General features: G+C 37.3%; 2 protein-coding genes across 2 annotated transcripts in view; both read left to right on the top strand.

Annotated features, from left to right (window-relative positions):
- The first annotated feature begins 1,501 nt into the window (after positions 1–1,501).
- On the top strand, positions 1,502–33,953 carry LOC121412388. Its single transcript, XM_041605201.1, has 6 exons — positions 1,502–2,260; positions 21,956–22,257; positions 28,066–28,297; positions 29,251–29,542; positions 30,150–30,288; positions 32,052–33,953. Exons 1-6 carry the CDS (start codon positions 2,200–2,202, stop codon positions 33,219–33,221), a joined length of 2,196 nt encoding a protein of 731 aa, XP_041461135.1. The 5' UTR covers positions 1,502–2,199; the 3' UTR covers positions 33,222–33,953.
- Positions 33,954–52,333: 18,380 nt separating this feature from the next.
- The window catches only part of LOC121412796 (flocculation protein FLO11-like), a 1,393-nt gene continuing 1,093 nt past the window's right edge, over positions 52,334–52,633 (top strand). The window contains exon 1 of the mRNA XM_041605560.1: positions 52,334–52,633. This exon is cut by the window's right edge and continues 1,093 nt beyond it. Within this exon, the coding sequence (XP_041461494.1) occupies positions 52,365–52,633 (269 nt within the window). The 5' untranslated portion in view covers positions 52,334–52,364.

The following is a 52,633-nucleotide window of genomic DNA, read 5'->3' as shown; positions in this document are numbered from 1 at the left end:
TTTGAGAATGACTGTGAACCTTTCTTGTGCGCTAAACCATCTCCAATGAACATCTTGGTGTATATAGTATATATGCCATTTACCACAAGAAATGTTCAACAGTCGTTCTTAAAGTCGCTCTCAACTTACGAACAGCTTTAAGAAACACCCACATGTACAAAGGTGGAATTCTTTTCCAATATCCAGTTATCTGAGAAAATGAGACGCCATGAAGTTTTCTTTAAACAACATATCGCTAACAGCACGCATGTGGCGTCATACACTGCAAAAACTCTGGTGTGATTTAACACCAGCCCGGAATCTATATAGAGAAGTGTTAAACAACACCAGTTTTGTTTTGGTCTAACACCAGATAGGTGTTTATACAACACCAGTTAGTATTAACTCAGCATGATTCCTCTCATTTGTGTACATTTCCACGAGTATTTATTTTTAATTTATTTATTGTTAAATTAAAAGATAAATCACAATAATGATAACAATAAACAAACAAGATGGTTGATGAAATTACAAATTAGACCTAATAATAATAATTCAGATAATAATGTCAATAGATTATGCATTATTGTAGAAGCGTCGTGGTTTAACGGTTGTGACTTTCGATTGCCAAGTACTCTGTATTGAGTTCAAATCCCACCGCGGCCTAGCGTCCTTTGGCAAGGTGTCAATCCACAATTTGCCAGTCTCCACCCGTTAAACCACGACGCTTCTACAATAATGCCTTGGTAGTATGCTCAGCTACTGCGTCTTGGAACTCTTGGAATGCTCCCTCAGGGAGTGGAGAAAGTGCATACAGTGTGCGCAGACATGCCATATTGGTGACCGTGGTAATAATAATTGTAATGTAAAGCACTATATAGAAACAAAATGTATTAAGAATGTCACTATTATCACAATTCAGAATATGAAACAGAATACACAAGCTAATGTATCATAAGAAAAATGCATGACTGAATAAACAAGGGAACTTGGCGATCTTGAGTTAGTATTTTCTTGAAGCAATCGTCTACGTTTAGTAATGGTAGATACACTATATTCATTCTCAAAGTGAAGTCTAAATAACAAATTACTGAGCTATATAGTTTCAATATTTTTTTTGTTGAGGGGCAGGACTATTGATATTTCATTCATAAATCAATTAACATCTTCAAACAAGATAAATTAAAACATTTTAAATGTGATAATCGGAAAGATAAATAATTACGTCAAACTGGACCGAGCATAATAGACAAAGCATGTAAAATAGTAAGTCACGGGGGAAATGTATCCTTTATATTGTAATATTGGCCTATATGACTTTTAACATAAATGCTGAAAGAGGGCTGGTCAATACGAGACTTGACACCTCTCTTAATGTTTGCATCACTCGAGCTAGACACTTGACCCGCCCATTAACCCATTAACCCCCCCCCCCCCCCCTTCCACCTCCCTCGGGGTGGCTTACCGCATGCCGCTGGTAAATGTGATTATCTCATGCGATCGATGTAAACATTAACATGCGTGCTGTATTCTGAGTGTCGTCCGCTAAATGTACATACATGTCGCCAGATGCATGCATGTATTTTCCATCAGCGCCGACTCGACTGTATCGCTGCATGAAATTCCACTATACACATTTCTAAATGCATGTAGAGTGATTGATGGCCGACGTATCATTCGGTTGACAGTCGACAGGTGACATTGAATGTTGAGAGAGATAGGGAAGATATTATACATTCAGTAGCAGTACACGACACTGCACGGATATTACGGAAACTCCACTTGCTCGATGTGGTATACGACCGCGGTGTACGATGCGAAACGGAGAAATATTTAATATGCAAGGCCAAGAAGATGCGGAAGGAGAAGGAGTCCGCACGGAGGCTGCTGCCTGCGGGACCCGGTGAAGTATGATTGATCTCCGAGCTGAAGACGTGTACGGCAGTTGCTGCCACGACTACATTGCATCACAGGAACTGATGAAATTTATTCCTCTTGCTTTTTTTGCCATTTTAATTGGACCTTTAACATGCTGAGTGGGCGTGACTGTTCTGTCAATTCGAAATTTAACAACGCACCGCTTTGATTTAATTTACATGGCCTGGTTGAGCGAGTGGTACGTATTAAACGTCCTCGTATCATGATGGAGACTTCATTGTACATCGTAAAGCATAGGTGACAAGTTCATGATTGCTCGACTGTAACTGGAGCTGCATCACCATGTCATCGTCAACATCCCGAAAGAAATTCCCTTTAGTGCCTTATGGGTGCATATATATAGGTAAGTATTATCTATTTATTGACTATTCATTTTTTGGGGAGACATATCCATTACTAAGAGGCGCAATTGGCTTATACCGTGTTCTACCAAAAGAAACTGATTTAATAAGTAGTAATTGACATGATAGATATTATTTTTATGCACAGTTAAAACCCATGTCTGTACCTCTCTACACATCTTTAAACAAGAGGTACAAGACCCAACTCCGTTAATAACGGTGGTTGTTTTTACTTGCTGTAAGCAAATTTTAACGGATAACGTACATACACTTGCACGCTGCACTTCACCAGTACGACAATACACCAGACGGTGGACTGTACTGTTTCAAGAAGAAGAAGAAATCAAATGATTTTCTTTATTTCAGTCTCCCCTCCCTCCCCCCCCCCTCCCTCTCGGTCTCTCCACTGAGTCAAGTGTATCTCTTCCATTTGTTGAGAGGTGGACTAATGTACCCACCTTAATGAGTCATATTTGTTTTGTCTTCAACCCTTGACATTTGACATTAGCTTAAGAATGAATTCTTTCTTTTTTGACATTCAAACATTATTTTTGAACAGGATACCAAAATAAACAAAGACAATTGGTTTTCATACAAATGACATTTAAAAGTGAAATTCAAATTAAAATAAAACATAACTATATTTTGAATCCTGCCTGTTTAAAAATGGTAGAGGTGTTTGTTCCTATATAATTACGTACTAATATATCATATACAAGAAGATAATATGACCTAGAAGGTGGTGAACTTGAACTGTTATGGATTGAAATTTAACCTAGAAATGAGACTAGCATTTTCGTTGGTACAATCTATAGACAGACCAGTGCCCCAAATGTCATTTCTTTTCGATGCACTTGAAAATAATCTTGATACAGTCACTGCCTTCTGTGATCGAATTATATTACTCGATGATCTCAATTAACAACATACTCTTTATCCAAAAGGCTTAATGGCATTGGCCGGACTAAATTAGGGAGCTTGGCCGGACTAAATTAGGGAGCTTGGCCGGACTCAATTAGGGAGCTTAGCCGGACTTCATCAACCCGAGTGACACCAAATAGTAGTACCCTAATCGACTTAATACTGGCCTCTAATTCCTTTTGGTACATTACAATGCGGAGTCCGATCGATTTGGTTCAGCAAAGGAGCTATTGACACATGGTTCAGCGACCACTCGTTGGTGGATGCATTTTTTAACAAAAGTTTTGGCAAGTACGTTTTCGCCTAAAAATCTCTCGTTTTAGATCTTTTCGTGCCGAAAATGCTTTCCTTAGGTGCCATTGATGAATTGTTAGACGCCCCGAATGGTGTTGACTTCAAATGTAAAAACTTTCTTTCATTATTCCTTCATTAATTTTGTGTGACAAGCATGCTGCAGTGCATACATTTAGTACTGTTAAACCTGAAATTAGAGGATCACCTTAGATTAACGCTCAGTACATTGGGTTATTAGAAAAATTACATATTCTATCCATTTTATTCGAAGAATTAAATATTGCCTGAATCCCGGGAGAGGGGGGGCGGTCAAATGTATTGCTGTACACACACGTGGCCAATTTTTTTCCAAAACCCCCCGAAACAAGTTTTTCTCTGTGTGCAAAATAACACCCTTTACATGTTGTTCGAGTGCGAATCAGCTGATTTCGTGACCTCAAATATTCTTTATGTAGTTTATGCTGGATGGGGGCTATAAAATTAAGATATTTCTGACTCATTGTTTTTTCATTTTTAATAATCTGTTCATGAATTTCTGTAACTTTAAGAATACACCTATAGTTGTATCGTGATGCCATTTATTGAATCACGTACCTCGATCTTCCCAATCTCGCCGCAAGAAAACATTTTGATAATATAAAATCGCCAAAATATACAGATATAAAGAAAGAATATTCAGCCGTCATCATCAGTAGTAATATTCAATTCAGTTCAATGTTTTGTTCAATATAGACGTCTATAAATATGTATTCGCTTCGAATATTGACTTCTTTACCAATCTCACACACACTCTCTCCACATCCCCTTTTCACGCCACGACCCCCCCCCCCCCCATTTCGCTCTCTCCCTTCGACCATCCTACAACCCCCCCCCCCCTTCTTCCTCTCTATTTCACACACGTTGTAATTGTACGCCTAAATAGTGTATTATGTGGAACAAGAAATCTGCTATTAAGCTATACTTTCAAAACATTTTAGACCGCAATTAAGAGCAACAAAATCGTAATATCAGTAATATTGCCTTTCTTCTTCAATCGCAATTCGCGCAACCGCTACGGCTGTGTGGCCGGAGAAGCATTAAATGGACATATAATGTGCATTTATACCAGCAATCTAAGCTCGTCGATATCGATATTTTCGATAGCTTCCGCGCTTCGCGTGGGAGGGGGGGGGCACCCCAATCCCGAATCACGAATTCAGTCAGGGACATACTGCTTTTCAGCGATTCCGTGACATGTGTATCTTGTTTGTTGTTTGTTTGATCATTTATTTTCCATAATCATATAAAAACAGTCCATTACAATACAAATTAAATACATGCAATAATATACATTCATAAAAGTAAAATACATATAAACAGTTTACAGAATGCCTTTCAATGAAAACAAGAAAGGATAGATACATGCTAAATTATTTGAAAATGAAAAAAAAGGGAAACTAAAGTAAGGCCATGTGGCCCTGTAAAATAAGTTCCCTTATATCTATATTTAATACAATTAACTATATGTGTTACTGAAAGACATGTTTACAAAAAAGAAACAAAAATGAAATGTGTCAGAGGAACATAGACAAAAAAAATATGGCAATAACAATATGCACTGCTTGGGGTACATGTACATGTCAGTATTTGGATAAAAAAAATATTTTCAAATGTTTTTTAAATGAGTTTTGGTTATTACAAAGAGATATATAATTTGGTAATGAATTCCAAATGACTGGAATACTACATCGAGGACATTTTTCTTCATACATAAATAAAACTTTCCAACGATGAAAATTATATCGATTTCTTGTATTGTAATTATGAACATTAAGATTTGAAGAAAACATAGTAGAAATATTATATGGAAGTAAATTGTGAAAATACAAGTAACCTAACACTGCTGTTTGATACTGATATAAATCACTTATATTCAAAGTTTTGAGTTTTATGAAGAGAGGAGCAGAATGGGCAAGGTAATGGCTGTTGGTGCAAATTCGCAAAGCTTTTTTTTGTAATCTAAATAAGGTGTTTATTTTTAACTTACTACAATTACCCCAAACGCTGACACAATACGATAAATATGGTAATATAAGAGCATTATATAATGAAAACAAAGAATGATTTGAAAGATAGTATTTAAGCTTAAATAAAATACCTATACATCTGGATACTTTGCAAATAACATTGTTAACATGGGTATCCCATTTTAGATTACAGTCGATATAGATTCCAAGAAAATTTACAAAATTTACCCTCTTTAGAGGAATGGAGTCAATGGAAATGGTAATGCCAGTCAACGTGTTTGAAATATCAGATAAGTTATGTAAAGAAAATATCATGAAATTGGTCTTCTTTTTGTTTATGAGGAGTCTATTAGCTTTAAACCAATTACACACTTTAAGTCAATTCGAAATTAAAGTTTTGTTCTAAGTTTGAAAGGTTAGGTTGCGTATAAAATATTGTTGTGTCATCTGCATACATTGTAAAATTAAAATTACCAGAGGATTTAACTATGTCATTTACATATATCAAGAAAAGCAAGGGGCCGAGAATAGACCCCTGAGAAACTCCATTATTTACCATAAAACGATCCGATGAATATTCATAAAAAACAGTATATTGATATCGGTTTTGTAAATAACTCTGAAACCATTGATGTGCTATGCCCCTTACACCATAATATTTAAGCTTATATAAAAGAATGTCATGATTCACAATATCAAAAGCTTTGGAAAGGTCCATAAACAGACCTATTCCAAAGTTGTTATTTTTTATGGCTGCAATTATTTTGTCTTGTAAATTAATCAAAGCATGTATAGTTGAATGATTTGAACGGAAACCATATTGACTATTAACAATATAATTATTATTATTCAAGTAAGAATAAAGACGTTTATGCATACACTTTTCTAATATTTTTGACAGAGAAGGTAAAATTCAAATAGGTCTGTAATTTTCAAAATTATGACAATCATCTTTTTTATAAATAGGAACAATTTTAGCAATTTTCAGTTTGTCTGGAACAATTCCAGTAGCTAAGGATTGATTAAAAATGTGTGTAACTGGTTTAACAATTGAATAAATAATCTTCTTTAAAACAACAGTGCTAATAGAGTCAAACCCACATGACTTAGTGTTTTTTAGTGTTTTACAAGTTTCAATAATTTCACTTTCATTTACTGGTGTTAAATATAACGAAACACCACTTGGAGTTGTCAGATAATCTTTGAAATCAGAAAATAGATAACTATTGTCTTGAAGTAATAAATCAATAGCCTTGGCACATGAATTAATGAAATGATTATTAAAATCATTCGCAATTTGCTGTGGATCATTAACACGTTTATCATCAAATATAAAATACTTAGGAAGAGATTTTTTGTTTTTCTCAGTATGTTATTCAGTACAGACCATGTGCCTTTGACATCATTATGATGACTGTTCAATTCATTGGAGTAAAATGATTTTTTTGCGTTCCTCAAAATCTGATTCACTTTGTTTCTAAAGTTTTTGTATTTATTTTCATGAGATAAAGAACGATTATTCAAAAATATTTTGTAAAGCTTATTCTTTTTCCTAATATAACGTAAAATTTCAGGAGTGATCCATGGTTTGCGGATGTGATGTTTCTTATCGTTACATTTAACATAAGGTAAATGTTTGTCAAATGCATTTAGTAATTTGGATAAAAACAACTCATAAGAGTTTACAAAGGCTTATCTCAAGTTTGATGTTGAGGTTTTGGAGATGTAGTTGGACAGATGTTTCACCAAGCCTAACAAATTTGCTGGTATTATACTGGGACATGTTATACCTTCAATATGATTTGAAACTCTCATAGTCTGTTATTGGAGCTAGAGCATGCTTTCAAAACCAGCACTAAATAAAGTCACGTGATGCATCATTTACACGTTTGATGAGGGGCTTTTAGCCCCCCCCCCCAAAAAAAATAGAAATAAACTAGAATTTAATTCGTCATGCGGACGAATTAGGTGGTCTGTCATGATTTTTCATTCAGAGTCGGCTAATGTATAAAATGAATAATTTAGATATGATTGATAATCTTGATTCTAGACATCCTAAGAATAAATTTTGACCATTGCTCAATGTGATTATTAATGTTTCCCATAGACTTTACACGTAAGCAATTTTTCAGAATTACAATTCCAATATTGCAAGTGAAAAACGGGCATGATCCCGGCATCTGATCAAAAAGTGGAGGGCACATTACCGAAAGCCCAGAATCTCAGCTATAACATATTAAAAGCTCCGGCAAAACTGACAAGAAGAAATGGAGATATGGCTCACGAAATAGAGGAATGTCGAATCTAGTTTTGAGAAAAAGTCATGTCCCATAGAGATTACACACAAAATACATGTGATATGAAAAAAACAATTTACAATCTGTTTTATCTTGCTAAATTTTAACTTTCATACCTTTTAATTATCATAAAGGATCATGTAAGAGGTGGCAAAAAGAAAAAAAATGAAAAAAAATCATCTTTTCTACCCCAGGAATCGAACCTCCGCCCTCGAGAAAGCAAGTCAAATGCGTTATCCATTGAGCCACGATATTTCCCATAGAGATTACACGTAAGCAATTTTGAGAATTACAATTCCAATTTTGCAAGTGAAATACGGGCATGATCCCGGCATCTGATCAAAAAATGAAGGGCACACTTCCGATAGCCCAGAATCTCAGCTACATCATGTTAAAAGCTCAAGGAAAGCTGACAAGAAAAAATGGAGATATGGCTCACGAAATAGAGGAATGTCGAATCTAGTTTTGGGAAAAAGTCATGTCCCATAGAGATTACACGCAAAATGAGGAAAAATGACATGCCTCTTTTCATCGCTGTCTTACGCAATGATGCGTTTCTCAAAACGAATATTCATGTTAACTGAGGAGAAAGAGTACATTATAAACTACAACATATCGAAATCTGGGCGAAAAATGATCTATATTCGAGAAGTTACAGCCAAATTTGCATAAATTTGATGACGTCATTTTTGAAAAAAAATAAATTTTTTAGTTTGGGCGCCTATTTGATGACGTCACGATATAATTTAGGGACAATGGTGACATGAAATCAAATCTACAACTCATACTCTATCGATATATGAAAAAAAAATTGGGGGTCAACGGACTTTTTAAAGAGCTACAGTGAATTTACAATAGGCATGTTTTTGCCCATATATGGCCTATAGTGAGAGCTCGCGCGCACACGTGCTGCAAACTTTAATGGGTGTTAATTTCTATATTAATGGTTGTAGAAGGTTGATCAAGGTATCAAATTGCTCAGAATTTTATTAGCAATGCAATGATATTAAAAGAAACCGTTTTTCTGCGTTGTGTTAAGGTGTAACGCGCGGAAACGCGCGCGCATACGTGCGCGCGCGCAAATTTTTGAAATGCTTAAAATGACCTGAAACGTACCCAAAAAATTTTATAGGTCATTTGGACAATTTTTTTACCTTTGACGCGCACGTACGCGCGCGTCATGACCTCTACATGACCTTTGATGACATTGACAGTTGACCCTTGATATGAAGTTAATGTCATGTAAATATTGTTAATTTTTGATAATTGATAATGAAGATATGATCAAATGAAGAATTTTACAAAATGGCGCGTAGATGACGTCATCATGACCATATGACCTTGAAAAGCTTATTTTGCCGTCTCTATGATAGATTCTATATATGACGAAAAAATCAGCAAAATTGATTCAGCCAATTTCGAGAAAAGTTGGCGACAAACATAGGTGCCAAGAATAAAGAAAGAAATAAAGAAAGAAAATTCTGACGAAAACAATAGGTGATCTGTCATAGACAGACCACCTAATGAATGAATAAAAATAAACCCAAAAATGTTATGAATAATATGCCTAAATCTATTACAAAATTAGACTTTCTTTCTTAAGAAGACTAAGATTTTTTCTCGCTCGCAATTTTTCAAAAATTTTCCCCACATAGCGATATAATGAAGTGCCCTCTCCAAATATTTGCTCGATTTTACACCACTGATAGTTTTTGTATCACGCTTTAAAGTTTTTGTAAACTTATTTTCATCCCGCATTTACATTAATATCATCTGATTGGCATTATCCTTTTCAGTTTTATTCATACTTGAACGGGATATTGTCCACTCTTTTGTGAAAATTATTGTTGTATCGATCTGTAATGGTGCAATATTATATTCTGTTCTTATACAATATGAATTTGAGTTCTTGCTCACTTTTGAGAATATCCCAGAGATATAACGATCTCACAAGTTAATTTAGTAATGATTACGCTACAATAATACCAAGTTGCATTCATCATTATTGCTATGTTAGGCAATCATGTTGGCAAACATGGTTCCATGACATTTGCTCCGGCGACATTTGCTCCGCTGTGAATTACAGACACTAGTGGAATCACCAACTTTAACACTTCACCCTATCCTAAACCTATAACCCTGAAACTAAAGTATAAAACACTATTGCCACCGTGTTTGACGAAACAAATCGGAACAAATCCTGGAGAAATTGTCGGAGTAAATGTGTCACCTGCAAGATATACATGTATAGGGTCTTGTTACATGGGGCTGATATCTACGACTGGTTGCATATAGACTGCTGTATTGATCAATCGTATAGAAAGGAGCCCCTCGGCGATCAATCGCAAAGCTTTATGTTATCGGCCCATGCAGGTGAGTGTGATATAAGACACAAGGATTTATTGTCAATTGGTGTAATGTCAATTCGTCCAATTACATATTTGTCTATTATATTTTCGTCTACCATCAGTTCGTCCATTATCCACATGGTCTAATTGCCATTTCGCCCAGTCAGCATTTCGTCTAATACTAGCTGGTCGGTTCAATAGCCATTTAGTCCATAATAACTATTTGGTTTAATTGGAATAAGCGTCAATAGGGCGAAGTGAATGAAAGTAAAATGGATATTAGACCAACTGGTTATGAGACGAAATGATCAGGCGCGGATCCAGGGGGAGGGGGGACAGAAGGGGGCACAAGGGGGATGTGCCCCCCCCCCCTTGAGAAGAAAACCCGAGGTGTGCCCCCCCCCCCCTTTGAAATGGAAGACGAAGTGAGGATTGGACCAAATGTTGTTATAAGAAATGTTGATGGACGGAATGGCTCAATGGCATTAGAATAAATGAAGGTAGACCATGTGGTGAGTGGACAGGCTTGTAATAGACGAATTGGCAATTTGCCCCTACAAAAGTACTACTTGCTGCGATTTCGTGAGATATTTGGTCTGTTTAGGGGTGGGGGCACGAGAAAGGCCGCTGTATAAATTCGAGGGGGGTGATCATGTCCCCCCCCCCCATGCAAGTTGCCGCCCACGACAAACACCTTTCAAAATTGTCGCGAAGAAGAAATTCATGGATAAAAATGGTGCAGTTTGGCCCAGGGTGACCAGACGTCCCGTATTTCCCGGGGTTGTCCCGTATTTTGCTCCTTTGTCCCTGCGTCCCGATAAATCCTTCACGGGACGCCTATTTGTCCCGTATTTAAGAATATTGAACAAAATGTAGTTAATACATTTAAAAGTGATGAGTTTTTCATCAAATAACCGACAGATGACGAAGCAGAGATAAGAATGAAACTAATTTAAAGATGTAATCGGTGGAACAAATAATATATTATTGAGTTTTCATAACTAGATCTTGTTGTTTCAGCTTTCGTTTTGAGTCTTGTTGTGTATGATATGTTTCATCTAATTTTTAAGTTTGACAATGTTTTACTTTGAAATTTTATTGTCTAAAACATTTTAGTTTTTCAAAATTCTAAAAATGTATCAAGCACCAAATATCATTATGATTTTTGTTAGATGACTGGATTTTTTGTTTGCTTGAAGTTTTAACTTTTTCCCTCTTTCTTTTGTATCATTCTTTGTTCATCTTTATATCCTTCCTGCTTGCCCTTTTTTGTTCCATCTATCTTTATTTCCGATCTTTTTTTCCCTGAAGCTTTCTCTCTCTCTCTGTTCATTTGTCTTTCTTTCCTTCTTTCTGATTTCCTTTATTAAATTTCATTTTCTATTTCCTGAATTCATCTTTCTTTCCTTAAACCTTTCTTTGCTACCTTCTCCCTTTCTCTCTTTTTTGTTCTTTCTCTCCTTCCATTATTTTCTCTTTCTTTCATTCTCTCTTCCCTTCATTCTTTCCTCCTTTCTTTCATTATTTATTATATATTTCCTTCTAATTCTTTTCCCTTATCATTTCTTTCCCTTCCTCCCTCCCTTCCTGTTTTCTTCTTTGTTTGTTTCTTTCTTCCAAAGAATGAGGGAAACATTTTCTTTCCTTCATTCTTTCTTTTCACCCCTTTTTTCTTATTTTCTTTTTTACGTTTTCTCCTTTATTTTGTCTTTCACACATTTATTCATCTTCCCTTCCGTCCTTTCTTTTTCTTTCTTTCTTTCTTACTTTCTATATTCATTTCAAAGAATGACGGAAACCTTTTCTCTCTTATTCTTTCTTTCATCCTTCTTTTATTCTAACTTACTTTAATTTTTTCTCTACATTTTTCCCTTCAGTTCGTTTTTTCTTTCTTTTCACAAGTCTAACACTGTGTATCTTTGTTGATCCTTTTTGTCGATTGTCCCGTATTTCATTCTGTGAAATCTGGTCACCCTGGTTTGGCCTCCAGTTTGGCATTTGGGAATATTCCATGTATGAAATACTCGGCTAATATTGCATGTCTAACCCAACTGTTGTTCACAAAGAAACAAAGTAAAGCAAACATTACAAAAAGACGTAACATAACAGTCAAGGATACCGTCACTGTTCACTGCTTAACTCGAAAAGCTGTACATGGCAATGTCACGCCTGTATGGTAATTAACAACACCTATAGTTCATGTCAGTGTTTTGTTGTGCATTTCACATGGCAATACATAAACACCTGGGGCCCGTTTCTCAACACCTGGACAAGTTAGTCATATCTTTATCCACAAACCACGGAGTTAGTTCCAATCTTACTAAACATGTTTCACGAAAGGCTTCCTAACTAAAATACCTTGATATCGATACTATCGGTAAAAAGAGCAGACGAGACGTAGCCTTAGTCACAAAATAGCATAATTTTCAAAAAGAAAAATGATGACAAAATTGCAAATTTTGTGATGAATTGGGAATTACATCTTTTAAAAATGATAGCACAGGTAAATTATGCATCATACATACTTAGACCATGAAGACTGGGGCATTCAATTGCTGAAAATTGAATTATGAATAATTTATTACATGACTAAAAAAATCACATGTTGACGTTGAGATGGGTACCCCCAGGATATCCAATTTTGATATTTTACGAAAGTAAACCATAACGGTTTTATTTGTAAAATTATGATAATTATACAATGTTTTACGATTCCAAAAATCATCGAAATATAATTTAACATTTTTTTTTTATAAATCTTTGATACCGATTTTACGATTTGACAGATTCTATGCATAAATTAGAGATTAGAATTTATCCAAATGTCAATAGGGTCTGAAAACGACAAATACAAGTCCAGTTATGGATGGCCTGACGTGGTAGAATTTTTATCGATTAAATTATTTTACTATTTCAAAATGAATAGTTTTGTGGCGTTTTACCAACAGTTTTCATAGTTACTTTGTATTACAATGATCATTGAATGCATTATCCCACTTGTTTTGGGATGTAATTTCAACCTCTATGGTTGATTACGTAAGATTATAATTTTCAAATTTCTCGGCACTTTTGCATGTCATAGTCTACCCACGTGATGCCACTACGTCATCAAGAAAGAAGCTATGACAGGTCCGGAGGTGTCATAAATATTTAGTGAGGTTGTTGTACCCGATCTTGGTAAAGAGGGCTTCGTGAAACGGTTAGCGGACAAGTAGCTCACTATCTCCGATTTAGTCAAGAAGTTAGACTTATGACGGTGTTGAGAAACGGGCCTCAGGGGAATTTTTAGTTCCTTCATACATTGGAAATGTAATGCAATTCTATTACATGTACAAGGAGAATATGATACACGTGATGCACAAGTCATGCGAATGTGTATATGTTATTATTTACTAGATTGACATTTTGTGTTTAAAAAATGGCCTAAATTTACACCATTTTACAGGTAGTCCTATATATATATTTTTAGGACTATGCAGGTTATAAATTGGTAAATTGAACGAAATTGACCATCATGAAAATGATGTTCAGGCCTATTGTGTATATTGTCATATACATTCAAATGCATACTGCAACATTCGTGTGGGCGTATAAGCCAAAAGCTGTCTCCATTAGATAGCTTTGAGTGTGCATATTTGATTCAAAATGTGATTCCCATACTTCATTCATGTATAAAATGTGTTGTTACAGTTCTGAAAGACTGAATGAGTGATGTAAATACTAGAAGAATAATGACCTTAAACTGGAAAGTACATGCTTAAACCATAGCTCCATGCTCAAACATCTTGATTGTATCGGCGACAAGTTTCTATACAATTTTTGTTAGCTCTTTCAGGGGTATATTTCTCACTTTAAATTCGCGGTTTTCTGCAGTGTTAGGTTATTTTTATTGGTCATAGTAAATGTCTTTCAAAACGTAGTTAAGTTATTATTAAACGAAACATTCTACCGAACCACTATAATACTTGGGCGTTTCCAGAACATGAAACAAACTTTTTCATCACTTCTGACTCTTCGTAACGGACATGACATTTCAGATAGTATCAAAGCATTACACTTTACAATTTACAGTATTCAGACTGTCGGACAATTCTTGTTCAGTTTAGGAGACAATCTGTTACAAGCGCTACGAATTTTACAAATTTTAATAGAAAAGGTGGGAGATGAAAATGGACAAGACATTCCGACGACATGAAATATGTCTGTTACGCTCGGGGTTATGCTAATACGCTCACAACAAATGCAATTCAGGCATACAATGTGAGCTCCAAGTTGACTTTAAGTGGATAGAGTAGTTCTAATAACATTATATAATAGTGTACAATCTATTGTACAGTAAAATACTCGAGTGTATTCACGTCAAATATACCATTATCCCGAGTGCAGGATTATTTCACCGAGGCCGAAAGCTGAGGAGAAATAGACCTGCACGAGGATTAATTTCATAATTTGGGGTTCATATTGTCCAGTAATATTGGATAATAGATCGTTCACTTTTCATTTTTGTAAATTGTACAACACCTACTACGGCTACGCGAGCAAATGGAAGGCTGAATGTCAAACATTCGGACCGTTGCACACGTGTACCGTTGCAAGGGTCAGGAAAAGGTGACGTCACTATAAAAATTAAGATTCAACGCATTTTCATACGCGTATAGTTAATGCTGACGCGCATGGCTTATTATACTGGCTAAATTATACGCATTACCATTACAGTATTCTCCCCATTCATTTAACACGGGCTACCCTCCAAAAATCGAAAGTTATATTGTACATATGTACAACATAACTTTTTGAAGGGAGGTCACGTGGTACCAATTTATCCAATCACAGCTTGTGTTTTATTACCACTATTTACTGTAATATTATATGGATTGTATCATGGTGAAAATTGAATCAATGACTTTACATGCCTAAAAAATGTGAGAAATCGTATGACATTCCTTCCACGAATTCTGGCGAATTTGTGGAGTTAAGTGTATAGAGGTGGATAGATGACTTTATTCTTTAATACAATGGTCCAACTCGGCGAGAAAATGGCACAATACTTTTCGTGTTTTTCCCCGTATATATACGCATATTTCAGCATTTTCTGGGACAGATAATGCTTGAATAAAGCGGTGAATGAAATCAATTCAAGATCGAATTGTGAACCCCTTTCATTTCGGTTTAGTCAGGCCTTAGCCGTTTCACAAATCTGTTTGCAAGTTAGACGTGATTTTACTCACGACTGCTGACTCTTTCTGAGGCCAAAAGAAGGTTGTATTGGAGTAACCCGACCTGCCATTATATGTTAATATTCCCTATTTTGTATTTGTAATGTTCTAGATAGTATCAATATCACATCTCATACTGACTTTGTGATGATATTTAAACAAAATGAAGTGTCATGGACAGAAAAGTAAGATCATTCCTCAGAATTGTCCAAAATTGAATATCCGTTGTAATTGTTTTTAAAGTACGCTACCATTTACTCTTGAAAATATTGGTATTTGATATTTTGGGATGTTGGCTTTGTTGCGTGTATGAGGCGTGGCATGGGATATCTCAGGCTGAGGTGTATGGGTAACCTAAAATTGCATTTGTTCACCAGCAGGTACTAGGTTCGAAGACAGACATTTTTCCTCATTTCGGCTTTTCTTGTAGTTCTCTGTACTTTTTTTTCGCTCTTTTCTAAGCGCCTTAAGCATTTTTATCAAAATAAAGACGCTATAATCCTACGTATTGTTATTGTTTTATTATTATTATTATTTAAGCAGTTATTTTTTATAGCAAATTGAACCTCTTCAGTGAGACGTTTATATGTATGAGTGTGACCGGTGGGGGAGGGGTGTTTTTGTAAATAGTGGTATAGGCCTATGCAGAACGAAAGAAAAAAAACCTACCCTACTTTTAAATGAACCGTTGCTCCAATACAACATTTTTTTTCTCGCGGTAAATAATCATTACGCAAACAATTTTCACTATCGTTTAGTTCTTAAGAAGGATCCCAAGTCATTCGTTTGGTTACTCGTAAGCATGTTACGTTTTACAATACCGCCCAAAACCGTTGCTCCAATACAACATTTTTTTTCCTCGCGGTAAATAATCATTACGCAAACAATTTTCACTATCGTTTAGTTCTTAAGAAGGATCCCAAGTCATTCGTTTGGTTACTCGTAAGCATGTTACGTTTTGCAATACCGCCCACCCGGTTCACGAACATTATACGTTGACTTATAACAGAGTGCTGACATATATTCGATCTACCAACGAAGGTTAGCACCAAGGCATAGTGACAAAATTAAGGGTACATTATGTGTAATTTAATATCATCTGCGCGATGCATGTAAAAAATCGTGTGACTTGTAGTGATTGAATAATAATTTATTCTAAAATATTAGATATAACCCTATGTATTAATATGTAAAAGATGAAGGTTCTGTATTCAATATTTTCACAGTTTTGCTCTTTGAAGAAACAAGGAGGTAATTTGTAATTATATGTGTTTTATCAATATTATCGTTAATGTCGGTAATGCAGTTCTGGTTTTGCTCTGAATGTACAAAAAAGACCAATTACTGTTTCTATTTTGGTACTTCGAATGATATCTTTCGATGGATTAAACACCTAAAACCATTGATTGTGAATTAGTTTCCTCTGACTGATAAGTTGTCATCTAAGACCGTGAGTGAACTAGGTGGATGGGAGCTCAGATCACTCATGCGTGCCCCTTAACGGCGACTTCTTTGTGCTTTTCTCAACAAAAAGGAATAAAAATGATCGTGTGTGACCAAGCATTTTCTATAAAATACACTCCCCGTCTTCATGTCTTTCTTCTCATTCTCACCCTTTCTCGTCCTCTTCTTGTATTTGTTATAATCTCAAGAAAATTAGGAGCTCTTACCCCATACCACCCCCACAACCCCCAGCTATGAATCGAGTTTGAAGGTCAAAGTCCAATTCTGTAAATAGTAGGAATATAATTATTGTCTAGTTGTTCCGATATGAAAGCAGATTCATGAAACAAATAATCGAGGATAATTATTTTCCCCTAAAAACTGTTATAAGCTACAGAAATCCTAGCCTATGAGCTAGGCGGAGGCTGCAGTTATTGTCTCTGCTGTTATGCTGAACGCAAGCGATAAGTTAGTCCAGTTTGGACCTTGTTGTTTGGAAGTGCCCTTTCCCCAAAGCTAACATAGAGGGCACATGTCTCCCAATCTCTAATCAGCGCCAAACCAGGGAAGAGGTCTCACAGGCCTAATTCATTCCCCATAGACTCATATGTTAAATTGGCACTTTAAAAAAATCATAAAAAATCAGGATGAAATTCGGGGGTCGAATGTTTACTACCAGTGGATAGGATTTATATCTGGCAATCCATCTGACCAGAAAAGGGTCCCTCGACCGGCTCATTGTAAAAATAAATTGGCGTGTTTGAAGACACCGTCGGGGGGAGCAGATTCATCAACTCAAACAGCATAATAGCCGTAATCCTTCCGCCAGTCAAAATATAGTCAAAAATTGGTGATATTTCTTCCCAATTAGGGAAAAGGAAGTTCAGTAATTACCAAAAATAGAATCAGTGTTAGATGGACAATCATATGCATACACTTTGTCAATCAGCCATATCAAAATAAAAAAAATAGCAATGGGTTGGCTCGAATGAATATCTAGGGCCTGCCACTAGTGATTAGGCCCGTGAGACCAAGATGAGTGGTTTGCACTGATCTCTCCCCTAGGGGAGAGATCAGTGGTGGTTTGGCGCTGATTAGAGATTGGGAGACATGTGCCCTCTATAAATTATGTTAGCTGTGGGGAAAGGGCACTTCCAAACAAGAAGGTCCAAACTGGACTAGCGTTAAGTCTGATGTGGCAAAGACTACGAACTGCGAAGCAGATACCGGATGCAGCCTCTAGTTTATAGGCTACAGAAATCCCTGCATCTTATTGGATTAGAACATATGATTCAGTGGGAATCACATCTTGTTCAGATCATGAAATACATGACAGAAATTTTTAAAAAGCAGGAAATTAAGAATAATTTCTACACAGGCTAGCTTCAATAATCTTTGCTAGGCACATGCCAGTAATCAAGAGATTGCTTCAATCAATAGCCCTCCATATATTGGTTTCAGAAATGGCAAAAGAAAGACCGGTGAAGATGAGATGGGATTAAACACACTTCTCAGTTTATCACACATGTCATTCACAGGCATGTTTAGGGGATTAGCTTAATCACAAAGAAGCTACAGGAAGTTAAAATCAAAATTCAAAATGACTGGAACAATCACACGGCCACACACAGAATCCAAGATCCATCGGGGATGTCCCGGCAAGCGGGGGATAATCTGAACACACTGGTCAAGTAAACAGACACAACCGTGTTCAGATTATCCCTGGTTACCGTGACATCCCCAGGGGGTCTAATTTGTGTTGCTGTGTGATTGTTCCATTCATTTAAAATTCAAATGTTAATTTCTTTAGCCTCTTGGAGATTGAGCCAATCACTAAAACATGCCTTGAAGACAATGTGTAATAAATTGGGAAGATTGTTTTATCCCATCTTATATTCATTGGTCTGGGGTTTTTTTGCCATTTTCCGAAACCAAGTGATGTGAGGGGCTATAGCCTCTCTGTGGTTGAACCAATCTCCTTTGACGTGTAGAGATTATTGAAGCTAGCTAGCCTGTGTATTTTTTTTACTTGGTGGAACTGTGCAGTGCCCTTGTAAAATTTGATCAGTTTCTTTTGGAATCCAGTTTAGATACTTTTTATCATGTCCATTGCACCATGGACCTTAAATCTCACTGTATTCAATTTGTTTTCGATTGGCAGATGTTTTAAACCTAATGCATTACTAAACCTTTTCTTTTTCATTGGGCTGTAATAATGTTATCAATGTCGGGTCATCCATTTGCAAAGGGGCCTTGAGAATAAGCCAGTTCGTAGTTCCTTTCTGCGCATGATCAAAAGATTCTACGCATGATCAGAAGAAGGTCATTTGTACTAAAGTGACATGGTGCTTTAAAATCTAATGAGATAAGCACCAACTTTGATGTCTTGATTATTCATATATTCTTTTGAATTGTCGTTTTCATTTACATCCACAAAAAACAACAATGCTTCCACGAACGACTGGTATTTCACAGTTTGCCAAGTACATTGTGCAACATGCTAAGATATGCATTCAAAGTAGGAATGCATCAGATACCTTCATCAAGTGTTCATTGGTGTGCTATTCTAGTCACCTGGTCTATTCAATTTCGTCATCCTGCTATGTAAGGCAAGCTTACGTAATATCTTGCTTTGAAATCTGCCTATCATGATGAAAGAAATGAAAGGTCATTTGACCAAAATTGCCCATGAAGTGACTACGAACTGGTCTATTGAATACAGGTTGAATTCTTTCCATCATGTCAATTGGATTGCAATCAGAGGCCAGTGCCTAAAAAAAAAAAATGAGGAAATGCATGAAATATACATGATTCTTTATGTATCATTTTACATCAGTGTCTGCGCCAGCAAAAAACAATACGACCTAAAGATGATGCATTTGTTTTTCTTAATTATTAATCAACAAAAGTAATATTAATGATAATGATAATGATGATAATAATAATAGGCATTTGTTGCTATACAATCTATTATGAGGCGCGTTGTTATTATTATTACACCGGCTTTAGCTCGAGCTGCCTTTCAGCGCTCATGCATTTAAGGAATTAATCCTGCCGGGTACCCATTCACTTCACCTGGGTCGAGTACAGCACAGTGCGGATAATTTTTTTGCTGAAGGAAAACACACCATGGCTAGGATTCGAACCCATGACCCTCTGTTTGAAAGGCGAAAGTCAGAAACACTAGACCCCCACGCGCTCAAGTAGTTCATGTAGTTTTGGTAAACGTCCCAGATCTTACTTTATCATGAATACTCATCTTTCTTTTATTTTTTCCAAATTTTTTCCCGTTATTATCCGGCTTTTGGTACATATAGGGGATTGTCCCCATGCAGAAACGCCTTTGTATTGCATCACAAAAAATGCACATATCTTATTGTGAGATATTTTGCTTGCGTGATCACCCCCCCCCCCCCACACACACACACACTTTTTTTTAACAAGTGCACACCTAGTTACCAATAATGCATATAACATTTCCATTTAATTTGAAATCAGGATAAAAGAGCATTGTAGATTAAATGCCTTGCTCACGGGCATAGGTGCCGCGGCCGTGTATCAAACCCCGAACTTTCCATGCACACACACACATACACCCTCACACACACACACCCTTACCGTCACTTTCAAAACCCTCCACGACCCACACTTATAAGCTCGGCACTTTCCAACGTATGACCCCTACAAGACAAATCGGTATAATATTCTAATACTTGACATGTTAGATGAGACTTAATATCCACTCTCAGTTCAAGTAGTTATCACAGACCCATTGACCTTAGTAACAAGACGAACGTGATAGGTTGGTATATTGTGAACCGAGGCCATCTATACTACGCATTTATTTAAAGATCAAGTCCACCCCAGAAAAATGTTGATTTGAATCAATAGAGAAAAATCAGACAAGCACAATGCTGAAAATTTCATCAAAATCGGATGTAAAATAAAGTTATGACATTTCAAAGTTTCGCTTATTTTCAACAAAATAGTTATATGAACGAGCCAGTTACATCCAAATGAGAGAGTCGATGATGTCACTCACTATTTCTTTTGTTTTTTATTGTTTGAATTATACAATATTTCAATTTTTACGAATTTGACGATTAGGACCTCCTTGCCTGAAGCACAAAATGTTAAAATAATGGAATTCCATGTGTTCAGGGAGGAATGAAACTTCATTCCATGTGACAATGACGAGAAAATGAAAATATTTCATATAATAAATTACAAAAGAAATAGTGAGTGAGTGACGTCATCAACTCTCTCATTTGGATGTAACTGGCTCGTTCATATAACTATTTTGTTGAAAATAAGCGAAACTTTAAAATGCCATAACTTTCTTATTTTACATCCGATTTTGATGAAATTTTCAGTGTTATGCTTGTTGAATTTTTCTCTTTTTATTCAAATCAAGTTTTTGTTGGGGTGGACTTGTCCTTTAATAACTGATATCATCATAGTAGAATTGAAATTAAACAATTTGGATTAACATATTGGACCTCTTTATTGTCGAGGTCTCCTCCTATTTTTGCCATCATGCATCGTAAAGTAGTTTACACCCCCTCCCGTCCAAGATTAAGGTAAATACATGTAAAGACATCTTATTGTTCCCAATAAGATGTTGTTTGTTTGAGCTGATAACTATCCTTGATTTTGATAAGCTAAGGGACCCTGTTACAATGGCAACGGTTGGATTGAAATGTCTTACAATTCCTTTCATGAAATGCTCCGTTATAAAAAAAAATAATAATAATGTAATGATAAATAGAAAATACAAAAATAGTGTTTTTTTTAAATCATTTTATTTAGGAAGAATAGTCAAATAGTATAGTCGGCCCATCGTAATGGATTATATTTGAAATGCTTAATGTATGCAAATAATGTTCAAACATAACAAAGCTGGCTGAAATGTTCGACCAGGATCGGCGAGGCTGCGAGCGAGTGAGGAGAGTGAGCGAAGGCTTTTACCTTTTTAATAGAATTCAAAAAATAAGATTACAATTCACCTTGTTCACCTTCCTATTTTTCCCCTTTTCTAATTTCTTGAAACTTTCGTGACGCTCTCTCTCCCTCTTTTTTTTGCCAGTTTTCTGAAGAAAAAAATCCCAATTTCTTTGAGATTTCCCCCCATTTCAATCTCATGACGGGAAATTCATCTCTTTATCGTTAAAGATGCGTCATGGAGCGATGTCTTGGCAGCCATTCCCTTCTCCATGGAGCCTGAAAACCACCGGAGTCTTATAGAGTACAAGTTGGACCAGCTTTGGAACCACGCCCATGCCACGCCCAGTCCCATCCTCCCGTGCCTGTCCGTCCGCACGGCCTTCGACCTCTACCTATCGATCAAAAGGTACCCGAGGGGTTCGGAGATGGTGTTCTGCGCCATCAACATCCCCGACATGGCGAGGATCGTTCGGCATCATGGCATCAAACTGGTAGCCGTCGATGTCGATTTGGAGACGATGACCCCAAAGGTAATACTATAGGCCAGTCTGTGCGAGTGTGGGGTGGATGTGCGCGCGTGTATTTATGCGTGTGTGTTTGTAAGGTTGGGTGTGTATGTGAGGCTGTGAGGGGCTAGGTGCCGGGCTAGGTGCCATGGCTGAGTGTCTAGACTACACTATTAAAGTCCAGAGTTCGATTCCTGGATCGGATGGCAAAATCATCATGATAGTAATGTTTTTATGCAAAGACCCTCATATTTCGGCGATGGATTATTTTGCTTCTCACGTTTTTATATTTTTCCATCTCATCATAAAGTAAAAACCATCATGATGGTTGAAAATTATGAAAGAAAAAAAATCCCTACCTCACTTAAAATATTGAAGACATGTAACTATATGCAAAAGTAGTACCAGGATTTTTTTTTAATCGCATCCATTGAAATGGTGCCTTGCAGATAGTTAAACCTGGGGGCCGTTTCATAAAGCTGTTCGGAAGTTAAGAGTCACTTTAAGAACGACTGGTGATCTTTTCTTGTGGTAAATATTATTCACCATCAATGTTTGTTGGTGATTATTTTTAGCATGTAAGAAAGGTTCACCAGTCGTTCTTAAAGTAGCTCTTAACTTACGAACAGCTTTATGAAAAACCTAACATTGTTTTACTTTCTTCGTTACTTCTCTTCTACCTGAATGTATGTATATTTGTCTATGTTTTAAAAGTACTGATATACCGACTGCACTTCTTTACACTGTAAAAAAATGAAGTGCTAATTTAGCACTTACAGTGCTTGTATAGTGACTGCACTACGAGTGCTGATTTTGTATTTGATTTGTTTATTTGAGAGAGTTTTATGATCAGATATATTATTTTGTATTGTGTCATGGATCATAAGAGAAATATTGCCATCCAATTTGTTTCCCACAGAATCTTCAAGGCCACCGCACACCTCACAACTGGTCCACGATCCAATTTTAAAACAAATCGCACTCGCTCAACTTCTGAAAATGCGAATGAAAATTATCTCTTTATTTGAGGTTCAACTTAATTGTATCTTGGAAGAATACTTATATACCAATTATGGATTATTGCAAGCCTTCATTCTGGAGTAAAGGTGAAATTAGTTTATCCAATCGTAAGATTTCTATGACGTTATTACGAATATATGAATATTAAATTCACGTTTATGCTAATACGGATGATAGCATAGTCACAGATTTGAACATAAATATTCGTAAGAGGACTCGAAACATTACACAGTGAGATATTCCACGTCTCAATATTATCACCAAATTCTACATTTTATTCCAAAATCGGGTTGAAGACCAATCGTAAGCAGGGGCGGATCCAGAATTTTCCTAAGGGGGGCATTTTTTTGGAGGAAAATTTTGACAGCCCCCCCCCCCCAAAAAAAAAAAAAAGGTTTTCAACCACAAATTAAGGATATTTCGTACCCGACAAAAATTGACAAAAAGGGTCTTCAATTTCAAATACAAATTTTAATTTTGCTTCTCATAAGGGGAGCACGTGCCCCCCCCCCCCATGGATCGGCGCCTGATCGTAAAGTGTAAAGTGGCCTTTACACAAGTCATGTGAACCATTTCAGAACAATTGTTAGCAAACTTTCAGCTCTGACAATTTCAGAAACGGCTGTGATTGGCCAAGAAGCACTGGTCTCTGTTACTATGGTAAGCGTCAGAGAATGACCATCAGTTAGTGCCAGCAACTTTCATGAAGTGTTGTCAAGTATACCCTCTCATGCCTTTGATGGGAGAGATTTTTCTTAACCACATGCAAAATTTTGATTACTTATGGAAACTTCAGATGCATTTTATATATATATATATATATATATATATATATATATATATATATATATATATATATATATATATATATATATATATATATATATATATATATATTTCAAGTGCTTCAGGATGAAGTAAACCAGGAAGATATAAATGATATCTACAATAAATTCTCTCACACTGTCCAAACTTGTGCTCTTGAGATAGCAGGTAAAAGGGAAAATCAAACAACTGACAAGATCACAAAGGAGACACTCGATCTGATGGGAAAAAGGAGACAGATGAAGGTATCAACACAGAAGGATAGCATAGAGTATACAGAATTGTGTAAAACAATAAGAAAACGTATGAAAAGTGAAATTCGCAGCTTCAACATAAAGAAAGTCCAAGAGACCATAACAAATAATAGCAGCTATAAAGCAACCAAACGTAAACTCTCCAGTGGGAAATCACAACTGATAGCTATTAAAGGGGAGGATGGAAGTGTTATTCATGACAGAGACCAGATAATTAATCATGTGAAGATTTTCTTTCAACACTTGTACTCCAGCAAGGTCCATGTTGATGCACCAATCATTGCTCTAGATGCAGATGAGGACATAACTCCAGTAGGAGTAGATGAGGTTGCTAAAGCCTTACAAGAAATGAAGCGTGGTAAAGCACCAGGCAGCGATGAGGTGCTGGTGGATGTCCTTAAAGATGGAGGCGATGTCATCTTAGAACAGCTGGCCAAGCTGTTTACACTCTGTTTAGTAAAAACACAAACACCAGACAGCTGGAACAATGCAATCATAATCCTCATCCACAAGAAAGGAGACATAAAGGATATTAAAAACTATAGGCCAATTAGCTTACTTTCAAACACCTACAAATTATTTACAAAAGTTCTAACAAACAGAATCACTGGAACTCTAGATTTTAATCAACCGAGGGAACAAGCTGGATTCAGAAGTGGTTTCTCTACTACAGACCATCTCCACACACTAAACCAATTATTAGAGAAGACTTGCGAATACAGACAACCCTTGTGTGTGGCATTTGTAGACTTTGCACAAGCTTTTGATAGTGTAGAATTTCAGGCAGTAATAACAGCCTTACAGGTACAAGGTGTGCACCATAGCTACATTAAACTAATTCAGGAAATGTATAGCCAAGCAACTGCAACCATTCACCTGCACAAAGACAGTGATGAATTCCCCATTAACAGAGGAGTGCGACAGGGAGATACTATTTCACCCAAACTGTTCAACGCTGCACTGGAGGAAATAATACGTAAAATAGACTGGGAAAGTACAGGGCTAAACATTGATGGCGAGTGTCTCCATCACCTAAGGTTTGCCGATGATATCATTCTAATCACTGATGATGGCCTCAAGCTAGAAAATATGCTTAACGATCTCAACACTGAAAGTAACAAAGTAGGGCTGAAGATCAACATGAAAAAGACAAAAGTAATGTTCAACAAATTTGCTACGGAGCAAAGAATCATAATGGATAATTCTGAAATCGAGAGAGTAGATCATTATATCTACCTTGGGCAACATGTCAGAATGGATCATGAACAACTGGAAGAAGTTAAAAGGAGGACAAGAGCTGGATGGATCGCTTTTGGGAATTTCAATGACATTATGAAGAGCAATATGCCAATTTGCCTTAAAAGAAAAGTCTTTAATCAATGTGTTATACCGGCAATGACCTATGGTTCCGAAACCTGGTCTGTAACAAAGAAAATGGAACAGAAATTAAAAACCACTCAACACAGTATGGAACGTATAATGCTAGGGATATCAAAACGCGATAGGAAAACCATACAATGGATTAGGAACCAGACTAAAGTAATAGACATAATCAAAGCAATTAAATCAATGAAATGGAGATGGGCTGGCCACCTTGCAAGATCACATGATAATAGGTGGACCAAACGCATCACAGAATGGAGACCATGGCTAGGATCACGAAATCGGGGTAGACAGAAATTGAGATGGAGTGACGAGCTCACAAAATTCATTGGTATAAATTGGATTGCGTCAGCACAAGACAAGCACCTTTGGCACCAACTTGAGGAGGCCTTCGCCCTGCAGTGGGCTGAACATGGCTGATATGATGATGATGATGATATATATATATATATATCATTGTATAATTGTGTATGTGGTTTGCTTTAAATCTATGGTAGCATACCAGTAAAAAAATGACAAAATAAAACCATATGCATTTAAACATGTTAGAGTAATAATATGAATCATAATTGACTGAACTCAAAGAGGAAGAAAAGTTTTGTGACATAAATTAAGGGGCTGTAACGCATAAACGTTTTTAGCCAGCGTATATATGCCGCCGTTTTCTTAATCAAATTTCTTAATGTCAAGAATTGCGTTTTGTTAACAACACAATTATTCTCCATTGGAATTCTTAAAATTTTGTGTTGTAAAAAAAAAATACAATTCTTGAGGAAGCGCCTGCGGTTCGAACTTTCGCCTTGTAATCAGTGAGATCGTCTGTTTGAATCCCACCGCGACCTAGCGTCCTTTGTGGAGGAGCCGTGGATTAGTGGTTCTGACTCTCGCCTTGTAAACAGAGGGTCATGTGTTCGAATCCCACCGCGGTCTGGCGTCCGTTGTCAAGGCGTTAATCCACAATTTGCCACTCTCGACCCAGGTGCTAGATGGGTAGGATGTGAAAGTCATTATAGCTTGTCCAGTACTGTGTGCGCCTCACCGGCGACTGACTGGAATACTCCTCAGGGAGTGGAGGATGTGCACACATCATGTGCAGGAATGACTGATTGAATTTGATGACCGGGGTAATCTGTAAAGCGCTATATAAAAGCGGATTATTTTTATTATTATTATGGCAAGGCGTCAACCCACACTTTGCCACTCTCCACCAAGGGCGATTGTTTCATCAAGTTGTTCTTGAGCTAAGAGCGACTTCAAGAACGACTGGTGAACCTTTCTTACGCGTTCAATAATTACCAATGAACATTTAATGATTTTAATGGTTTACCACAAGAAAGGATCACCAAAGTCGTTCTTAAAGTCACTCTTAACTTACGAACTGATTTAAGAAACGACCCCAGGTGTTAAATGGGTACCCGGAAGAATGTGAAAGCCTAGTATGTAATATGCCTAACATCTAAGTCTTAGAACTCTCGTGGGAATACTCAACAGGGAGTGGAGAGGGAGCATACTTTGTGTGTGGAACCGTCAAGATCCGATGACTGGTGAATTCATAATAATGTATTGCAATGTAAAGCGCTTAGAAACAGAATGTAAAAGCACTTTATTTAAATGTAACTATTATTACATAAGGAAAAGGGATAATATAACATATATGTATGATACTGACCACACGACAATATAGGTTGACTTGCACCGGCTGAAATGTCCTGACCTGACTGACCCTTAATACTGTTTTCATTTCATCGCCATTGCATCCAGGGTACAATTTAACTAAGACTTGTAATAGTAACAAATGCATAATTTCTACAACAAAGTTAACCATCAGCCAGTCAGTTCGAATCATTTCAGGAGCTTTTAACTGTTGTTGCAAGTTTGTTATTATAACAGATTTTTTGAAACGGACACTACCTGACTGAATTTTTATTTAGAACTATTATGTCTTATATTAAGCCTCGTAAGCCTCGTAATAAAATAATGAAAAAAATATAATTCGTGCTGTCCGTGAATGAGTGGGTTGGTGTCATTTTTAAAAATTACACATTTTTTTTATGTATACACATGTCTTGATGATTTATAGCCTTCTGGTCAATCGTAACACCAACTTATTATATTTTAATCATTCTAAAAATATTTTTCACTCATCGCGATCAGTGACTATGTGTTGCACACCTCTAGTGTTGTTACATCAACCTAGTCATTGTCACTGATGCAGTTTATTTTCAGGTGATAACATCTCACCCTTTGTATTTAAAGGTTCATTCTTGATGCTTTTCTGCCCTTCTATTCAATTGTCACTCCGATTTTAGATGATCAATTATTTTGAAAACATTCCTTTCTCTCTGCGCAGGTAGAACATGTGAAATCCCTCATCACACCAAAGACAGTAGCCATATTTGTTGCCCACCTCTACGGTCGTTGGATAAACCTTGAGGACATCATGGCTGTTGCCAAGGAACATCATCTCGACGTCCTGGAGGATTGTGCAGAATCGTTCTGTGGCCTCCAGGACCACGGTCACCCAGCTGCGGACATCACTTTCTTCAGTTTCGGTCTCATCAAAACCAATACAGCCTTTGGAGGTAGGTAATGCCACTTGGGTCCTACAGGTTAGGGCTCCATAATAATCATGGTAAAATAATCCCATAAAGTGTAATAGGCTAGAACATTCTGTTTTCACACAGTGGCTCACCCCTTCTATATGTCTAGTCAAAACATTCTGGCACCTCTGAATAAATCAATGTTCAGAAACATATTTCTTTCTTCATATAAGGGTACTATACAGGCTAGTGTAGCCTAGTTCTCCAAGGTGTTGCAGGATTTGGGACTAAAATCTTTCACCGACTAGGGGACTAGGTCTAAGATTTCAGTGCTCTCTGTTTTTAGGACTATGCCCCAGGGAAGACTACTTTGTAGTGACTGGGAAGGTATTAACCTGAAGGTATTAACCATTTGACTGTAGCTTTTCTTTGCGGGGGGGGGGGGGGGTGTATTCATATCATGGGAACTTGGTTTCCTATCCCTAATAATTGTAAGAGAACAACTCCCTGGGATGTAATTCAAGCATAAACATTGAGGTTATCTCTTCTGGAGAGAGCTGCTTGAAGGACAGGGGAGGCTTCCATGAAAAGTTTTGTCACTGAATGATTAGCTCTCAGCCAATCAAAAGCAAGGACTTGAAGTAGCTCATAACAGTCAGGGAAAATCACTTACTACTCCTGCATGATAACAAATACTTCCCAATGACACATCCTTCAAAGAAAACTTGCGTGTGACCAGATGGGTGTTTCATAAAGCTCTTCATAAGTCACAAACAATTGGTGATCCTTTCTTTTTAGTTGAATCTATACCCCTATGAAAATTCAGGGTATATCATTTACCATAAATTAGGGTCACCAGTCATTCAAAAAATTACTTATAATTTATGAACAGCTTTATGAAACACCCACGAGGAATGTTGTCTTCCTAGAGGAGTTGTTAATGGCCCCTCCCAGATCATCAGAATAGGCACCTTGCGCTTACTTTCATTCTCCAGGTGCTATTGCGGTGGTGCGGGACCCTTCTCTCCTGTCCCAGATGCGGACCCTCTACCGTTCCTACCCGATTAGAGGCCGGGCTACCTACCTCAAGAAGCTCCTCAAGTACTCGATGCTGATGACCGTTCTCAACTCACCGTTCCTCGTCAAGCATGGCATGCAGCTCGCCAGCGCCTTGGGTATCAACCATCGGGACATCATTGTGAACCATGTTCGAGGGTTCCCCAAGGATTTCTTTGACAACATCAGGATGAGACCTAGTATCGCTCTGCTCTGTATGCTCTATAGGAGGTAATTGTACTAACTGGATGAAAAATGTATGATATACTGAACCTACCATGTTGGCTTAGTCGGCAGGGTGTCAGCGTCATGAACAGTGGGTTCGATCCCTGGCCGAGTTATACCAGAGACATTAAAAATGAGAATCTCTGCCTTATAGCCAGGCATTAGGCATTACAGAATTGAGGTTAGGGCCTTATAATAACATGTTATGTCAATCAGGACCCACTGGTAGAGCAATTTTTATAAGTGCTCAAGTGGTTACCCTGGATAAATAAGACATCATTATTAGTCTTATTATAATTATTAATCCTGTAAAGACTGCCAAAGGGATATGGGAAATGTTGTCTTACTGGTCATGTTCCTATTATATTATGTTTACTGCCATCAACCACCATCTGAACTGGTGATGTGTGATTGTCATTTTTTCGCAATTTGATTTTAATGAATTAAATTAAGTCCTTCACCATTCCTGTGCCTAGCTTCATGTTAAGACAATGCTTAGATTGTAGAACACATTTGACTGATCGTGTACAAACAGTTGTAATCATAATGCATAGAATCGATTGCTAAGATTTATTTTACAGGCCTCTGGACATTGCATTGTTTTGTTTTACAGATTGAAGAACTTTGACCCTAACTCCTTCAGCCTTGGAAATGTCAAATGTGACATTGTAAGTAGGAGATTGCCACCTGGGATGCAAGGTGTGGGACTGAAGGCTGAAAAAATAAACCATTGGCTCTTCCCTATTGTAGTTGTAAGTATATATTTCCCCCCTAGCTCCCCCACCCCCCCCCAAAAAAAAAAAATCACTACCATCCATAATGTTGAATTATGTGCTGTCATGGTTGTTATATACAGTTCTCTGCAATGGAGAGTTTCCTGAAAGGAAATATGTCAGAAGTTTTTAACAAACAGTTAATAAAAAGCAAGAAAAGACCTCTTTTCTCCATGGTGTTCAATTTGTGCTTAAAATTCTGTTTGGCTAAACATGTTTTAACTATTTACAAGATCTGTACTCACAAGATCTCCCAGAGAGCTAGATTAAAGTGTAAAACATCCAGGAAATGACTAATTATCACTTAGTGATCTGCAATAACATTCATCCATCACCAACATTTGAAATTCCTTCCCCATTGAGGACAAGAGGGGGGACTAATTGTTCATGATCTACAGGAGAGCTTGGTGACCCTCGACCTCCCCCCCCCCGATCCCCACCCCATACTTTTCTTGCAATTAGAAATGGCTGTATATGCCATGTTAGGCAATGGCGGATCCATGCGGGGAGGGGGTACATGCAAGGGACATGCGCTCCCTCTATCGATCTATTTAGAGAATCATCCCATTGAGGCTGCCATCAGCATCAAACAACCTACTCATGAAGGCACTCTCCTATATTCAAATTGTATGTTCATTGTTAAATCGGTTGAAAATTGAATAAACATAATATACGTACACACATGTATTTGACTTAAAATTGTATACAGTTATACAGTATGTACATTTTTATGAAAATGTTTTTAATATGTACTTATTCTGTAATAATGAATCATTTTGCATCATGTTCTTTTATTACAAATATGAATTCACTCAAACAAATATATGCATTACTATAGCTGAATCTAATAAAATCGTCATCTGCACCTCCTCATTTTAAAAACTCCCGTTTTGTGCCCCTTTATTTCAAAATCCTGGATCTCCCTCTACAGTAGGTCAACCTATTGACACATCTGAGATTGTACCATCAATATTTGCACACATTATTTGTCATCACAAAGTACCGATGACATTGCATGCATAATTCGTCAACATTCAAAAGTCAAGAGACTACAGCTTTAGCTGCTCCCCAAAAAATTAATGTTGCGTTCGTTGGAAGTTTTATCTAGTTCGAACAACTGTTTATTCCCAAATTTTATTTGTATGAAACCCAATAGCAATTATCTCGCATTTTTATGCTACTGATTATATGAGGGCTATTGGAGGCGAATTATTCTTTTCTTGTGTTTGTTTTTATTTCTCATTGACATAATTTGCAAAAACATATGACCTTAGAACAGCAATTCAGAAACTTCGGAAGTCATATAATTACACTTCAAGAAGAAAAGGTGTGTTCATGCTGACAAACATCCCATCCTAAACAGAAATGAACACTTCAAACAGCATTGAAACATTATTGAAACACACACAAAAAAATTATATTTAGTCAACAAATCATGAAACTAGTGTTGAAGTTCTGAAGAAGTGGAACTGGAAGGTATTCTGTTAAATTCCGATAAAAATAATTTCAATGATATTTCGACTCATACAAATTATAATACATTAAAAAAGTGATGAAAATTTTGTCATTTCCTAATTTTGGTATACTCTTATTGCACTGACCAAAGTTATGTGTAATGGCTTGACCAGTCTGATTCTCTGATCTTGGTTCTCACTGATAAGAGTAGCTGTATAATGGTAGACCCATAATCCATTTTAATCGCTCACTCTCTCCTTCTCTTTCTCTGACTGTTTCTATTATAGGATAATCCTGAAAGAGTGATGAAGGAGCTAAATGCCCGTGGCATCGATGCGTACAAAGGAGCAACCCAACTTAGCTTGATAGAATCCGATGTAGCAATCCCAAGGAACCTTGCCAACCCTTCAGAGAAGGTCCAGGGGACTCCTGACCAATCTCTAGGATCTACAGAAGACACTACATCCTGTGATGAGGATGGGGGCGTTGGAGAATCTAGAGACACGGCTGGATATGGTTCTAAACTTAGTAAGGAATTGTTCCAAGATGAAAGACCAAAGTATGTAAGTATTCACTCCAAAGAGGCTGCAGGACAGTCCAATAGCCATCTGAGAGATCTTCCCGCTCAAAGCCAAAGCAGCGATACTGAAGCAACAGAGACTGCACAGCATATGTCACTGCGTCTTCCAGATTCTGAAAAGCAGTCTCAGATTTGTGAAGCTCGAGAATGCATCACTGGGGTCAGTACAAGACTTCAGTGTGCACAAGTGCCTAATTCTGGAACTCTTGGCGCTGCCAGCACAGCTGGATCAGAAGGCCTCTCTTCATTAATGCACAACCAGTTGAAGAATCAGCAAGTCAGCTCTGATTCAAGTGTGCAAAGTCAGCTAAAGTGTTCTCTAATTGACTTGCATCCTCACTACTCTGATGTCTCTGACCATTGTGAACACCCTTCAAGCAACTTTGAGACATCTCTGAAGCATAGGAATTCCAGTGACAACAGATCTTCCACTCGAGGTTCTAACTACCTTTCAGGAACTCATTCTGATGACAGCAATAAATCCTGCAGTGATCCAGGTTCTGTTCCTACTCAGAAGAAATCGAGACTGCTACCATCTGTTGCAAACCAACTGTCTGGAGGTGGTATCCATGGGGGTGCAGGACAAGCAGGGGAATTCCCAAAGAAGACTTCAGGGGATTCCCCTAGAGGGACTTTATCATTGAACTCCCCCAGCAGGACTTCAGGAGATTCCCCAAAGAGGATTCTAGGGAACTCCCTGGCAAAACTGTCAGGGAAATACCCTGATGAGGCAAGGTACCTGATGGACCATGTGGTGTACCTGCCAGTCCACAAGAAGGTTTCCTTCCATTATCTGGAGCAGATATGTGTTGTTTTGGAAGAAGTGGCAAGTATGCTTGCAAAGGAAAAACAGGTCATGGCCCAAAGCAAGCTTTGATATTTAAATAAACATATTTTTTTATGTCTATAATTTGTTTTCCAGGGGTGGAGTTGAAGCTTGGTTCAAGGTGACAATTTGCCCACCTTGGCCTTAGTCTGAGGACATGCAAACAAAGTCGGCAGGAGAAACTTCTATCTGGCAGCCTTGGGTCTTGAAACTCCCGGACGTGAATCTCCCGGACTCAAAACTCCAAGCCTCTATTCCATCACTGATTTCATATTGTAACTGAATACAACATATTTATATCTTCTTTGAAGTGCCTTCTTTGGGTGGCAACAAGTAGTAGGAAACAGTGTAAAGGCCTGGAACCCTTTTTTGTCAAGTTTTTCTTGACTTTCTCGAATAAAGGATTGTTTTATCTTAGTTGCGCTTACATTTATGAAAATAAGAAATAATGACAACCTTTCGTTGATGGTGCAAAGTGTGGTCAATCAAAACTAAAAGTTATAATTATTAAGCATTGGCTGCATTACGGGGAACAGGAACCTACCACCCTCAAGCTCCACCCCCTCCCACCCATAATCGTTCAAGTGTATACAAAGAGGAGGAAATAAAGGGAGACTTATATATATATATATATATATATTTATATATGCCTACACTATACGAAAGGGCGAAGTCTGTGAATGGATTTATTCCGTCATAATACACATATAGACATAAAGACAAAGGTAGAGGTTGTTAAGGCGCATTACGAACATTGAAAGAAAACAAAAAAAATTTGCTTAAACAAAGATATAGAGAAATATATACATATATATACTTATTGCATAAGTATATGCAATAAGTATATATGAATACAACATATTTATATCTTCTTTGAAGATATAAATATGTTGTATTCATATATACTTATATATATGAATACAACTCTTGAATCCAGCTCTTGTATATACTTATATATATATATATATATACAAGAGCTGGATTGTAGAAATATACAAATACCCCTATATTCATTGCAGAACTAATACACGGAAATGAACTCCCTTCCTATTGTATTTGCTTCAGAATCTGTGTGGTATTGCTATAGCAAATAGACACAATTTTGCAAGAAAGGTAAAATATATATAACTCTATTTTTATAATGACATAATGCCATTGCCGATTCTGTCAAAAACATGAAATTATGTAATTTTGCCAGCAAATATATTGCAGCATGCTTCTGAAATAGACTTGACTTTTGCAATAAATGTGAGTCCACATTTCTTCCAAACAACAATGCAACTCAAAACTCATAATTTAATAGTTAATTGAATAATTAGAGATGCCACTTTTATAGAATTTTAAAAAAAATCATTTCATCAAGAAATAAATATGGAAAGTTTGCGTCAAATGCAGTGAGTAACTGAAAATATTATCAAGCGTATACATTGTTTCATCATACTTTCATGCTTTATAATGTCTAGTTTGTATTTGTAGATGCAGAGGCATTTGGTCGTCATTTGATTTTAAGACCTTGCTTAAGGTCTCAAAATTAATCCTATAGCTGGAATACCAAGAACTTGCTTGCTATTTTAAATATTTGATATATTCAAGTTTTATAGTTTTGTTGCCAATATCTGATGAAAATTGATATTGTTGCACGGTGACAGGGTATTAAGATTTATGTCAATTTCAACCATTTCTCATCAAATTGGTTGGCCTATTTACTGCAATGATGTGTTGGGTCCAAAGGCTTCTCTATATTATATACAGCACTTTGAAAAGTTTAATTCAGGGTATTCATGGTACAGTTATTCATATCCTAAATATCTTAAAGAGGATTTTAACCCAGGGGGCCCTTACATTGAGGAGTGGATACCATGCGCGCCCAAATAAAAACACGTAAAAGGATGCTTTTGTAAATGGGACACGTTACCTTACGTAATAAGGGTGTCAAAACACTAAAATAATGAAAAAAGGGTATCTATTTTCGGTAAGAAAGCTATGTGTTTAGGGTCAAATTTGCGAGGGTATAAAAAATTAAGCCTAAAATGTTTTACAAAGGATGTACTTTTTGCCTTAACAGTCAACACTACGTGTTTAGAGTAAGATTTGCGCGAGGTGTAGGAGGTGGGGCTGTACACTAAACCCAATGATGTAGGTAAACCGACGACCGACGTCCGTGACATAATTAAAATATCGCTGTATTTGTTTAGGGTTCAATTCAGGGACTACTTGCCAAGGATATCGTTTTGTTTCCAATACTTGTTAAGGGTAGGGTTTCACACGCCAATACTTGTTAAGGGGTGCTTTTTCAGAATATGGAAAATACATGTTTAGGGTACTTTTTCGAGACCCAATGGTCACGCATGGTATCCACTCGTCAATGGAAGTGCCCCCCCCCCCAGGATTTTAACCTACATAAGATAGTATGTCCCCTCTTTCAACTTATTAGCAATAAATTTTGGGGGGTTTAGTCTCAATGTCAAGGGTATTTTTTCGTTATCAAATTATAGAGTGAATTTGATCACTTTTACTGACAAGTACTAAAAATTACTTGTAATAGAAGTAATTAAAATAGAATTCACAGTAATAATGTATTAAAATATCGCTTTCTTTTTTCTGAAATTTGCATTAAGATCACATAGATTTATACCATTGATTTTTAAATGAAGATTATGTTGTATTTTTGTAATGTTAGCACAAAAAAACTGAAGTAATGTATATTATTTTGCACTTCATGCAGAGGGGGTAGGTTTGGGAGGAGTTACAAGTCTTTTATAGTTGCGGTGAAAGCATTTGCCATTTTATCCATAGCATTATTTCTGAAATAACTTTATATGAATGCCTTTACAAGTTGTATTTATTTTGTTTTTTATTTAATGAGAGTATATTTTGTAGGGTCGATGTATATTTGATTTGAAATTAAATTTGCTTTTATTATTATTATTTGTGCATCAATATCAACAAATGGTCGATTTTCAAATGGTCTCCAGTCTCCAGCCTATCATGGTTATAGCAAAAAGTAGAAACAACGAAACTGGTAGAGCGCCCGCTTGCCGTTTATTTTGTATAGTGCTTTTCTTGCTGATGTCTGTTTTTGTGCTCTTTGAGGGGAAATAAGTAAGCACATTTTATTTCAACTTTTTCATATTTATTTTGAACAGAAACGAAATTGTTTTTTTTTAATCTAAGAAGGTATGATTGATGGGGATTTCAGCTTAAGATTCTTGCTTTATAGGAATGGATGTATTCTGTTAAAGGTCAAGTCCACCTCGGAAAAATGTTGATTTGAATCAATAGAGAAAAATCAAACAAGCACAATGCTAAAGATTTCATGAAAATCGGATGTAAAATAAGAAAGTTATGACATTTCAAACTTTCGCTTATTTTTAACAAAATAGTTATATGAACGAGCCAGTTACATCCAAATGAGAGAGTCGATGATGTCACTCACTCACTATTTCTTTTGTTTTTTATTGTTTGAATTATACAATATTTCAATTTTTTTTAATTTGACGACTAGGACCTCCTTGCCTGAAGCACAAAATGTTAAAATAATGGAATTCCACGTGTTCAGGGAGGAATGAAACTTCATTTCACATGACAATGACGAGAAAATCAAAATATTTCATATTTCAAACAATAAAAAACAAAAGAAATAGTGAGTGAATGACATCATCGACTCTCTCATTTGGATGTAGCTGGCTCGATCATATAACTGTTTTTGTGAAATGAAGCGAAACTTTGAAATGTCATAACTTTCTTATTTTACATCCGATTTTGATGAAATTTTAAGTGTTATGCTTGTTGATTTTTTTCTCTTTTTATTCAAATCAAGTTTTTGTTGGGGTGGACTTGTCCTTTAAGAACTATTCTTCTGAGAGTATAGTGTACGAGACTATGATTTTATTCATTACTAAAGTATTTATATATGTATCGACTGAACATAATATTTTATGAATGCTTTCCAGTATATATTACATTCCTTAGATTTGAATTATTTATCTATTTATCTAATAGTTTATGTTATAGCTCAATATGTTTATTTGTATATTGATTATATTCACATTTTTACTTGCAAAGTGAAAATCTATATATGTTCCGTCGGTGTTTTGTGTATTTATGATCATACACAATTAAATATCTCCCATATACATACCTCGTTGTTGTTTGGTTGTGTTTGGAGTTTTTTCGGGGTTTTTTTTGCATGGTAAATATTTTTCTGTCCATTTGCTGTTTTGGCGAAAATTTAAGATGGTTGCTTTTCAATATCGAAAGTCTACTTCCTTATAAAAGTTATTTTATGCAGTGCATGTTTCATTTAGCCGTTGTGAAGTTATGAACAAGAAGTGCCAAATGTGAGCTCAAAGTTTCCCCTGGCGGCATATGAAACAATTACTATGAATATTTTATGAGTAATTAATTTCATTATGTGTTTTAAATCCAAGTTCCACATGCAGTTGTGGTAGTAGTCATAAAATGAGTTCAAAATAATTGAATAAAATGGCTACCCAGTACCCACAAATGTTGCACCTTGGGTACAGGTTTGGGTGGTATTATGAATGGTTTAGGACTTGTGATGTTGTTGTTCAAAGTGACGGTGTCTTATTGGATTTAAGTCATGCATAAATCCATTCGTAACGTGACAAAAAAACATATAAGCAGCCCTTGCGGCACCAGTATTTGCTCAGGAGTCGGGATATTAATGAACTGATGATAGTATATACATGTATATATATTAACTGGATTGATTCCGAGCTGTGCAATGAATAGCGCCACCTTGAGGCAAAATTTTTAAAGAAAACAAACAGTAAGAAGCAAACGGTACGAGAAATGTTGCATTATGGATCTACAATTTGTACAGTAGGTAACTTGTTGAAATGGATTTCAAAATTAGAACAATTATTTCCTCCTTAAATTACGGAAGAAAATTATTGTTTTAGTCAAATGTAGAAATAAGCATGTTACATTCAGCTGAATTGTTAAATTTTGAAAATAGCAAACAGACAAGTTAACAGTCGTTTCATTCTTATATTATAATTTCTCCTGAATTTGGAGCAATATTTCATGGGCTTGATTTTTAATCGATTCGGGGGTTTTCAGTTCTTGTCAATTTTTCATACTTCGTCATTAATGGGATCAATAAAGATATTTCATTTACAAAATATTTTATTTCGTTCTTTCCTTTCTAGTATTTAAATGAAGTGAATTAATTGTAGGAATATAAGACAGACGATGAGGTGATGGGAAGAGGAGGAAGAAGGGAGGGAGGAGAGCGGGTTAAAGGGAGGAGAGAAGGGGAGGAGGGAAGAGGAGAGGGTGGAGGAGAGCGGGATAAAGGGAGGAGGGAAGGGGGAGGACGGAGGAGAGCGGGGTAAAGGGAGGAGGGAAGGGGGAGGAGGGACGAGAGCGGGATAAAGGGAGGAGGGAAGGGGGAGGACGGAGGAGAGCGGGATAAAGGGGGAGGACGGAGGAGAGCGGGATAAAGGGAGGAGGGAAGGGGGGAGGACGGAGGAGAGCGGGATAAAGGGAGGAGGGAGGACGGAGGAGAGCGGGGTAAAGGGAGGAGGGAAGGGGGGAGGACGGAGGAGAGCGGGATAAAGGGAGGAGGGAAGGGGGGAGGACGGAGGAGAGCGGGATAAAGGGAGGAGGGAAGGGGGGAGGACGGAGGAGAGCGGGATAAAGGGAGGAGGGAAGGGGGAGGACGGAGGAGAGCGGGATAAAGGGAGGAGGGAAGGAGGGAGGACGGAGGAGAGCGGGGTAATGGGAGGAGAAGGAGAGAGAGGGGGATAGAAGGGAAACGGGTAGGGAGGGGACGTGGAAATGGGGGAAGGGGTGGATGGAACATGTGGAAAGAGCGAGGGAGCGGGCGAGAAAACAAAGGAAGAGTGAGACGGAGAAGATGGGAGAGATGGAAATGAATAAGAAGAAACGACAACCGGGGATAGGAAGGAAAGAATTCACACCAATCTCCACTGGTATGGACATGTGCATGGCTACAGTGGTTGCTCCAAAATGGGTAACCACCTCTGATTTTCAGGTAGTGAAAGATAGGAAAGAGAGAAAAAAGGGGGAATAGGAAGATTATGAATAAGATAGGTCTCGTTCATGCAATAAATATGTATCTTCATTATTTGATTATAATTACCACTCCTCTTTTTTTTACTGAAAATATGACGTCATCATGTCTTGCACCCCACCCCGCCCCCTACCCTCCTTCAAAATTAAAGGTCAAGTCCACCCCAGAAAACAGGTGATTAAATATATAGAGAAAAATCAAACATGAATAACGCTAAAAAGCTTCATCAAAATCGGATGTAAAATAAAGTTTCGCTTATTTTTCACAAAACATTTCTATGCTCTACTCGGTGATATGCAAATGAGAGTCGATGATGTCACTCACTGTTTCTATTGTTTTGTTATTGTTTGAATTATGCAATATTTCAAGTTTTACGAATTTTACAATTTGGACTTCCTTGCCTGAACCACAAAATGTTGGAATAATGGAATTCCATGTGTTCCGGAAGGCACTTTCTATCATTTAAACCATAGACTTACTACATGTCCATTGTTACAGCATGGAAAGGAATACTCCAGTTTGTAGTTACTTCATCATGTTCATGGGCATTTTGGGTAAAATGACCTTTCACTTTTTGTTCATTACGAGTAGGCAGATTTCAAAGCAAGATATTACGTGGAATGCCTTACATAGCAGGATGGAGAAATTTAATAGACCATGTGACTAGAATAGCACACCAATGAACACTCTATGAAGGTATTTCTACTTTAGACGCATTATCATGGTGTTGTAACATTAAACTTGGCCAACTGTGAAATACCAGTCGCAGCTAGGTGGACGGTGTTTTTTTTTGTGTGGATCTAATGAAAAACACGATTCAAAAGAATATATGAATAATCAAGACATCAAAGTTGGTGCTTATCTCATTAAATTTTGAACCACCATGTCACTTTAGTACCAATGACCTTCTTCTGATCATACGCAGAATGGAACTACGAAATGGCTTATTCATTGTATATCTTTCACTTTTAGGTCTAAGATAAAACCCTTCTCCGACTCCAGCATCTTTAAAGTAATGGATGCTACGTTTACCGATCACATAACGTTACAAAAAAACTGATAGTTAGGTTGCACGTCCCCCCCTCCCATCTTCCTCGGTGCCCCCGCCCATATTTCATACCCCATGTGTACAATAATAATTAATGAGGAAATAGTTGTACGTACTAATTTGTGATAGGTCCATGCTTATATAGTGCAGCAAGGTCCAGACCTGCTTTGACAACATTTGAGCCAACTCGATCTGTTGGATACACATTATATTTTTATGCATGATTGTTTGAGATACAATTCATAATTCATAAACCTTCAATTCAAATATCCACACGTACAGGACTAAACCCCGGTAACATACGTGATGTCTTTGTTTACGATGAGAGATAGAGGTCAGCACTTCTGACGACCAAGTTTGAAAGATCTTGCATTCATCGAGATCGTAACGCAGGTGTTTCTTGAAACGAATCAGTGTTCGCTCCGGAGGAGATAAAAATGTGCCAGGCTAAAAGATTTATGCCGCGATATAAAACCTTCTTTTAGAATGTAGGCACCATGCAATGAGATCGGGGGATCCCCCCCCCCCCCTTCCCCAACGGCATAAAAAGTGTCAGACTAAAAGATTTATGCCATGATATCAAACCCTCGTTTACAAAGTATAATTATATCACCACATGGTAATGGTTTGACAAGCCTCAAAGGGCGGTGTCACGATGACAGGGGGTGACCCCCCCCCCCCCATTTTAGATTTTCAATTATTTGAAAGGGGCAAAAAGGCCGGTTTAGGAGGAAGTGGAGAAGAAAAAAAAGTGAAGAGCATTTAAAAAAATGGTCAGACAACACTTAGCGTTTTGTCTACATCAATATCCCTCTTAATCGTCTCCCTAACCCCCTCCCTCACCCCCCTCTCATATATCTTCCCACCGCCCCCGTCCCTTGACGTACGTGATAGTACACCATGTAGGCCCTATATAAAGCAAGTGCTTCCCCACGAAGATTTCTATTATAAATAGAAATATTATCTTTCATGACAGGGGAGTGCGGTTCAATGAGATTCTGATATTTTCACTGCGTATATATTAAATCAGATTGTGGATCGGATCAGGCGTGGATAATCGCGCGAATGTTTTATTTTTACTCAGAAGTGTCTTTTTCATAATGTGGTATGTAATGTGCGGAGTACCAACAATGCAGTCGTTTCCATGGTAACACAGTACAGGTAGTCGGTTTCATGGCGATGATTGTCTGCATTCACGGCGAGGTAAGTCGGCCGAAGTACAGTTGAAGAAACATCCCCCTAAAAGATCATTAGTTCGTAGTAAGACCACCAGTTTTCAACACATTCTTCTAGAATTGCGAATATTTTGGTGTTATCATTACTCGTATATGTCATATAAAAGCACGATCTGTTTGATTGGAATTTCTTTCCTTTTTTTAAAGGAAAACACCCAAGATATTTAGTATTAGCTATATAGGCGTACAAAGGTCATGCTCCCATACACGGTCGTGACTATTAAACTGTCCACTATTGTGGAAATACCAATAGGATAAAGTAAAAATAAAGTAAGATTATATTTTACTTGGCTATACCAGACATTGGAATATGGCATCATCACAGCTCTCTACGAACATGTCGAAAGCAGAATGTTTAAGGAAAATCATTATTAATATCTAAAGTTGTCTTTTAAGTATCTTCATCTACAGTCCTATCATTTGACTCCAAACTCTGGACAAGCTTGCTTTTCTCCTAGTGAAAATATTGAACTGGAATCAAATTGAGCTTAGAAAATATTGAACTCGCAACATCTGATGGGAGAGAAATTTGCTTGTCATAAAATGATAAATCATGAAAACGAGTTTGACTTACACGCACTTCAACAAGTTCCTCTTTACTCTTGGGGGAATTACGAACAATACTAATAACTCAGAGTTTATTGAATCCAGGTTGTTTTTCTGCTTTGCCATTTTAATAGGTCATAATGACATATTGTTAATTATAATTTGTTTCGTTCGTTTCGATAATTAGTGAAATGCCTGGTAAGGATTAGCCAGACGTAGGACTGCGAGAAGCAAATTGATCGAAGTATCTTTATACCGCCCACCGTTATTTTCTATTTTCACATTTTCAAGACGGTATAGGATTTGAACAAAAATCTATCTTCGATATAATTATAATGACCCCGCATTGACGGTAAAATGTCGCGAGGAAAATCCCGATTTCGGACTCTATATCGCCAGCAGTAATCTCCTGAAGTTCAATTTTTATGGGCCAGTTTTTACTTCTTTTTTTCTGTGTTTCTTGTTGCTGCTCCGATCTTGCTCTTGTTGTTTCGTAATCATGGTAATATGTGTATTTGTTCATACTGCGCCTTGATTGTCATTATCGAAATACACGTGCGCTATATAAATCTTGAATTATCGTGATTACGATTATAATCATAATTACTGTTCTTGTTGTTAATAGAAGTAGTAGTAGTAGTAGTAGTAGTAGTAGTAGTAGTAGTAGTAGTAGTAGTAGTAGTAGTAGTAGTAGTAGTAGTAGTAGTAGTAGTAGTAGTAGTAGTAGTAGTAGTAGTAGTATCAATAATAATAATCATAATCATCATTTTCTTTTTTTTTCTGTAGGCCTACATAGTCATATTCATATTCGAGGATCCTTTCACTGTTTTCAGTCAAAAGACTTTGTTGCTTAGAGAAGGATATGGGGTGCATGAACATGATAATCAATAGGTTGCACCCCCCCCCCCCTTGATTTCCTTTTCATCCAAACCGAAAAACCCGTTGGAATGTTTTTCTCTTCTTTCTACTTTTTTTTAATCCCAAATCACAAAATAAAATCCACATAGGACCTATGAATACTTGATATCGCGTAACTGTTACGTCAGTTGCATTACATTTCATTCAACCACCCCCCCCCCCCCCCGATCAGTCCCAGTTCATTGTGTCATGGCACATAATGACATGCCATATTCATGATGACGCATTTACAACAAAGTTCAAAATGCGCAATTAATACGTTAATGTTTATGAAGAATTCAATTTTATTCTGCATGTGTTTCTCAACGAGATTGTATCATACTACGAAAACCGTATGATTTGTTTATCATTCTATATATAGTTCTATACTTGCTATTTCAAAATGTAAGTAAATGATGATTATATATAGGTTCTGTTTACTATTTTTAGTCAATGTACGCAAAACAGTGACGCAATGAGCCAAAGATTTGAAGGGGGCTATAGATATGACGTATCACGTAACATATTTATTAGAAAGTTATGAGCGAGCGAGCACAATTGTCGACATTTTCATTAAAACAACCCATTTCGTGACAGATTTTGACATAATATTAAAGAAATTATATCATATTTCACCTTACTCTCTTTCCTTTTCTTTCCTTTCCTTTTCTTGGTCGTGAAAAATTGCGGGGGCAAGAACATTGGCGGCGGAAGCCACAAATTTTAGGAGGGGACAACCCAAAAAATGTTGACAAGCAAAAGAAAAAAAAAAGTTTTTCAACCCAAAATTTTTAGGGGGGACGTAGGAAAATAAATTGACAAGCAAAAAAAAAAAAAAAAAAAGGTCATCAACAACAAATTTAGGGGGGGACCGTCCCCCCCTCCTCAAATTTAGGGGGGATACGTCCCCCCTGTCCCCCCCGCTTCCGCCGCCTATGGGCAAGAACCCCCAAGCCCCCCCCCCCCATCTGTACGCCAAGATCATGATTGGAACTTCTAAAAGCCTCTGTTAGCTTTTTCATACTAGTAATTATTTATCATTTACATGCATGACCATTCTCCACGAGATACCAAATATAACGTATACACAATCATGACAGTTGCATAAAGTAAAAGGTGTCCTCAAGCTTATCATGCTTACAGACGGCCCCGAGGTCCCCATCTAAATACTGATATTACAAGTTAGCTTCAGTGTAAGCTTTTGCTACTTGCATGAATCGATGCGGATGTATGGGGTCGGGGCTCCATTCCTGAGAATGGATTTTATTTGATGAAAAAATATACATACGCAGATATTTTCTTTTAATCAGGCACTCAATCAAAATGAACGTTGGTATAAAAATCGGCCAAATTATGCGATAGAATACATCTTTGTTTTAAATTCTTTGCAGGGCACAAAAATTCATTTTTTTTTTTGGTGGACGAAATCCCCTTAAATTTTGGTTGAAAACTTTTTTTATTCACTTTTAAGGTTTAAAAAAAAATCTGCGTAGGCCATGATTGTACATTGATTCTGTGTACTGGAACAAATCCATGACTGGAAAGAGAACTGACAATGTTTTCATGATCTAAGACTTCTCGTTGTGTAAGTAAATATTATTGACTTGAAGTCAACAATCGTAACGTGGTCCTATTGGAAATTACATTTAAAAATGACAATGATCAGGGGTGGACCCCTATATAATTATCTCCTGATTTCATAAATGGTGGAGCACAAAGCACAAAATGCACGCATTGAGCCCCAACCCCTGATACCTGGCAATTTGAGAAGCATTTTACGTATTGGCTGATGCAAGCAGAAAAGTGTGGATGTTACAGTATGGCAGACAAAAAAAACAAGTTCCCAAAAATTTTAGAGGGGACGTACGAAAATAAATTGACAAGCAAAAACAAAAAAAAAAACAACAACAAAAAATTTAGGGGGACCGTCCCCCCTCCTCAAATATAGGGGGACACGTCCCCCTCCCCGCTTCCGCCGCCTATGTCCATCCCCTCATGAAGCAAGGCTGTTTCCTTTGGGCTATATTGTAATCACGAAAGGCAAAAATGTCAACTAATCAATGGCAACCCCTAGAGTCCTGGCATTTTGTCCACCACCATTAGAGAGTACTAGTTGCCTTGCATGCCACTGCCGACTTGAATAGCGCCGGAAATCATGGGAACAGTAGTTCTAGATAGTACATTCTATATAAGGATTTGACAAAATCAATGAAATAGGGCCATATAGTGTCCAGTGGAAATACTGGTACAGATATATCAAAATAGTGGTCATTGATTTAAAACAATCGTTTTCATCACCTTTGATTTCATACTAGGTAAACGGTGATTACATTTATCACTAAAATGGTCATTTTGACCAATCCTTTTATTATTATTGTTTTGACCCGGCCGTAGTATTATCAAGCTGGCTTGTATCGAATAATTGGTTAGCGTCGCATCGTTAAATTTGTCAAATACGCCAAATCTGCATTAGTTTCATCGAGTAATGAATTTACATTAAACATGCAAACAGCCATTTCAAAGAGGCTGTCGTCCAGATCTATTTATTACCACCTTGGGCGAAGGGTATGGGTTGTAACGCACCATTTCGGCAAAACCGGGAGGGGGGGCGGGGATCGGGATTTGGACGAAGGGTGGGGTTCCCATTAACACGAAGCGACGCTTTGTCCTATTGGTATAAGCCGATCAAACTTCCTTCGTAAACGGTTTCCAATATCCATACTGTCAGTGACAGACAAATTATGGTGTTTTTACAGATCGAGGCAACGCAAGGTGACTTCGAAACAGTATTTAAATGAGAGGTAGAGGATCTACGACCGAAATTACATCGTACCACTCTCGAGCACATTTACAAAATTGTATCTCTTAATCTAAACAAGTGGAACGCCTCTGGCAGTCTCGCCTGCATTATGCGATTCGATATTGCAGCAGTGCTGACTTTGATAGCAGCTCTTGAATTATCATTCACAAAAAAAACATTCATATGATCATAAAATACTATGTCCGCTACTTGACCCAAAAAGACCTACAACCATGATCATGTGACCTAAGACGAGTACAAAACAATCATTCATACTTGATTACCCTTAAGTTTATGTTTCATGAACTAGATCCATAAACTTTCAAGTTATGATGCCAATTCAACAAATACCCCCAACACAGCCAAAGTTCATTGATCTTGGCCATGTGACCAGGGGACCGCTTCATGACAAGTTGTCCTTCTCCGACAGTTACCATAGTACCAGTCAGAGGCAAGTGCCTTTCAGCCAATCAAAACCAAGGATTTCACTGAAATTGTCAGCACTGACAATTTATGCTGACAACTTTCATGAAACACACACCTGAAACGCGCACAAGACATTCAGGGATACATGGTTGCTCTTATGACCAAGTTTCATGAACTAAATCAGTAAACTTTTAAAGTAATTATGAAAATTCCACAAATACCCTTAACATTATACCAAAGTTCGTTGACCCTAAATGAACTTTGACCTTGGTCATGTGACCTGAATATAAATTTAAAAGCAAGAGTACGTTTATAGCATATACAGTATGTCTGATGAATGTTGGGTTGTTAGTGCCTCGCCTTCGAGATGTTTGATTTTTATTTGCAGTGTTTGCAGTAGTCTTTTTTTTACAAAGAACAAACAAGAATCATTGAGTTCGGTGAATGTGAGAAGTATTCACTGTTCTGTATTGGAAGCCCGGTCACCCCCCCCCCCCGGGGGGTCACCCTTCCCGTCCGTGTCCTGCATGGACCCGTTTCATAGAAATTAGTTATGACTATTATTTGCCATCGTAGTAACTACCACGGTAACAGGACTCGGGCTTCCATAGTAGTTACAAGATCTAAAAAATTACTGATTTGTACATATCGAAAACCACCTGCTGTCCGTGTTTTTATTGGGGGTTTTTTGTAACGAAGATCTAGTCTATTGTGACCGTCCCCTTAACAGGCAGTATAGCTCCACCACAAACGGGTAGGCATAATAATAGTATCGAAATATCGGAAACAGTGACAGTCTGCTGTTCGGAAATTGACTTATACAATTGAACAGATATCTCGTATGTTGTGACTGCATGCCCCTCTATACATAAGCTCAACAACAAACGGATACGCCTGATAATGGTTTCTAACAATAATTACTGATCCATGGTCTAACAATGCGAGTAACTTGCTTTCATGAATGCCACTGGTTAGTGCCTTGAGCAAGGATTTCTCGTATAGAACCTGTCGTCATGACGTCCCTCATGCATTTCAGGAAAGAAACATGATGAGATACGCAAGTGTTAAACAGAATTCAATCCTGAGGTCACGTTGGACAAAGTAAAAGCAGGGGGAATATAAATGGTAGAGAATTCATTCAATATGTAACAAGGTTATGATTTAGGTTTAACATGTTCAATAAATGTAATGTCACGCGCAATCAGCTCCCCAATGACATTATGCGTAAATGTTATGAAATAAAAGAATTGACATTTTCAAAGATTTCCATAGTTATAAATTCTATCCAATCGCGGCATGAATACGAGGGGGGCATCGTGTTTTGCGTTCGAATTGGCCCACCCCTGCCCCCTCCCGCACTCACATGGGCTACGATCCTTTGTATAAATGTTCTCTTTATACCTATCATTTAAATTTCAGAATGTACTACTTTGACATGTCCTTTTTAAAGGTCAAGTCCACCTGAGAAAATTGTTGATTTGAATCAATAGAGAAAAATCAGACAAGCACAATGCTGAAAATTTCATCAAAATCGGATGAAAAATAAGAAAGTTATGACATTTCAAATTTTTGCTTATTTTTAACAAAATAGTTATGTGAACGAGCCAGTTACATCCAAATGAGAGAGTCGATGATGTCACTCACTCACTATTTCTTTTGTTTTGTATTTTTTGAATTATACAATATTTCAATTTTTACGAATTTGACGATTAGGACCTCCTTGCCTGAAGCACAAAATGTTAAAATAATGGAATTCCACGTGTTCAGGGAGGAATGAAACTTCATTTCACATGACAATGACGAGAAAATCAAAATATTTTATATTTCATATAATAAAATACAAAAGAAATAGTGAGTGATGTCATCAGTTCCTTCATTTGCATACTGACCGAGATGTGCATATAACTGTTTGTCAAATGAAGCGAAACTTTAAAATGTCATAACTTTCTTATTTTCCATCCGATTTTGATGAATTTTTCAGTGTTATGCTTGTTGAATTTTTCTCTTTTTATTCAAATCAAGTTTTTTGGGGGTGGACTTGTCCTTTAAGAATGTTCTATTTGACATATCTTTTCATAAATGGTGTACTATTTTGACCCATCCTTTTTTATTAAAAAATGTAATATTTGGGCATGTTCTTTCTAGGAGATTTGATATGTACACTGTTAGAAAAAATAAAAGAAGTTCCTGCAGCAGAGTCTCGAGAACACCTGTAATCTTACCAAATTGCGTAATCTTACAGGAAATTGGTATTTGATGTATGGAATCTTACAAATTTCCTTGAATAAAACACCCTTTTCCCCTTTTTAAACAGACCTGTTCTGTTAAATTGCAGAAAAATTCTTGTTTTATGAATTTACAGAATGATTATTACGCAATTCGGTAAGATTACAGGTGTTCTCGAGACTCTGCTGCAGGAACTTCTTTTATTTTTTCTAACAGTGTAGGGTAATAATATCATGTTATGTTTTTCAGGACCCGCTGGTAGAGCAGTAGGCCTATCTGGAGTAAATAAAACTGGGTAAATAAAACGTTATTTGTTATTATTTCCATCGTCCACAGCTTGATATTCTGTTGGTATATTAAACAGCAACTGCACTTCCTCCAGAAATCTATAGGGTTATTGTTCTATCAAATGGGTTCTCTTTCCATTGTCCACTTCTCTTTCTATAATTCAAGACCTTCCGTAGGATATGAGCTGTTCCAAGCAAGCTTGCCTTTTGTATCGTTTCAAAGGACACCTCGACTCCTAGAACAGCCAGAAAGCTTCTGTGTCTTGTTGTCACAGTTCCCAAGGCTCCGATTAATATTGGTACCACCTCGTCTTCACCTTCCATATTCTTCTCAGCTCCCATGTCAGATCGTTATACTTCTGTATCTTTTTCCTCCTCTTTAAGCTCTGCATCAGTCTCCCGGAATCGCAATATCTATGATGAGACATTCCTTATCCTTCTTCTTTAAAAGAACGATATCTGGTCGTCTAGCTTCAATGACCTTGTCTGTCTGGATATTAAAATCCCATAAAAGTTTTACATCGTCGTTCTCTACTACAGGCTCTGCCCGATGTTCGTACCATTTTTCTGCATGGGGTAAATGGTACTTCTTGGCCAGACCCCAATGAACTGCAGGTGCTACTCTGTCGTGCCTTCCTTTGTACTCAGTCTGTGTCATTTTGCTGCATTCACTCACCAGATGAGACACCGTTTCTTCTTTGTCATGAAACATTCTACGTGAGGGAGATGTGTGCTCCTTTTCAACTTTTTCTCTTCGGTAATTGGTCTAATTGCTTGGTCCTGAGCAGCAACTAGCATACTTTCCGTCTCCTTCTTTAATCTTCCTCGTTTCAGCCACTGCCAACTCTCTGGTCCAGCAAACTTCTCTGTCTGTCTTAAATGCTGTCCGTGCATCACCTTCTCTTTCCATCCTTGGTATGAATTTGGTGATCCCACCTCGAAGATATAGAAAGTTATTGGGTGTACAACATAGCACAGTGCCAGTCATGGAAAGTTCATTGACCTTTGACCTTATTCAAAAATCGACTCATATTCGAACTTGACCTGTGCCTTTAGGAGATGAACCTCTGGTATGAATTTGGTGATCCCACCTCGAAGCTATAGAAAGTTATTGGGTGTACAACACAATTGTTGACGACGACGCCGACGCCGGAAATAGTGATACCTATGTCTCGCTCCGCTACGCAGGCGAGACAAAAAGAAAATCATTTTGCAGAATTATGGAAGAAACATAAAGGGGAGGGGGAAAAGGCACTCGCACTCCCTCATGACAATAAGACGGTGATTTATCCATTTTGTATAATTATTTATCGTATATCTTTTCACTAACACCCACGGTTTTCTCATTCACCTGTCTGCAGTGTGGTTGTTAAATCGTAATCGGGTCAGCGTGTCCGTGATTTTTTGTGATATATACATATTTTTTCCCTTTTTCGCTCTAGGCATGGGGGTGGGGCAGCAGACCTGCTACGGGGGAGGGGTGTAAAACAAATCAAAAGGAAAAAAATGTTGCACAGCAAAAACTGTGGTGTTAACCGGTGTACATAGAGGACCACACCAGTTATTTTGGTGGTGTTAGTTTTACACCTATTGGTGTTATTACAACACCTATGTTACATTTACACTCTTTGGTGTTATTTTCAATCTCTAGGGTGTTATTTTAACACCTCAGGGTGTGGTCCTCTATTAACACCAATTGGTGTCAGTTTTAACACCACAGTTTTTACAGTGTGACAATTATGTTCAACTGACGGGGAATGTGTTAATTCCTTCATAAACCATTTCATTTCTTTCAAATTTATCATTATAAATTACTCATCTCATTAGGGGAGAGGTTGAATTTTTTGGTGGAAAACGTATGCAATTATTTATCTCAATCAATGATCTCAACAAAAATATATATTATTATTATGTGTTTATTGAATAATACCAATTCTTCTCACAACCTACTGTGATTCTTATGGAAAACTTTAATTTTCGTTTAATAATGCGAATTGGGATGAAGATTCTTGTAATGGAAAAAGCAAAATTACCACACAGTAAGAAAAACGCTGTTTATACATTTCTATATAAAGCTGTATGAGCCTTAACAAAGAATTCATCAAGAAATAGGACTACTAATGGAAAGGCTAGCCATATCTATGGTACAGTGTACGCTTTATGGCCAAAACGTCTGGTTTTGACCAGACATTTAAATTTGTTTACGCTCTTTAAACAACTTTGCAGTTGTTGCTAAAGAGATAACAAACATGCTTTAAGATTAAATGTCAAAAATCAAACTTTTGACGATGTTGATGTTGTTGTTGATAATAACGACGATGATATGATGATGATTTTGATGATGATGCTGTTGATGAGGAGGAGGACGAGCAGGATGATGACGATATTGATGTTGATAGTGTTGATGATGATGATGCTAATGATGATGATGTTGATTATGACAATGATTATGATGATGACGGTGATTTTGATGAGGATGATAATGACGATGATGATTGTAATGTTGATGGTGGTGATGGTGGTGTTTTTTTTACCTGATTGCTAAGGAAGCATGAATGCTTTTAAGCAAGCAACCAGAAGACCGATAGGTTAAGGTCCTCTCCGAGGGACCTTGTAATGAGGATCAATGCATTTACAAAGGGCACTAGCGCACCAAGTGGGAATCGAACCCGGGTCACCAGAATCCGAAACGCCTGCTCTACCGACTGAGCTATCGCGCCTCCTATAATTATGATGATGATGATGATGAAGTTAATGACTTTGATGAGGATAAGATGTTGAGAACTTTAATTATGTTCATGATTTTAATGATGATGATAATGATGACGATGATGATGGTCATTGTGATGTTAATGATGATGATAATGATGATGACAATGATGATGATGATGAAAATGCCCCCCCCATGATTTGCATGTATGACTGATAACAGTACAAAGTAAAGAGGCTTATTATGTTCCTTAATATAAAGTCATGAAGATTTAATCTTCGTTATTGCGTGTGTAAGGAGAATAACAGTTGCGTTCTCTAACTAATCGTATAATGTAAACTATGTAAACAAATATACGAAACAATAAATATTCTGGGCATGGTCATTGTTTTTTGATAAATAGGAAGATACGTTCTTTTAACAATGATTCAGAACGATTTTTTCTTTCTTTCTTTCTTTACAGTCTCTTCTCCTAAACTACCCCTAGGGATAAGAACAAGTCCTTGATTGTCTACCTGTACTCAGAACTACGAGGGCAAAAAGTACGTTGAAAGAAAATTCGCAAAGGAAAACCGTCACAATAAAGAATTAATTCCAATCCATTGTGACGTAAACTGGCGATGGATGTTGATCACACGTAGCGAGCAGACGTAATCACAAGACGTTTCCCGCCAGATTCTTATCCCTATAAAAGACGCGCGAATCCAAAGTTCGCACATTTCCACAAAAACGGGAGAAGTGTAAAGAGGAATCCGACTCTATACATTCGCTATTGTGTTTTATGTGCGTAATCAGAGAGGAAAGATAATTAGGCGCACTCGAAATCTACATCTGATGTGAAGTTGTCGACAGGAAGCCTCTGATATCAAAACATATATCTCCTCTAGCGTTTCTCACAAAAGATTAAGCCGTGGTTTGTCATTATTCCTTCTCGTCTCCGCGGAGAAAATTTCCAGAGATGTCGGAAATGGCCAAATATTTGAAGAAGCAACGGATAAGTCTTCATGATATAATCTTCAAGAACCGGAAATCGAGTCGAGAGGAGATTAAGAGGGAAACGCCAGAGGAAAGAGTCGTCGTACAAGTGGTTGCAGAGAAAGGTGCAATTGGCATGATTGGACAACATTCACTGGGTGAATCCAGGAAATGCCCTTCACCTAAACCAGTGCGATCTCTTGTCCAGGTGACCAGTTCTGCTCCAGACAACGTCTCTGCAGTCGATCGGAA

This window comes from Lytechinus variegatus, chromosome 4, assembly GCF_018143015.1.
Source record: "Lytechinus variegatus isolate NC3 chromosome 4, Lvar_3.0, whole genome shotgun sequence".
Taxonomy (NCBI): domain Eukaryota; kingdom Metazoa; phylum Echinodermata; class Echinoidea; order Temnopleuroida; family Toxopneustidae; genus Lytechinus; species Lytechinus variegatus.
The sequence above is the reverse complement of the archived record's forward strand: the minus strand, read 5'-3'. Positions and strand labels throughout refer to the sequence as shown.

Coding starts and splice junctions, on each gene's coding strand:
- LOC121412388 (XM_041605201.1), top strand. CDS start 2,200: ATGTCATCGTCAACATCCCGAAAGAAATTCCCTTTAGTGCCTTATGGG. Junction 22,258..28,065: donor TGGAGACGATGACCCCAAAG/GTAATACTATAG, acceptor CTCTCTGCGCAG/GTAGAACATGTGAAATCCCT. Junction 29,543..30,149: donor CTCTGTATGCTCTATAGGAG/GTAATTGTACTA, acceptor TTTGTTTTACAG/ATTGAAGAACTTTGACCCTA.